Below are 61506 nucleotides of genomic sequence, written 5' to 3'. Positions count from 1 at the left end.
AAAGAGAGAGAGATGTGGAGACAAAGAAAAAGAGAGACAGCGAGAAAGTGAAAGCGTGAGAGAGTGAGGGAGAAAGAAAAGAGAGAGACAGAGGAGGAGAGAAAGAAAAAGAGAGAGAGAGGGGGAGAGAAAGAAAAAGAGAGAGCAACAGGGGAGACTAAGAAAAAGAGAGAGCGAGAAAGTGAAAGCGTGAGAGAGTGAGGGAGAAAGAAAAAGAGAGACAGAGGAGGAGAGAAAGAAAAAGAGAGAGGGGGAGAGAAAGAAAAAGAGAGGGAGTCAGAGGGGGAGAGAAAGAAAAAGAGAGAGAGACGTGGGAAAGAAAGAAAAAGAGAGAGACAAAGGGGGAGAGAAAGAAAAAGAGAGAGACAAAGGGGGAGAGAAAGAAAAAGAGAGGGAGTCAGAGGGGGAGAGAAAGAAAAACAGAGAGAGATGTGGGAAAGAAAGAAAAAGAAAGAGACAAAGGGGGAGAGAAAGAAAAAGAGAGAAACAGAGGGGGAGACAAAAGAAAAGAGAGAGATGGAGAGAGAAAGAAAAAGAGAGAGAGACGGGGAGAGAAAGAAAAAGAGACAGCGAGAAAGTGAAAGCGTGAGAGAGTGAGGGAGAAAGAAAAAGAGAGAGACAGAGGGGGAGAGAAAGAAAAAGAGAGAGAGAGGGGGAGAGAAAGAAAAAGAGAGAGACAGAGGGGGAGAGAAAGAAAATTAGGTTGACAGAGGGGGAGAGAAAGAAAAAGAGATGTGGAGAAAGAAAAAGAGAGAGAGAGGGGGAGAGAAAGAAAGAGAGAGAGATGTGGAGAGAAAGAAAAAGAGAGAGAGGGGGAGAGAAAGAAAGAGAGAGAGATGTGGAGAGAAAGAAAAAGAGAAAGAGACAGAGGGGGAGAGAAAGAAAAAGAGAGAGACGGGGAGAGAAAGAAAAAGAGAGAGACAGAGGGGGAGAGAAAGAAAAAGAGAGAGAGACAGAGGGGGAGATAAAGAAAATTAGGGTGACAGAGGGGGAGAGAAAGAAAAAGAGAGAGATGTGGAGAGAAAGAAAAAGAGAGAGACAGAGGGGGAGAGAAAGAAAAAGACAGAGACAGAGGGGGAGAGAAAGAAGAAGAGAGAGACAGCGAGAAAGTGAAAGAGTGAGAGAGTGAGGGAGAAAGAAAAAGAGAGAGAGACAGAGGGGGAGAGAAAGAAAAAGAGAGAGAGAGATGGGGAGAGAAAGAAAAAGAGAGAGCGACAGAGGGGGAGAGAAAGAAAAAGAGAGAGAGATGGGGAGAGAAAGAAAAAGAGAGAGAGACAGAGGGGGAGAGAAAGAAAAAGAGAGAGAGAGGGGGAGAGAAAGAAAAAGAGAGAGACAGAGGGGGAGAGAAAGAAAAAGAGGGAGACAGAGGGGGAGAGAAAGAAAAAGAGAGAGAGACAGAGGGGGAGAGAAAGAAAAAGAGGAAGACAGAGGGGGAGAGAAAGAAAAAGAGAGAAACAGAGGGAGGAAGAGAGAACGAGACCGAGAGCTTTTTTTTTTAAGTCTATAAAAATAAGGCTATAAAATTCGAATAAAAAATAAAAATACTTAATTCTTTCACCAAAATATCAAATCTAGTCTTTCATCTTACGTACACCTTCTGACAAATTTTAGCAGAACTTTCAGGTCTCCTTTTTAATAAAATCCTCATGTAAAATCAATAATAATGATAATATTAAAGCAGAGCTCTGGTATCGGATCGGAAAAGTATCTGTATCAGCAGATATTCAAATTCAGGTATTGTGATCAGATCAGAAGTGGATAAATTGTGGCTCGCTGTATCCCTAATATTGTTCATTGTTATAAAGTTGAAAGAACTCAGCAGAGGGGAATATACTTTATTAAGCAAGTGTGCAGATAGTAGGAGCCCTATATATATATATACAGTGTGGAAAATAAGTACGAGGTCTGTTAGAAAAGTATCGGACCTTTTTATTTTTTTCAAAAACCATATGGATTTGAATCACGTGTGATTGCATCAGCCAAGCTTGAACCTTCGTGCGCATACGTGAGTGTTTTCACTCCTGTCGGTTGCGTCATTCGCCTGTGAGCAGGCTTTGTGTGAGCAGTGGTCCACCCCTCTCGTCGTTTTTTATTGCGAATAAATGTCTGAACGATTTGGATCTTTGCTGCATCAGTTTTTTTCCAGAAACTGTGAGAGACCTCCAGGTGGACACCGTTCGGAAAATTAATATGGCTTTCAGGGACGATTTTATGGGGATTACGCAGATTAAGGAGTGATCCAGATGGTTTAAAGACCGCCCACAACTGCTGAGAGCGAGCCGCGCTCCGAGCGCCCATCGACAGGCTCAAACCCTACTGAAACAACCAGATCATTTCCAACGTGAAGGCTTTGTTGATCCGGGACGTCATCTGACTTTCACAAAAAGGCAGAAGGCGTGGACATCAGCACTTTTTCGGCACATTCCACTGTTACAGGAGTTTTTTTCATGGAAAGAAAAGCGGAGGGACGCGCCACGAAGCCGTTCATTACGCGGCACAAAACCACCTCCGTGTTGGTCTCACAGGACGGCTTTCAGGTGGCTTTCAGAAGGCTGTCGGTTGCTTTTCAGTCGTGTGATTATCCGAGAAATTGAGCATGAGCTGGACATGCCCCAACATGTCCTGTGAGGCTTCATCACGGTGTTGCTTTGCGCCATGCGGCTCCACCGCAACGCGCGGCACTCCGCTCCTCTTTCCATGACAAAAACTCCTGTCACAGTGGAATGTGCCGTTCATTTCTAAACTGGACGCTGTCTTGATCCGATATGTCGTCTGACTAGCACAGGAATTGTGAAAAGACGTGGACATCAGCACTTTTTCGTCACATTGAGACAGACGTGCGGAGTTCCGCGCGTCACGGTGGAGCCGCATGGCGCAAAGCAACGCCGTGATGAAGCAGCTGTGGGCGGTCTTTAAACCGTCTGGATCACTCCTTAATCTGTTTAATCCCCATAAAATCGTCCCTGAAAGCCATATTAATTTTTCGAACGGTGTCCACCTGGAGGTCTCTCAGTTTCTGGAAAAAAATTGATGCAGCAAAGCTCCAAATCGTTCAGACATTTATTCGCAATAAAAAAACGATGAGAGCGGAGGACCACTGCTCACACAAAGCCTGCTCACAGGCGAATGACGCAACCGACAGGCGTGAAAAAACTCACGCATGCGCACGAAGGTTCAAGCTTGGCTGATGCAATCACACGCGATTCAAATCCATATGGTTTTTGAAAAAATAAAAAGGTCAGATACTTTTCTAACAGACCTCGTATTTGACCCCTTGTCAGTTTTGCAGGTTTTCCTACCTACAAAGAATGTAGAGGTCTGTAATTTTTATCGTAGGTACATTTCAACTGTGAGAGACAGAATCTAAAAAAAAAAAAAAAAAAAGTCCAGAAAATCACATTGTATGATTTTTAAATAATTAAGTTGCATTTTATTGCATAAAATAAGTATTTGAACACCTACCAACCAGCAAGAATTCTGTCTCTCACATACCTGTTAATTTTTCTTTAAGAAGCCCTCTTATTCTGCACTCTTTACCTGTATTAACTGCACCTGTTTGAACTTGTTACCTGTATAAAAGACACCTGTTCACACAATCAATCATTCACACTCCAACCTGTCCAGCATAGCCAAGACCAAAACAGCTGTCTAAGACATCAGGGACAAAACTGTAGACCTGCACTTGGCTGGGATTGACAACAGGCAAGCAGCTTGGTAGAAGACAACTGTTATGATTATTTATTAGAAAGTGGAAGAAACACAAGATGACTGTCAATCTCCCTCAGTCTGGGATTCCATACAAGATCTCACTTTGTGGGGTAAGGATGATTCTGAGAAAGCTCAGAACTACACAGGAGGACCTGGTCAGTGACCTGAAGAGAGCTGGGACCACAGTCACAAAGATTACATTAGTAACACATGATGCTGTCATGGTTTAAAATCCTGCAGGGCAGCAAGGTCGACTCGCAGGAGCGTGTGTATGTATATACACACACACACACACACACACACACACACACACACACACACACACACACACACACACACACACACACACACACACACACACACACACACACACACACACATATACTCAACAAAAATATAAACGAAACACTTTTGGTTTTGCTCCCATTTTGTATGAGATGAACTCAAAGATCTAAAACTTTTTCCACATACACAATATCACCATTTCCCTCAAATATTGTTCACAAACCAGTCTAAATCTGTGATAGTGAGCACTTCTCCTTTGCTGAGATAATCCATCCCACCTCACAGGTGTGCCATACAAAGATGCTGATTAGACACCATGATTAGTGCACAGGTGTGCCTTAGACTGCCCACAATAAAAGGCCACTCTGAAAGGTGCAGTTTTGTTTTATTGGGGGGGGATACCAGTCAGTATCTGGTGTGACCACCATTTGCCTCATGCAGTGCAACACATCTCCTTCGCATCATCCGTGAAGAGAACACCTCTCCAACGTGCCAAACGCCAGCGAATGTGAGCATTTGCCCACTCAGGTCGGTTACGACGACAAACTGGAGTCAGGTCGAGACCCCGATGAGGACGACGAGCATGCAGATGAGCTTCCCTGAGACGGTTTCTGACAGTTTGTGCAGAAATCCTTTGGTTATGCAAACCGATTGTTTCAGCAGCTGTCCGAGTGGCTGGTCTCAGACGATCTTGGAGGTGAACATGCTGGATGTGGAGGTCCTGGGCTGGTGTGGTTACACGTGGTCTGCGGTTGTGAGGCTGGTTGGATGTACTGCCAAATTCTCTGAAACGCCTTTGGAGACGGCTTATGGTAGAGAAATGAACATTCAATACACGAGCAACAGCTCTGGTTGACATTCCTGCTGTCAGCATGCCAATTGCACGCTCCCTCAAATCTTGCGACATCTGTGGCATTGTGCTGTGTGATAAAACTGCACCTTTCAGAGTGGCCTTTTATTGTGGGCAGTCTAAGGCACACCTGTGCACTAATCATGGTGTCTAATCAGCATCTTGATATGGCGCACCTGTGAGGTGGGATGGATTATCTCAGCAAAGGAGAAGTGCTCACTATCACAGATTTAGACTGGTTTGTGAACAATATTTGAGGGAAATGGTGATATTGTGTATGTGGAAAAAGTTTTAGATCTTTGAGTTCATCTCATACAAAATGGGAGCAAAACCAAAAGTGTTGCGTTTATATTTTTGTTGAGTGTATATATATACATACACACACATATATACCTCCAAGATGGCGGCGCGCGCAGACGCAGCGGCTTACAGCTCTCCCTATTTGTGCACCTTTTTGTGTCTTTTGTGTGTTGTTTTGGAATCTTGTACGTCGCTTACGGACTTTTACAAACAGTACGACCGGGTGGACTTAATAAACATCGGTTTTCAACAGAAAACTACCATCTGGCGACTTTCAGCAAACTCACAACATCCCAGACGAGACAGCGAGACCAGCGGGATCTCCATGCATTGTTATCGGGGCCGGCAAGCGACGCAGGCGGCGTCACGAGAGAAAGCAAAAACGGGGCTGCAGGGCTGGACTGCTGCATAAACTAAGGAAACAGCCACTCAAACCACCACTGCCAAGCCTTTATCTCTCAAATGCCAGATCCTTGGTACACAAAACGGACGATTTGGAACTACAGCTAGCTGGGAATCGCTACATTCAAGAGTGCTGCGCACTTATAATCACAGAGACATGGCTACATGCACAAATCCCCGATGCTTCCGCGCAGCTAGCAGGCCGCACGCTACACAGATGGGACAGGAACAGCGACTCAGGGAAAAAGAGAGGTGGGGGCCTCTGCATCTACATACATGAAGGTTGGTGCAATAATAGTACTGTTCTGGTCAGACACTGTTCTCCTGACTTAGAGTTTATGTCAGTAAGATGCAGACCATTCTACCTGCCTAGAGAGCTAGCTGCTGTGGTCATTACGGCAGTCTACATACCACCGGATGCTAATGTAAACATAGCTCTCTCCCTGCTGCTAAACGCCATAAACAAACAACAGAATGCCTATCCAAACAGCGTTCACATCATTGCGGGTGACTTTAATAAGGCAAATCTTAAAACTGTTTTACCAAAATTTCACCAACACGTGAAATGCCCTACAAGAGGGGAAAACACTCTGGACCATGTTTATACCAACATCAAGAGAGCATACAGAGCCATACCCCTCCCCCACCTGGGCCAGTCAGATCACCTCTCCCTGTTTCTCACCCCCGCTTACACCCCCATCAACCGACAAACAAAGCCTAAACGGCTGACCATTAACACCTGGCCTGATGCTGCCCTCACCCGTCTGCAGGACTGCTTTGACCAGACACAGCGGGAAGCCTTTTACCATGAAGACTTGGCTACATTCACAGACACAGTACTGTCCTACATCAAGTACTGCATTGAAATGGTTACTGTGGAAAAGAACATTCTGGTGTTTCCAAACCAAAAACCATGGATAACTAGCCAGGTCCGCACGCTCCTCCGGGACCAGGATGCAGGCCTTCAGATCGGGAGACAGAGCACTCTACAACACCACCCATGCTGACCTGAGGAGAGGCATCAAGACCGCCAAAGCGGAGCATAAGAGCAGGATAGAGGACCAGCTTAACAACCCCCGACAGGTGTGGCAGGGCATACAGTCAATCACCAATTACAGAGGCTGTGCTGCGACACCAGGGAACTCAGATCTGGCACTAGCAGAGGAACTGAACAGCTTCTATGCCCGTTTTGAGTCTCAGGCACGGCACTCAACCACAACACCCCAACTCCCACTACAACCCATTCCAGCCTCCAGTTCCCCCCCACTTACTCTAGCGGCTGAGGACGTGAGACGAGTGCTCCGGGATGTGAACCCCAGGAAGGCTTCAGGCCCGGATGGAGTACCAGGGAAGGTGCTCAAGGCATGTGCTGACCAGCTAGCACAGGTCTTCACTGTCATTTTCAACCTGTCACTAGAACATGCCCTCATCCCAGCCTGCTTAAAATCCGCTACTATCATCCCAGTTCCCAAAAAATCACCCACAACCAGCCTCAATGACTTCCGCCCGGTAGCACTCACCCCAGTCATCACCAAGTGCTTTGAGAAACTGGTTCTAAGACACATCAAAGCTTGTCTCTCCCCTACCCTGGTCCAGCATCAGTTCGCATACCGGTCTAACAGATCCACAGAAGATGCAACAACTACTTCACTCAGGATTGACTCACCTGGAGAAACAAGGGAGCTATGTCAGGATGCTCTTCATTGACTATAGCTCAGCTTTTAATACCATAATACCGGACATCCTTATCCCCAAGTTATCCAACCTGGGGATCCCACTGCCCACCTGCTCCTGGATCAAAGACTTCCTGGTCAACCGACCACAGCAGGTGAAGCTTGGTCCTCACTTCTCCTCCTTCCGTACTCTCAGTACCTGCTCCCCCCAGGGCTGTGTGCTGAGCCCACTTCTCTACTCGCTCTACACATCTGACTGCACCCCCACCCACTCGGAGAACATCATCGTTAAATTTGCCGATGACACAACAGTGGTGGGGCTGATAACAGGGGGAAACGAAGCGGCCTACAGAGATGAGGTCCAAAAACTGGTCGAGTGGAGTGCAGCCAACAACTTGGCACTAAACATCACAAAGACTAAGGAACTCATCCTGGACTTCCATCGAAAGAAAACTGCCCCTGCCCCACTGTACATCAATGGCGAATGCGTGGAGTGAGTGGAGTCCTTCAAGTTCCTAGGGGTTCACATCTCTGCTGACCTCTCCTGGTCAGTCAACACCGCAGCACTGGTCAAGAAGGCCCAGCAGCGACTACACGTCTTGAGGGTGCTTAGGAAAGAGCAATTAAGCACACCCCTGCTGGTGACCTTCTATCGCTCCACTATAGAGAGCCTGCTGACCTACGCAATGTCAGTGTGGCACTCCAGCTGCACTGAAGCTGACAGGAATAGACTGCAGAGGGTAGCAAACACTGCCCAAAAAATCATTGGCTGTCCTCTGCCCCCCATTTCCACCATCTACACCTCCCGTTGTCTTAGTAGGGCCAAGAACATTCTCAAGGACAATACACACCCCAGCTTTCACCTCTTCAACCTGTTGCCCTCTGGCAGGCGCTACAGGTCCATACAAGCCAGGACAAATAGACTCAGAGACAGTTTCTTCCCCAACACCATCACCATGTTTGACAATAATCTGCACTAAAAACGGACTATATTAGGTACTGAGTCGCACCATATCTATCTCATTTGTAGCACAGGACTTTTGCACATTTTTCAGTTGTTCCATTGTTTACATCGCCTATAGCTGTCATACAGTTTTACATTTCCTTTTGCACTCTCTCAATTGCTACACTGTTTACACTGTCCACATGTTACACAATTTTACATTTCAGCAAAGGACTTCACATGTTTTTTATGTGATATTGTTGTTTATTCATGTTATATTGTCTGGTATTGTACTGCGTGCACTTTTTAAGGAGCAGCCCCCCTAATCTCGTTGTACTGTGCAGACTGTGTTTGCTGTGTATAATGACAATAAAGGCTTTCTATTCTATTATATATATATATATATATGTATGTGTGTGTGTATATATATATACACACACACACACACATACACTCAACAAAAATATAAACGCAACACTTTTGGTTTTGCTCCCATTTTGTATGAGATGAACTCAAAGATCTAAAACTTTTTCCACATACACAATATCACCATTTCCCTCAAATATTGTTCACAAACCAGTCTAAATCTGTGATAGTGAGCACTTCTCCTTTGTTGAGATAATCCATCCCACCTCACAGGTGTGCCATATCAAGATGCTGATTAGACACCATGATTAGTGCACAGGTGTGCCTTAGACTGCCCACACGTGTGTGTGTGTGTGTGTGTGTGTGTGTGTGTGTGTGTGTGTGTGTGTGTGTGTGTGTGTGTGTGTGTGTGTGTGTGTGTGTTTCAGTTTAAGTAGTTTATGGATTTCAGTTTACAGCTCAATTACTGCAGGAAATCTTGATTGCAAACTTGATCTCCACAAAAATGATGATTTTTTTTTTTTTTTTTTTTTTTTTTGGGGGGTCGTGACAGCCTGAGGATGTGATCCGAGCAGCTGTCGATGGTGTCAAGCGCCCGGTCCCACTGGTCGTGTCCCACTCCAGGGACAGTGTCAGGTGAGGAGTTTGACTGAGACGGTCCACTTGTCAAACTCACAGAGGACAGAAACGTCCCCCTCCGGTAAACAGCTCAATAATCTTAAGAGAAACATAGAAAAATAAACAACACTAGTTTCTAACCTCAGGAAGGGAGACAACGAGCTACAGCCTTTTTTTTTTTTTTATCCATATGAGCCGTCCTCTGAGCTGGAAAATAATATTGATCGAGCAGACAGCTGTGAAATGGAACCAGAGGGACTTTTATTGACTGAAAAGTGCAAAATTTGCTGTTGATTTTGTCGCTGGACGTCTGCAGCAAGTTTTTGTAATAATAACCATAATATCTGCTGAAATTACTTAAAGCTTATGTTTATTCACAAGATCAGAACATAAAGATTTAATCTAACGTTCAAAGAAAAGCTTCACTTTATTTCAACACAGAGCTCAAAATATGTGATGCTTCAGATTGTTTTGTTACAGAAAAATGAAAGTTTTTAGACATACGTCAATTAAAAACTCAATGAAGGAGTCGTATTTGGACAGTTTTGATAGTTTTATGTGAAAGTACATGAAACACTGAAGCTTGGTTCAAAAGTTTATTTTCCTTTAAACCAGATTTTTTTTTTCTTCACACAAATTTCCTCTAAATGTAACTTTAAAGATGTCAAATGAAAACAAAGTAAACTTCTCATGACATGAAAATAAATCGATAAATGATTTGAGCTCTTTGTTTGGAGGCATTGATTAACGTATTGATCAGTTAGCAGTCGCACATGCGCGGTGACACGATGTCAGGATCTTTTTTAATGTTTATAAAAGTCATGAATCTTTAAAGCCATTTAAATAATTTGAAACTGTTGAGGTGGCTGATTTTATTCTGAAAATATGAAGCCAGAAATGTGGAGAAGCTAATGCTAATGCTACAAAAACAAAACTTCCTGAACCGTGGTTTCCAAAAACTAACATTGCCATTTTTATCAGGAATAAATATCAGAGACTCCAGGGACTGTCGAGACATCGTTTAAGCACGACACAGACACACGCCACTCTCAAAACGGCCGCCCGCGGCGCATTCACCACTTAGCTTAAATGTTGGATTTCAGTGAGAGCGTGTAGCGCTGTGGGTCACATGTTCCAGGTCACGTGGACTTCACTAATCTTAGTGCACACACAGTATAAATTAAACATTATGTCCACAGCAGGGGTCACCTGCCACGCTCCCAGGGGTCACTCTGTGTGTTTTCCTGCTGCAACCAGCTGATTGGTCAAATCTGGTGTTTTCCAGCTCTTGATTGGCTGAGCAGGGAAAGTTTGAAAACATGGAGACCAGGTGACATCTGGGAACTTATTTTTTTCAAACTTTCACTCTTTTGTTTGCTTTTAATGAACTTTCATTGTGATGTCTGTTATGGTCAGAAATTTTATCCTGTTATTCCGTTAACACGTAGCAGTAGAACTACGCTAACTCAGACCAGCTAGCTCTGCTCATTAGCATAGAGCTAACTCGAAACAAGCCCGTTGAGGGGGGAGTTCACTTTCACATGTTATCCTGTTTCTTTGTTTGTCATATATTCATGTTTTGTTTGAATGATCCAGTATTTGGAGTTGTGCCCGCCCCTTCGGTGGGGTGGGCGGGGTTACTGTGTAGTTTCTGAGTGCTGTTCTGGTTTAACCATCATTATGTTGTGTATCTGCATGATGATTGGCTCAACACTGACGCCACAGCCACTGCCGCTCGACCTGCAGTGAGTCGCGGCGTCGCCAGACTAAACCCGCTTTGAGGCCGGTTTTAGGATTGATAACCGGTCCAGTCGCACTCGGACCCGTTAACTGGTTTATAGTATGGAATAAATGCAAAATGTTTGGAGGTGGTTTGTTTATTTGTTCTCGTGGTCAGACAGTTTGTTCTGCCGCCCGCCCTCCTTACGACCCGGCTTTCCTCATCCATCAGGAAGCTGTGGACCGGGAAGTGAAAGCGCTGCAGATTGCTGTCGTTAGCAGATATCAGCACCGCTGTGCTGCTGTCGCAACAGTTTACACAAGCAGGAGGTGAGGGCTGCATCCGGCCTCACCCACCGCCTGCTGCACCGCCACACTCGGCCTTCAGCAGAAAGAGGATCTACAGGAGGAGGAGGGAGAGTCTGTCTGCAGCCGGTGCTCAAAAATCCAACACGAGTCCACCTGCTTTCAGGATTTCCACTCTGTGCAGGTTCCCTGAGCTCCAAACGTTTCCTCTAAACCCTCAGAATATCTGACACGAGGTCAGAGGTCACTGTGGTTCTGTGCTCCTTCAGGATTTGGATCAGGCCCCCCCCCTTAAAGTGGATTTTCTGGGTTACTAAAAGTTAGTGTTAGTCTGAAATTTACAACTTGTTCCTGTTCATTTTTCAGCAGACCTGGTTTAAAAATGATGTCATCAGAATTTCAAATTAAAATAAAAAAAGAACTTCCCCTCATCGACACTAGATTTATTTATTGATGTCACACTGATTCTTTTAGAGCCGTTGTCATGGTGACAGAAGTTGCCGTTGGCAGTTTTAGACTTTTTGTTTAATACTTTCTTTAGCTGTGGACATGTTTAGTGACACTTTTGGACTCGACAATCTTTGTGGTGGTTGTGTCACTTGCTGTGGTTACCATGGTAATGGCCGGACATCTTGAAGTTGGCAGAGGTGACCTGAAGGTTATAAGGTTGGACACCCGTCCAGAACTGTGACAGAGTGACCACCATGTTCTTGGTCACCTCCCTGACTAAGGTCCTTCTCCCCTGATCGCTCAGTTTAGACGGGCGGCCAGCTCTAGGAAGAGTCCTGGTTGATCTGAACTTCTTCCATTTCCAGATGATGGAGGCCACTGTGCTCATTGGGGCCTTCAAAGCAGCAGAAATGTTTCTGTTTCCTTCCCCAGATTTGTGCCTCCAGACAATCCTGTCTCTGAGGTCTACAGACGATTCCTTTGACTTCATGCTTGGTTTGTGCTCCGACTGTCAACTGTGGGACCTTATATGTAGACAGGTGTGTGTCTTTCCAAATCATGTCCAGTCAACTGAATTGACCCCAGGTGGACTCCAATTAAGGATGATCAGTGGAAACACGAGGCACCTGAGCTCATATTGAGCTCCATGTCAAAGGCTGTGAATATTTATGGACATGTGACTTCTTGTTTTTTTTATGAATTTGCAAAAATCTAACTAAACAAACAAACCTTTTTTCACACTGTCATTATGGGGTATTGTGTACAGAAATTTGAGGTAAAAATGAATTTCATCCACTTTGGAATAAGGCTGTAACATAAGAAAATGTGGAAAAGGTGCAGCACTGTGAATACTTTATGGATGTGCTGTAAAAATACAGTCTGTTTAAATGTCTGGTATAGAAAGTAGAAAAAAATTAAACTGAAAATTCTCAAGACAAAGATCATTATTTTGTCTGATAAAGGATTATTATTAAAATGTGATTTTTTTTTTCTTTTGTTTTTGGATTTTGTTTGACTCAAGCGATCCAATTTCTTTTTTTTTTTAATTAGACCTGTGGTAGCACGGCTCCTCGCTCTGCGTCTGTGGTAAACCAAATCCCAGACTATTTTCCCATTACGGCATCAGATTTATTGTCAGATTATTCAGACCGAAACAGTCTTTGGCATCTCGGACGCCATCATATAAAAAGCAGTCATGTTTCCTTCGACCACGGAACTAAAATAAATCATGATGTCAGCAGAACACGGAATCTTCTTTTGTTACCAACAAAGCAAAGCATCGACCTCGGTGGAGAGTCTGAATCCCAGGAATCATTTCAAACCACGTTACCGTAACATTTTAAACAAATGTGCCAGTTTTTGTCATCTACTTGGTATTTATTTTTAAATTTTGGGACTTTATAACCATAGGATCCAGAACAGTTTAGAAGTGTTTATTTCTCGTTACCTTTTACATCCTAGTTTTTCTTTTTTAGAGCGTCTTGTACCAACAGCAATAAGTGAAGCCCATCACAGTGTGAGAATGGTCTTCAAAACATGGCTCTAACCATGGATTTTATCTTTTCCTTTCGTGTGCCCAGGATAAAATTCTTAAAGCATGTTTCCTCACCCGAAAGCGTGGAACCGGCTGTGTTTGTGGATTGCGTCATGGCATTGCGATGCTTCAGTCTTGCTAAGGAAGTCACTTCTGTCATCACAGAGTTGGATAGAACGTAATGACGAGGGACAGCTGTTAACAGGACAGTCGTGATGTCAACCAGCTCCCAGCCCTTTGAGTTACTGGCCAAGCTGAGCTACCAGGAGCACCCAGTGATACCGGATCCAACATCTGGAGGAGGCTGACAGAGGGTCATTGTCTTTTCTGTGGACAAAAGACAGCGCCACCCAGTGGAACAGTAATTCTACACGTCTCTGTGTGTGAACAGAGCAGGAGAGAAAAAACAGCCCAGATTGACTGTGTGTCCTGGAGTAAGTCATGAAGTGGACAGACCTTCAGAGAGGTATTAGTCAGTACCTGAGGTTACATCACTTTTATGACTAAAAATGGCTCTGAATCTGTGTGCATTTTTCAGACGCTGTATGGATCATTTTATCAGCTACATCAGGACTCAGACAAGTTAAAGAGGTGGAAGTAATGATTCCTAATCTATATTATAAATAGCCAAGTGGCCTTTGTGTGAGTGTGTGTGTGTGGTTTCGAACACGGAGAAACTGGAGAGAGCCAACATTTGCTGTTTGGTATGCTTATGTATTTTGGGTCCAGGAGCTGCAAAAAGGGAAAGCTGGCAGGACGAATATTTTTGGAGAAACTTCAGTACTACTGAGCGGACAGTGTACTGTACTGCACCATGGGGGTTGGGAGTTTTAAATGGTAATGTGGTTAATGTTGGTTTAACAGTATTGTTAATTTTAATGATTTGTGTTTTTGCACCTCAACTGGTTTAGTCAGTGTTGTTAAGTGTCATGTTGCCGTTACTATGAGTGACAAGTGCAGTGTGTTTGATGTCTTCTGCCACCATCTCTGTTTGTGGGTATGTAAAATTAAAAGCACCTGCTTGCAGCAGAATTCAGAAAAGACAAAAAGCTCTGTGTCCGTGCGTATGTGAATACAACTTTGATTACGGACAAACTGGGGAGAGTTGATATTTGCTGTCTGGTATGCTTATACAGATACAGATTCATTAATATCATTGTAACAACTACAGTAAAAGGTAAGGTGCAGCCTTTCAGTGTAAATATAAACCTGAGTAATGGGACAGTAGACTGTGTGCCACAGACCGGTTGAAGATTTTGGTGAAAATCCCATGAAGCTGGTCTGCACAGTGTGGGGTGACACCCCTCAGCGTGCGCCTCACCTCGTGCGCCCCCACCGTGAAATTGCTCCGGGCCGCTGGCGGTGGCGTGGCCGCCCCTGGTGTCACAGTCTTGAAACGAACAAAGAAGTAATTTAACTCTTCTGCCAGCGTGGCGCCACCTTCAGCAGCTCTGATGCCGGGTTTGTAGCTGGTGAGATGTTGGACCTCTGTCCACACCTGCCTGCTGTTATTAGTGTCCAGGTGGTCGTGGATCGTCCTCCTGAAGTCCTCCTTGGCCTTCCTGATGCCTCTCTTCAGGTTGGCGCAGGCTGTGCTGTAGAGAGCCGTCACCAGCTCTGAAGATGGAGTTTTTCTCCTTCAGCAACTGCTTCGCCTCTATGGTCATCCAGGGTCTCTGACCCACATGTGTTTCTTCACTGAGAGCGCATCTACAACCCCTGGCAATAATTATGGAATCACCGGCCTCGGAGGATCTTCATTCAGTTGTTTAATTTTGTAGAAAAAAAGCAGATCACAGACATGACACAAAACTAAAGTCATTTCAAATGGCAACTTTCTGGCTTTAAGAAACACTATAAGAAATCAGGAAAAAAAAAATTGTGGCAGTCAGTAACGGTTACTTTTTTAGACCAAGCAGAGGGAAAAATTCCATAATTTTTGCCAGGGTTTGTAAACAGTTTTTAACGTAACACAGTACAGAGTCTGTAAACACGTCCAGGTCCTCATCCTCAAAGACGTCCCAGTCGGTGCTGTTGAAGCTGTCCTGCCCCGTCTGGCCGTGTTTTCACTGTCTTAATGGTGGTGGGGGTGGATTTCCAGAGGGGGGGTATATGCAGGGGTGGGATGCAGAGAGATGTGGTCTGACGGTCCTGTATGTGGAGCAGGTCTGGGCCCTGTAGTGTTTCTTACGAGTGTTGTTGCTGTGTGCTGTTGGTGTAAACTTTGTCCAGTGTGTTTATATATCTTGGGTCAAGGATGAACGGCGCCAAAACGGAGCGCAGATAGGACCAATATTTTTGGAAAATGGATATTAGATAACACTGAACCACAGATGTTGACATTTACATTCTGGACTCACACACTAGTCCAGCAGGGGGCAGAAAATCATATTTATATTAAAAATGTGTGTGATTTTATTTAGTAAGTTCAATGTAAGTACATAATTGTAAATACATTAAAAATACATGGTAAAAACACTTATTTCCATTGTGGTCCATTTAAAAATCAAATGACAAAATAGAAACAAAATAATAATAATAGTGTGTATATGATAACAAGAAGCTAAATAATTAATAAATACATTAGAGTAAATTTTTTACATTAAAAATTGCATAACTAACAGGAAATAAAAGGGTTGAGCTCTTCTAAAAACTGTTGAGGTGTAAGGTTCTAAAAACATTCTGGACTCACATCATTCCAACTCATTATAGAAACTTTATTACCACCCTTGAAAAATGTCGGCTACCTATTTTATGAACACGACCCAATCTAAAACCCATGGATCCCCACGGACTACGCGCTAGTCTGATATATAATTTTTTAAAAGCCAGTGTTGATTGAAGTGAGATATGACCTTTAAGTCAGATAAACGTAGGGCAGGCGGCTCTGTAGGTCAGGATCCGGCCTGCGACCCTGTAGACCTGGGTTTGATTCCTGGTGAATGCTTTATGCAAACCTGTTTGTGTCCTTGGACCTGACACTTAATCTGCATCATCTCAGTCCACCCGGCTGTGAACGGGTCCCAGCCTGGACTTGGGGAAGTCACCTGTGATGGACTGTGGTCCTGTCCATTCACTTCATGCTGCAGATTACAGATGAGCTCCGGCACCAGCGGGCCTCGAGTCCGATCCAGGCCCAGCAGACTAAATACTTTAGTTGTTCAAGTAGCAGAAGAAAAAATAATCAACTGAAAAGTGATTAATTCCATATTCACACTTAGATTTTAATATGAAACTGAATATTTTGTTCCAACTTCACAGATGTTCCCATTTTTCCTAAATGGAATAATGTGTTCATACTAAAGGAGACAAAGTCACCTTGTAACTGAAATAATCATGTGGTCAAAAAACAAACCACTAAATCACTCATTTAAAACAAAACAAAAATAAAAAAGTTGTGTAGTCCTGCAGTCAAGCTTCCTCCAGCAGGTGGCGACAGTGTGTTCGCCTGGTTGTTGGGTTGTTTGTCAGAGCTCCGTGATGACGTCAGTCTCTTTCATTTCAAACTTCCAAATGTTCAGTTTTATTCATAAAACTGTCAGCAGGTTTGAGACTTCATGTGACACCCTGTCACCATGGAAACAGGTGCCGTTAGAGGAAGAACAGAAGATAAAATGTCAAATGTCTTTTTTTTTTTTTTAAAGGACTTATCAGCCTGAGCAGCAGCAGAAGATGGCGAGGAGACATGTCAATGTCCTGAAGATGTCCACGGTCTGACCCAGTGCCTCCACAGACCGAAGACTAGACACAGAGGTCAACAGACAGAGGCAGAGACAAGGACGGACAGAATCAGGTTCAAGGAAGAAGGGGGGACAGAAGACCACATTAATCATCAAGTCTTAAAACAGTTTTAACATCCTCAGTGAGAATCTTTGGTCCCGGTGTGTTGGCTCAGTGGGTAGCACTGCTGCCTCACACTCAGAAGGTCTGGGGTTCAATCCTTTTTTAAAACTCAATTCGCGGCCGTAAAATCCAGCATTAATGTCCTCAAATCATCAGACACAAAGGGGGTTATTCCCTAATTAGGACAGTTAAATACAGAGGACAAATTTCAATGTCCATCTACAATAAACAGTTTTCATCTTCCTGTCTGGCTGTCAGACTTGGACTCTCACCACTGACCTAAGGTGAGGACCAGATGTCTTTGGTACCAGGTCTCTGCTGGAATGACCAGGACACAGGTGTTTCGGTGTTCAGGACCCCAGTGACCAGAGAAGGTCAAGGTCACGCCCACGTTTCACCTGTCTGCAGCAGATACTTTGTTACTGGCGGACCAGTTGTCTGTCTGGGTGGTTGCCCTCCAGGCTCCAGCGTGGTAGACGTGGTGACCCGCTGACAAGACAGAACCAGCGCCTGAGGATCATGTCATCGTTTCTTCACGTTGTCAGACTTCAAACACGGTTTGTTGAAATGGACTGAAGAACTCACAACTTTCTGTCTCATATGTGATTTTAATAACTTTTTAAGCTTTTCACTATTTAATACATATTTGAAATAAAAAAATAATGTTTCCATGCAACAACTGATACATTTTACAATGTAGAAAACCAGCACAAGTGACATGAGGTTACAGTATACAGACGAGTCAGAACACTGAACAACCAAAACGCACAAAAAAACAAACAAAAACAAAACAGACATTCTGGTTGGTGCCACCTGGTTTGGCTTTTTCTCACGTGCACGGATCTGTGGTGCACTACAATAAGGCACAGTGGAGAAAAGCCTCAGCAGAATATCAACATTTGGTTTCTCTCTCACATTATTACAGGAATTTAAATGAAATTAAAACATTTATTTTCACAAGACATGGTGAAAAGAATGGACGCGGACTCAAAGACAAACCTGAAAATCTGGACGGGGATCTGTGGAATGGGAGAAAGCGTTTCACACACATGGATCCCAGAACCATCAGTGCCCCCGCAGACTAGGAACGGGAACTCAAGAGTCAACACAAAACCAAAACCTGAAATCGGAATAAAACATCGTCAACTTTTACTGGACCACGGCTGAGTTTGAGGGCTTTCTGACTTCTTTACATATCGACTTGAAGCTGTCACAGAGGTTTGTCTGGCGTTTGTCGCACTGTTTGTGGGTGATTCTTAGACTACGGGCACTTATTATGACCTTTGATCATATTGTATGAAAAACAGAAAAAAGGGGAAATTTCACACTTTTATAGTTATCTTTACAATGAAAGTGTGTTAAGAACTTTGTTCTAGTAGTCTATGATGACTTTTTCACCTTTTTTCAGCATCATTATATGCAAATATTGCCATTTTGTGCTTGTCCCACACCCAGACTTTTGATCTTCAATGATAAAAATGAATGGTAAAGAAACATTTTTTCTAATGTTTTAAAATATCTCTGATTAAAATATCAGTAAAATAATCAAAACATAATTGGGGTATTCACTGTCATACAACTGTTGTGGTTTTTTTAAACAAAATGTAGTTGTCCCACACTATTGCCGTAATTTCCACCACAACACTGTAATGTCCCTTTAAACAGTTTGTATGAAAGATTGTTTGGGTAGTTTCTATGGAGATAAACAGTGACATCAGAGCACATGTATATAGCGCTAAATCACAACAAACAGTTGCCCCAAGGCGCTTTATATTGTAAAGCAATGGTGTGGTGGAAATTACATTTACAAGGCCAATAGTGCCCGTAGTTAAAGAATCACCCTCGTGTCCTTTGTGACGCATTGCGACATCACAAACAAACGTTTCACCAAGTCAATCATTAAAAAAATAAAACCTTTGGATGGTGTTTGTAAAATGCAGTTTAGAGGTTTGAGTCCCGCCCCCACACAACCTTCATTCATTAACCACACAGCAAGTCACCCATTCTTTAAAAAGAAATAAGTACAACCCCAAATCAGAAGGAAGTTGGGACACAACGAAAAATACAAATAAAATAAAATAACTTCTGCACTGATTCTTTACTTTGACTCTTATTTTATTACAGACGGTATCAACTAAAGGTTTTTTTTTTCCTGGTCAACTTCTTTTCACCTGTTAATATTCATCCATTCACATGCATTTAAGGCTTCAAACATATAAAAAAACAAAACACACACACAAGTGGTACAGGGTCATTGTAGTAACGAGGGAGTAAAAAAAAAGAAAGAAACAATAACATTATTTCAAACATGATTTTAATCATGATTTGGTACGAAAGCCGTATCCTAGGGTCCCTTCACACGTAGTATGAATGTGGCTGAATTGTGCATGAAGCAGGAATCGTATGCAATACACGTAAAATCGTAGCTGCCTCCAACGCCTCGTACACCTGTTGCTACAACTATTTGCGCACACCAGCGGCTGAAAGAGAGAGCCCATCCAACCCTCTCGCGGCAGGTGTCGACCAAATCCAGCTGAGAGACACGAACCTCAACACCGCTTGCTTGGCACTTAGAAGATGTGTGGCCATTCGCGCTGTTAGCACGAAAATAGTGAGCAGACTATTTTTGTCGGGCTGGATGTGAAATTTGTCTACGTGCCCCCATGAGTGTGGTTTTAAAAAAAGCAACACAAATGTGGTGTACCAGAGTGTCAGCTCAACACATGCGGCAGATGAGGGGGAATAGCTAAATAGCAGTAAAAAGAAATGATCACATAACACAGACACAGAGTGACATGTTGGTGTGTTCACTGAACTGACAGGGGGCGTGTCCGCCGACAGAAATGGCTGTGGAGATCTGTGGTTCTGCACGTCACAGCTGGGGAACACGTACCATGTTTGGACGGACATGAAGGGGAGGTGGTGGTCTAGTGGTTAAGGTATTGGGCTTGAGACCAGAGGATTCTTGGTTCAAATCCCCGCCTGACTGGAAAATCACTAAGGGCCCTTGGGCAAGGCCTTTAATCCCCTATTGCTCCCAGTGTGTAGTGAGCGCCTTGTATGGCAGCACCCTGACATCGGGGTGAATGTGAGGCATAATTGTAAAGCGCTTTGAGCGTCTGATGCATATGATAAAGCGCTATATAAATGCAGTCCATTATTATGAACTTACAACTGTCCACTGTGACACGCGTGTGTCTGCTTGCTGTCCTCACGTGGACATACATAAAAGGGTGATTCTTTAACTACGGGCACTATTGGCCTTGTAAATGTAATTTCCACCACACCATTGCCTTACATTATAAAGCGCCTTGGGGCAACTGTTTGTTGTGATTTGGCGCTATATAAATGTGCTCTGATGTCACTGTTTATCTCCATAGAAACTACCCAAACAATCTTTCACACAAACTGTTTAAAGGGACATTACAGTGTTGTGGTGGAAATCACAGCAATAGTGTGGGACAACTACATTTTGTTTAAAAAAAATCACAACAGTTGTATGACATTGAATACCCCAATTATGTTTTGATTATTTTACTGATATTTTATTCAGAGATATTTTAAAACATTAGAAAAAATGTTTCTTTACCATTCATTTTTATCATTGAAGATCAAAAGTCTGGGTGTGGGACAAGCACAAAACGGCAATATTTCAATCAATCAATCAACTTTTTTCTTATATAGCGCCAAATCACAACAAACAGTTGCCCCAAAGCGCTCCATATTGTAAGGCAAGGCCATACAATAATTATGAAAAAACCCCAACGGTCAAAACGACCCCCTATGAGCAAGCACTTGGCCACAGTGGGAAGGAAAAACTCCCTTTTAACAGGAAGAAACCTCCAGCAGAACCAGGCTCAGGGAGGGGCAGTCTTCTGCTGAGACTGGTTGGGGCTGAGGGAAAGAACCAGGAAAAAGACATGCTGTGGAGGGGAGCAGAGATCAATCACTAATGATTAAATGCAGAGTGGTGCATACGGAGCAAAAAGAGAAAGAAACACTGCATCATGGGAACCCCCCAGCAGTCTACGTCTAAAGCAACATAACCAAGGGATGGTCCAGGGTCACCTGATCCAGCCCTAACTATAAGCCTTAGCGAAAAGGAAAGTTTTAAGCCTAATCTTAAAAGTAGAGAGGGTGTCTGTCTCCCTGATCCGAATTGGGAGCTGGTTCCACAGGAGAGGAGCCTGAAAGCTGAAGGCTCTGCCTCCCATTCTACTCTTACAAACCCTAGGAACTACAAGTAAGCCTGCAGTCTGAGAGCGAAGCTCTCTATTGGGGTGATATGGTACTATGAGGTCCCTAAGATAAGATGGGACCTGATTATTCAAAACCTTACAAGTAAGAAGAAGAATTTTAAATTCTATTCTAGAATTAACAGGAAGCCAATATTTGCATATAATGATGCTGAAAAAAGGTGAAAAAGTCATCATAGACTACTAGAACAAATTTCTTAACACTTTCATTGTAAAGATAACTATAAAAGTGTGAAATTTCCCCTTTTTTTCTGTTTTTCATACAATATGATCAAAGGACATAAGTGCCCGCAGTCTAAGAATCACCCAAAAACATATATTGCTGTTGCGATGGGCTGCAGTGACAGAGCGCACACTGACAGACTGCCCGAGTGAAGCGGACCATCAGATCATAACACGCAGCGGGCGAGCTGAATGTCATGTCACGCACGTGAGCTCTGTTCCACATGAGGTGGTGTCCTAGTGATGGGATGATGATACCTCAAGGAGTGTTTTGACACACTACACAAACTGTGTCGACACTGTATTGAGTGTTGGTCGCTCAATAGTGACCCCTGCAGTAGTTATAAAATCATTGCAGGTAAATAAAATGAAAATAAAATGGAAAAGCGAACGTGCTGCAAACGCAGCATCAGCCTGTGAAATAGTTAATCGCCAGTCCTCTAAAATATGATCTCATCATTGCATAATTTCATGTGCTCAATTTGTGTGTCGAGTTAAGCTGTTCATGAGAAGAGTTTAAAATTTGCTTAAAACCATGTTTGTGTAAATGCTAAACTGAGTTGGTTTGTAAAATATAGCAAATTTGTCTGTAATAAAAGTCAGTTAAAATTTGTAACATGTATGGAAATTTGTGAACTTAAGTGTTAAAGCATACAAAATAAATGACTAAAAATAGATTCATTTATGCATTTTTATTGAGGAACAAAGGTTTCTGAAGTGTCTTTGCTCCAAGGCGATTTCTCCTCTTACACACCAGTTCCCCTGCCTTAGAAAAACACTCTTTCACAGGGTACAGATGAAGATGGTGAGCATAAACATTTCAGTGCGAGTTGATAAAGGTGTGGATATGTTTTCTGGTTATTCTTCCAGTATTGTAAAGGAGTACAAACATATCTAATTGGAAAAATAACAGTAAACAAAGATTTACCTTATTTGGTGTCAAAAGATCAAAATTATTCCAGACTGGGGAAACGTCTTTGAACGAGCCATAAAGTCAGTGGTACGAGGTGAGGGCAAGCAAAAAATCCAACAGCAAAACTCCATCCAACAAATCTGCAACATGTCGATACAGTTTGTTTCCTTATAAACATAATTTGGCATGGCGCAGTCGAACGACACAGTTCCTGTATCGGTCACATGATTTTTTCTTAAAGCAATACACGCACCAATACGGGGTTTCACTCGTGTGCTCGGCCCAGTGTTGACACATCAGTGTTGTTCATCCCATCACTAGTCAGTCCTGTGGCGTGCCATCCACAGGACATGTGTGTCGGGCCGGACATGCGTGCGCGGACCGCTAGACCCACCGGGCCAGTAGATGTGGACATGATAACAGTGCACTGCTTCATTCATGTCATTTCATCTGTAACCATGGGTCACCTACAGAGGAACAGACGGTTCATACTTGTATTGTTCACTCGATAAGACGGATTCAATGAAATGCAGTGGGTTTTTTTTTTTTAAATACATCTATCTCATTGTTGATTTCAGCCATTTTTCCGCACCTTTTATAGGACAGCAATGGTAGCACAGTGGTAAAGTTTCTGGCTGGCAATCAGAGCTTTTGTAAATTGCAGGGTCGAATCCCGTGGGTGGCATGTATTGTTTTTTTCATAGCAGCTGCGCAATGTGGTTACACATGCTCCAGCTGCTCGCACTGTTCCTGCTGCAACAGTTTATTGCACGAAACCGATGCAGCGGGTTTGTTCACATCTGCCCAACCACGTGTCCCTCCCAACATCGGCTCAAAGTTTTCGTGGTTCACTCATACGAGCTGTTTCACTGTGATCTGCCCTGATTTGTACTTATTTGTACTATATATGAAGGGGCCCTTATAAAGTGTGAGTCTTTGAGGACAAAGACGGGCCAAGGATCAGCAAATGTGTGAGAAAACAATGTTCCTCAAAGAAAGAGGGAAGGAGTTTGCATATTTCTGCTTCTACAGTGCAAAATATCATGAAATGATTCAAGGAATGTGGAAGAATTTCAGTGTGTAGAAGGAAAGGACGCAAGCCTAAGATGGACATCCGTGATCTGTGACAGCATTGCATCAAGAACAGTCATTCATCAATAGCTGATATAACCACATGGGCAATGGATTACTTTGAGAAACCTTTGTCCAGTACTAAAACAGAGTTACTTGCACAAATTCTGCTTAAACCTTTACTGTGCAAAGAAGAAGCCTCATGTTAACTTTGTGCAGAAGTGCTGACAATGTCTCTTGTCTCAGAAGCTACTCGGTTGGACAATCAGACAGTGGAATCATGTATTGTGGTCAAACAAATCATTATTCCAGATCTTTTTTTCTTTTTTTGGAAGAAATGCACACCGTGTGGTGTGGACCAAAGACCAAAAGGACCATTCAGACTGTTGTCAGCAACAACTCCAAAATCAAGGGTCTGTCCAAGTCTGGGGTCATGTCAGTGTCCTTGTCAAAGGTCATTTACACTCTGTGATGCAGCATTAATGCAGAAAAGTACCATGAGATTTTAGAGCAACACGTGCTGCCTGCAAGACGACGTCTTTTCCAGGGACGTCCATGTATTATTCAACAATACAATACAAAACCACATTCTGCACACGTTACAAAGACACGGCTGCAGGAGAAGACGGGACGGGTACTGGAGTGGCCTGCCAGAGTCCTGACCTGTCCCCAACAGAGAGTGTGTAGAGAATTAAGAAGACGACCTGTACTGCTGGACACTTTAAGACGTTTACAGGAAAAATCAGGCAAAATAACACCTGGAGCAGTTCATCACTTAGTGTCCTCAAAGCCAAAATGTCTTTTAGGTGCTGTGAGAAGAAATGTCAACATGACAAAGTGGTAAATGGTTTAGTGACCAACCTTTTGTGGAATGTCATCCTGAAATGCAGGAATGGATGAATATGAACACATGAAATGAAGTTAACCAGAAAAACCTGAAAGATCTTTAGTTCATACTGTCAGAAATGAAAGAGAAGTCCACAAAAATGTAAGAATCACTGCTGTTTGTTTGGACTTTTTCTGATTTTTGTCTGTTAAAGAGTGTGGCCACTAAGTGGCAACGTTCCTGAGCAAAAGGAATGAAAAAGAACTTGGAGCCTTCGTAAACAGACAAAACACGCAAAAAAGTGTTTTGACATTTTCTTTTCTTGAAGGTCCGCATATGAAAATGAAATGACTCATTCTGTAATTAAATAAAAAACAAACAAATTACATCATAAATAAAACTACAAAAAAGTTTTTCGTGTTTCAGAAGAAGAAAAAAAAAATCTGACCAATCAGTGCTGATGATACTGAACCGGCTGCTGGCCAAGCTCCTCCCCCTGTCATCACTCATTTAACGCAGCCCGTTAGCTACACGAAGCTGCTCCTTTAAAACAGACAAAAACTTATTTGTTTACCGTTTGAGTGCTATCTATGAACAGACACCTACGATGGTATTGGTTACCAGCTTCTAAACCATAAAATGAAACCTTAAAAGCTGTTTTTAACACCAGAGTTTTCCCGAGTTAGAATCTGACAGATGCTGTCCAGCACAAACAAATTTACTTAACCTTTATTTATTTACTATTTATTTTTACATATTTTTATGTTTGAATATGTGAATCAAAGTTTAGTCTTATTTTGTTGTTCCAGAACAAGGCGAGAAAAAGTACCTCCGTTTCCAAAACAATCATCTGTAATGTAAGTACGAACGGATTCTTTATCGTGAGCACTTTTAGACAGACGGCAGGTAGCAGGTGGACAATAGGCCCCGCCCCTGAAGGTATACAGCACCGACAAGATGTGAGCCGACGGAACTAAACGACTGCAGCGTTACGTAAACAACAGTTTATCTTCACCTGAAAAATGTCTGGAAAAAAACAAGAATCTCTGTTTGTGGTGTAAAAGGCTTCATTAGTACGTTTGTAAAATTTTAATAATGAGTGAAAGTATCTTACAAATAATGGCTGTGGTGCATAAAGGCCGAGTAAAAACAGAAAACCCCTGAAGACATCAGCTGCATTCATGTGCTGTAGGAAATAAGACTGTTTGTGCACAGTGTTGTAAACTCGAGGCTGCTATGGCACCCAGTGTGCTGATGTGTCACGATGGAAATGGCGGTACGTTGTGTAAATAACAGAGTTTTTACATGCTAATAATGTTTATGTGTCCAGCCTACTTCATTCCTAAAATACTATCTTACTTAGGAGTTCTGACAGCAAACAAAATAACTCGTGGAACGGTGTCGCACTGAAGCCGTTTGCTACAAGTGCATTATGGCACCAAACAGGAGGAGGGCGCTGTTCTTCCAGTGAAAACAAAAATTTCACAACAGATATTAACAAAATGCATTTAACTGACATTAATGGGTGGGACTAAGCTTGCTGACATGGCAGCTAGCTGTGGATTGTTCAGTACTGTATCGTCAGCATGCAGCTAATCCTCAAACCAAATATCAATTAAAAGTTTCCATAAAATCAATAGCTACGTAGCAGCTAAATGTCGCTCACTCAACACATGAGAATTTTTAAGTTTTAAGTTCAACAAGCTAATTTTGAAGCTTGGAACAAGCTAGCCAACCAAGGCAGTTGGCTTGGTTGTAACAGCTAGGCTACACTAGCTGTAGCTCATTAGCTCATTCTGCCCTGTTTTCTGATTCTAATCTATATCAATCTGCTTTAGGAACAGATAATACCTTTGGGGGAAAAAAAAAATAAAATATATATATATATATATATATATATAAACTAGATTACGTGACAGAGCCAGCTAATGATAGGCATGTTCTTTTAGCACAAAGTGTCCTTCTGTCAACTCAACATGAAATACTGACAAAGATTCAAATGCTTCTCTTCAAGCAAATTAACAAATGCGACGTGAAAGTCAAAACGCGAGCATGACGACCCGTTAGCACGACGGTACTGATGAATGTATGTGGAAGTGCACAGGAAGAGGTGGGGTTCAAAAAACAGTACCGGAAGAAACATTGAACAAACCTGTGATGCTGCTGTTGTCAAGCTGAAGTTAAAGATTTAAACAGCTACGTGATAATTATTAAACGTCAAAACTTTAACATATGTTTTTAAATACACTTTCAGCGCATTTTAAAGATTTAAAGACTCAAACTGAGGTCAAGAGCAAAAGATGTGATCCGGATTCCACTAAACAAAAATGTGACTCATGACACGGCATCCTTGACTGACCTACTGACGGTGAAAACACCAGACTTTAAACTACAGGAGCTGAATTTCATCAAATGGTGGAAAAATAAGAAATGATGGAAGTAAAATTATCAGGCATTCAAAATTCTGAAAAACCAAGCTGAAATTTCATCTAATAATTACAATAAAATAGAAAAATTGGTTTAATGTTTTTAAATTATTCAGTTTGACTTAGACAATTTATAACTTTGCAAGCAAATTAGTAATAATTGTGGTTTAATTGCTGTATTTTGAATTGAATTTATATGAATTGCCCTTTTAGGGATCAATAAAGTTGTTTGTTCTTTGAATCAAAATTGCCTTTTTAATCTCAATTTTGAAAATTCTAAATTTTAACTTATTTAGAAGGTCGCAGAGTGATGGCCATTTTTATTTTAACTTAACTATGGGGATTTCTTTCTTTATTTACTTAACTATGGGAATTTTTTTATTTTAATGAGTAAATTTTTCTGTGTCAGGAAAAAAATTCATGTCAAATTCAGTCTGAAAAGGAAAAACAAAAAAGTTTCATATGGTAATTAAAGTCCTGATTTTTCCGTGTTGAAGTGGGATTTTTCCACTCGCACTTCAGATTGATGAAAATGTTGGCTGGTCCTGGATCAGCACTTCCTATACATCAGTAGTGTGATTTATAAGCCAATCAGATTCTTCATTAGCCATTTGGTTGCTAGGCAGAAAATTCACCAAGAGGCAGGAAGGCACCAACACATCCACTTGCTTCACGCCTGATCTGAAAACTACACCGTTGCACCTGCAAGGAGGGAAGGCAGAAAGGGTGGAGGACACAAGAAGGAAAGAAGGAGGATGTTAAACACGCCTGATGATCTTTGCTGCTGTATGAAACAGACAAAAATAAAAGATTTTCTGCCCTTTGTTTCCACTTTAACAGCTGATTAGCACAGCTAGCACATTTAGCATTCTTATTTCTACGTGGTGATAATGTGCCTGAGTGCTGACTTTGTTCAGACAAGGATTAATACTTCAATTTATTTTCATTTATATAGCGCCAAAGCACAACAAAGCTGGATCAAGGTGCTTCACACAAGTAAGGTCTAGCTTTACCAACCCCCAGAGCAGGAACACAGGTGACAGTGGGAAGAAAAAACTCCCTCTGATGACCTGAGGACAAAAACTCAAGCAGACCAGATTCAAAGGTGGTGACCCTCTGCTTGGGCCATGATACAGACATAATTAATAAAACAATTCACCAAATGAATATACAGGAAATGCTGCCGGTGCACAGGACAGGAGGGTTTCAGAAACAGACACCACACCCATCTCTGGATGGAGCCGCACCTCAAACAGAGAGAAAAAACAAAACAAAAAACAGAATCAGGCATCAGAAAGACAACAAATACAGTATAATTTGTCAGCATTAAACAACAAGAAAAACAGAAGAAATACTAATGTGATCGCTGGCCACTAGCCCTAAGCTTCACTAAAAGACCCAGAATTTAGATGACGTTGAGGCTGCGTTGATGGTTGATACCCGCGCCGATGACCTGGGCTGACTGTGACTTTGATTCCTGACGATGCACGCAGCTCTGACGCCAACCTGCTGCCGAATATCCCACTTTTATGAAATCCAGCTCTAAATTTACATCCTCCTGCTCCTGGCATCCGTCCTTCTGTGGGAGATGATGGTGTAGCATCCAGGGGTCTTTTTGTTGTTTGTTTTTTCACTTTTCCAATTCAATAAATTTACATAAAGTGCAGTAAAACTAGAGCGATGTAAGAACTTAACTTGTTACCAGGCCAGCAACAGGCTAACTACCTGCTAACATTACTAAATTCGACAGGTGTGCGGTTACACAGTCATCTACAGTACATCCAGACCAACACCTGTACAGAGTCATGACGTCACCAAGCTTCTAGCCCCACCCACTTTAACGGTAAAAATAACACCTGTTTTGTTAAACATACAAATAACAGTTTAATTATTAATTAATGATCTTCTGCTTGCAATGGATTCAGACACCACTACGGTTCTGGTGCTGTTAGATCTCAGTGCTGTGTTCGATACTGTGGATCATCATATTCTACTTGATAGGCTGGAAAATCATTTTGGGATTACTGGGAGTGCCCTTGCATGGCTGACTTCATACTTGACCAGTCGTTCTCACTGTGTTTTGTACAGTAACACTACCTCTAACCTTAGTGACATGGAATTTGGGGTTCCACAGGGGTCTGGCTTAGGCCCCCTGCTTTTCTCCCTTTATATTCACCTTATTCAGGAAGTCAGGGTGGGCGGCTCCATTTTGTCAAACAATTTCTGGTTTCCCACTGCGTCTGATGATTAGCTACGTGGGAACACAGTACGATAGAAGTGTCCAAACATGATTAGCATTAATTGTTCAGTTCGTGGGTGCCACAACAACTGGAAGAAGGGGAAACTATCGCTTTCAGAACAATGTTTTGAACATGGAAAGTAGAGATCTGAGTGCTGTGGACCAGCATTTAACTTGTTCCCTCCTCCATCGAAAGACAAGGATCTCCATTGCTGGATAAAGGCGCTGAATTTGAAAAATCCACCCAAACATCCTGATGTCTGTTCTTTTTATTTTATGAAGGAAAAAACCCACACCACTGGATCTTTACCCAGAGAAATGGTTGGACTATAACGCTCCATTGAAGAAGCCACGGCAGATGCTAGTGAGATAAACGGGTAAGCTGTGTTTGTAGCGTTAGCTGCTCTCTTATTTACTCATTTTCTGGCGTTTGATACAACCAAACACTGCATGAAATAACACCATACTTATATTAACGTTATGTAATCTTGGCATTGTAGTGGTACTATTTTAACTTGATTGTGCTTTTATACGAACTTCAGCAGCGCTGTGCAGCACGGAGCTCGTAGTTCCTCACAGCCAAACCGCCTGCGCCGAGTGACAACACAAAGTGGTTAAAAATAACTGAGGGCCACTTTTTCATGTCATCTTCCCGCTCTGTTCTGACCCGTGGGTGAGCCAGAGTCGATCCCTTTGAGCTTTTCAAAAAGGTTTTTTTTTTCTACCCACGTAATATCTTCCATTGTTCTATACTGAAAACACCGCTCAGCGGAAGTCCTAAGACAAAACGGAAATGCCTCTGTTGTAAAAGTGGGCGGGGCTGAATAAGGTGATTAGCACCCCTTGGGCACATATTGCGGCACTTTGGGATTACTTTTCACTGCTATGCTGATGATACTCAGTTATACATGCCGATAACTGCTGGTAATCTCATCCACATAAAATCCTCAGAAGATTGCCTTGCATCAGTGAGAAGCTGGATGTTCAGCAACTTCCTGCTTTTAAACTCTGATAAGACTGAAATGATGGTTCTTGGTCCAGTGAGACATCGACATCAATTTGACCAGTTAACGCTCAGCCTAGGCTCATGTGTCACACATCACACTGACAAAGTGATGAATCTTGGAGTAATTTTTATCCTACATTGTCCTTTGACCTCCACATTAGAAATACACTCAACAAAAATATAAACGCAACACTTTTGGTTTTGCTCCCATTTTGTATGAGATGAACTCAAAGATCTAAAACTTTTTCCACGTACACAATATCACCATTTCCCTCAAATATTGTTCACAAACCAGTCTAAATCTGTGATAGTGAGCACTTCTCCTTTGCTGAGATAATCCATCCCACCTCACAGGTGTGCCATATCAAGATGCTGATTAGACACCATGATTAGTGCACAGGTGTGCCTTAGACTGCCCACAATAAAAGGCCACTCTGAAAGGTGCAGTTTTGTTTTATTGGGGGTGGGGGGGGATACCAGTCAGTATCTGGTGTGACCACCATTTGCCTCATGCAGTGCAACACATCTCCTTCGCATAGAGTTGATCAGGTTGTCAATTGTGGCCTGTGGAATGTTGGTCCACTCCTCTTCAATGGCTGAGCGAAGTTGCTGGATATTGGCAGGAACTGGTACACGCTGTCGTATACGCCGGTCCAGAGCATCCCAAACATGCTCAATGGGTGACATGTCCGGTGAGTATGCCGGCCATGCAAGAACTGGGACATTTTCAGCTTCCAAGAATTGTGTACAGATCCTTGCAACATGGGGCCGTGCATTATCCTGCTGCAACATGAGGTGATGTTCTTGGATGTATGGCACAACAATGGGCCTCTAGGATCTTGTCACGGTATCTTTGTGCATTCAAAATACCATCAATAAAATGCACCTGTGTTCTTCATCCATAACAGACGCCTGCCCATACCATAACCCCACCGCCACCATGGGCCACTCGATCCACAACATTGACATCAGAAAACTGCTCACCCACACGACGCCACACACGCTGTCTGCCATCTGCCCTGAACAGTGTGAACCGGGATTCATCCGTGAAGAGAACACCTCTCCAACGTGCCAAATGCCAGCGAATGTGAGCATTTGCCCACTCAAGTCTGTTACGACGATGAACTGGAGTCAGGTTGAGACCCCGATGAGGACGACGAGCATGCAGATGAGCTTCCCTGAGACGGTTTCTGACAGTTTGTGCAGAAATTCTTTGGTTATGCAAACCGATTGTTTCAGCAGCTGTCCGAGTGGCTGGTCTCAGACGATCTTGGAGGTGAACATGCTGGATGTGGAGGTCCTGGGCTGGTGTGGTTACACGTGGTCTGCGGTTGTGAGGCTGGTTGGATGTACTGCCAAATTCTCTGAAACGCCTTTGGAGACGGCTTATGGTAGAGAAATGAACATTCAATACACGAGCAACAGCTCTGGTTGACATTCCTGCTGTCAGCATGCCAATTGCACGCTCCCTCAAATCTTGCGACATCTGTGGCATTGTGCTGTGTGATAAAACTGCACCTTTCAGAGTGGCCTTTTATTGTGGGCAGTCTAAGGCACACCTGTGCACTAATCATGGTGTCTAATCAGCATCTTGATATGGCACACCTGTGAGGTGGGATGGATTATCTCAGCAAAGGAGAAGTGCTCACTATCACAGATTTCGACTGGTTTGTGAACAATATTTGAGGGAAATGGTGATATTGTGTATGTGGAAAAAGTTTTAGATCTTTGAGTTCATCTCATACAAAATGGGAGCAAAACCAAAAGTGTTGCGTTTATATTTTTGTTGAGTGTATTACGAGGACTGCTTTCTTCCACCTGCGAAATATAGTGAAGATTCATCCCATCCTGTCTATGGCTGATGCTGAGACCCTGATTTCATGCGTTTGTCTTTTCTAGATTGGACTACTGCAATGTTCTATTTTCTGGTTTACCGCAGTCTAGCATTAGGACTCTCCAAATGGTTCAAAATGCTGCAGGCAGACTTTTGACACGAAGCAGAAAGTTTGACCACATTACACCCATTTTGGCGTCTCTTCACTGGCTTCCTGTCCCAGTGAGATCAGATTTTAAGGTTCTGCTACTAACCTATAAAATTATTCATGGACTGGCACCTCCCTACCTAGCTGACCTAATTAAACCCTACGTACCGGCCCGGGCTTTGCGTTCTCAGGGTGCAGGAATACTTTGTGTCCCTAGGGTGAATAAGAAGTCTGCGGGTCACAGAGCTTTCTCTCATCGTGCTCCTGTTCTGTGGAATGATCTCCCTGCATCAATAAAACAGTCAGATTCTGTGGAGACTTTCAAGTCCAGACTTAAGACGCACTTATTTTCCCTTTCGTGTGGCTAGCATACTGGTACAGTTCTGTTTTACGCTTTTTACTCTTTTAATTCATTTATTAGTAATCGGAGCGGGCTGCAGCTTCAACTTTACCTAAATTCTGGGTCTTTTAGTGAAGCTTATGGCTAGTGGCTGGCGATCACCTTAGTATTTCTTCTGTTTTTCTTGTTGTTTAATGCTGACAAATTATACAGTATTTCTCGTCTTTCTGATGCCTGATTCTGTTTTTTTCTCTCTGTTTAAGGTGCAGCTCCATCCAGAGATGGTAACTGTATTTATGCTGGAGACCCTCCTCTCCTGTCGCTCTCTCTCTCTCCCTCTCTCTCCCTCTTCTCTGTCGCTCTCTCTCTCTCCCTCCCTCTGTCGCTCTCTCTCTCTCTCTCTCCCTCTGTCGCTCTCTCTCTCTCTCCCTCTGTCTCTCTCTCTCTCTCCCTCTGTCTCTCTCTCTCTCTCTCTCTCCCTCTGTCGCTCTCTCTCTCTCTCTCTCCCTCTGTCGCTCTCTCTCTCTCTCCCTATGTCTCTCTCTCTCTCTCCCTCTGTCTCTCTCTCTCTCTCTTTCTCTCTCTCTGATCAAACAATAGGCGCTGTGACTTTAAAATAAAAGCCTCGTCGCTGCGCTCAACAGACGCCCTGATCCATCAGGTCTGATCAAATCAGCGGACCTGATCGGAGCAACCAGAGCTTTAAAAGTTTAGAGTCACAGCTCTTCATTCACAGCAGCCTTTACCACAGCCAGACTCAGCACCATCTGTACACAATGAAAATGAGCCACAAAGACAAAAAAATAATAATAAAATAATGTTAAATGACTCTGTGACGTGCACCACACCGTGCAGTAGAGAACAGAGCGCACTTCCACAGAGGCAGAAAATAGCAGCTTTGGCTACATATGTGGCAGTAATGAAACTGTAAAAACCTCATGATACAGTCCACTGTTTTCCAAGTGCAGTGACGTGTTCTGCACAGCCGGCAGGAAGGAACTGGGTTTAAATCGCGGCTACAAGCGAGTGTGTGCAAACATTAAAAAGCGAACACACGCAGCTGCAAGCAGATCTACAAACACTGAAAAAGGCTGATTACACGCACATTTCGGGCGTATTTAAATGAAACACAACGCTGCAATACGCAGCTCTACGAATACACCAGTGTGAAAGGGGCTTTACCACTGCTGCTCGGGGGTTAGCAAGGTTAGATCTTACTTGTGTGAAGTGCCTTGAGGCAACTCTATTGTGATTTGGAGCTATATAAATAAAAATAAAATTTGAAATTGTAATTACAATAAATCTCAAAAAGTATAATTGCTAAGACTGTAAAGTTTTATTTAAGACTTTAAATTAGAAAAATGGCCAAATGAGGCAAAGCAAAAGGTTATATTTCTTTATTTTTACCATGTGATTATTTACGGGGATTATTTTTGTTTTTTAGCTTGTGATTAGTTACTGGGATTATTTCTGTTTATTTGCCATGTGGTTATTTTACTGGATTAGTTTTATTTTTTTAAATCGTGGTTATTTATTGGAATTATTTTTGTTTATGTACTATGTCATTATTTATGGAGATTATTTATTAGTTTTTTTTTTTTTTAAATCAAGTGATTATTTATTGAGATTTTAATTTATTTATTTTTTTTTACCATTTTTTTGTTTTGTTCATTTATTTACTATGTGAGTATTTACTGGGATTATTTTTTCTTATTTACTGTGTGATTATTTATTAGGATTTTTCCATCTCACCCTGTCCTCTATGTCTTCCTCTGTCACACCACCTCACCTGCATGTCCTCCCTCAGCACATCCATAAACCTCCTCTTTGTCCTCCCTCTTCTCCTCCCGCCTGGTGGTATCCTTCTCCCTATATACCCTGGGTCTCACCTCTGCACATGTCCAAACCGTCCCACCTGAGCTGTCCCTCTGATATGTTCATTCCTAATCTTGCCCGTTCTCGTCTCTCTGTCTTCAGGTCCGTCTCCTGTCTTTTTGTTATTGTCACCGTCCAACATAGCTGGTCTCACTACTGTCTTGTAAAATTTCCTCTTCACTCTTGCAGATATTCTTCTGTCACAAATCCCTCCTGCCACCTTTCTCCACCCTGCCTGCACTCTCTTCTTCACCTCTTTACCACACTCTCCATTACTTTGGACAGTTGACCCAAAGAATTTAAATTAATCTACTTTCACCATTTCTACTCCTTGTAACTGCACTATTCCACTGGGCTCCCTCTCATTCACACACATGGACTCAGTCTTGCTCCTACTGAGTTCCATTCCCCTGCTCTCCACAGCATATCTCTACCTCTCTAGGCTAGACTCAACTTGCTCTCTACTCTCACTACAGATCACAATGTCATCTGCAAACATCATAGTCCATGGGGACTCCTGTCTGATCTCATCCATCAACCTGCCCACCACTATTGCAAACAAGAAAGGACTCAGAGCTGATCCTTGGTGTAATCCCACCTCCACCTTGAATGAGTCCGTCTTTACTACTGCACATCTCACCGCTGTCACACTATCCTTGTACATGTCTTGCACTACCCTAACATACTTCTCTGCCGCTCCAGACTTCCTCATATAATACCACAGCTCTTCTCTTGGCACCCTATCATAAGCTTTCTCTAAATCCACAAACACACAATGTAACTCTTTCTGGCCTTCTCTGTACTTCTCCATCAGTATTCTCAGAGCAAACATTGCATCTGTAGTACTCTTTCTCTTCATGAAACCATATTGCTGCTCACATAACTTTATCTATTTTCTAAGCCTAGCTTCTACTACTCTTCCATAACTTCATGCTGTGGCCAATCAACTTTATGCCTCTGTAGTTACTGCAGCTCTGCACATCACCCTTATTCTTAAAAATAGGAACCAGCACACTTCGTCTCCACTCCTCAGGCATCCTCTCACTTTCCAAGATTTTATTAAACAATCTGGTTAGAAACTCCACTGCCATCACTCCTAGACATTTCCATGCCTCCACTGGAATGTCATCTGGTCTTTCTAGTAGCTGCCCTCACTTCATCCTCACTTGTACTTCCTGATTTACTCTCTCAACATCATTCAGCCTTTTCTCTCTCTCATTTTTGTCATTCATCAGCTCCACAAAATATTCACTCCACCTTCTCAACACACTTTCCACGCTGGTCAGCACATTACCATTCTTTTCTTCCTTCCTTACTATTCAACTACTTGTATATCTTACTAATGCCTTTTCCTTCACTTTTGCCACTTCTCTTTTCACCTTATGCCATATCTCCTTGTCCTCCTGTCTATCGTCTTCATTTCTCCAACGATCCAAATTCTTTTTTTCCAACCTCTTTCTCCTTATGCTTTCCTGGACATCTTCTTTCCACCACCAAGTCTCCTTGTATTCCTTCCACTGTCCAGATGTCACACTCAGTACCTTCCTGTCTGTCTTCCTCACCACATCTGCAGTACTTTTCCAGTTGTCCAAAATTGCTTCCCCTCCATCCAGTGCTTCTCTCACCTGCTTACTGAATTTCACACAACAGTCTTCTTCCTTTAGCTTCCACCATCTGATCCTTTGTTGAGCTCTCACTCTTCTTCTTCATCTCTAAAGTCATCTTACAAACCACCATCCTATGCTGTCTAGCTACACTTTCTCCTGCCACCTTACAGTCTCTGATTTCTTTTAGCTTGCATCTCCTACACAGAATGTAGTCCACCTGTGTGCACCTTCCTCCACTCTTATCTGTCCCCCTGTGCTTCTCTCTTTTCCTAAAGTAGGTATTCACCACAGCCATTTCCATCCTTTTTGCAAAATCCACTACCATCTGTCCTTCCTCATTCCTATCCTTGATACCATATCTACCCATTACTTCCTCGTCACCTCTGCCCCTTCACCAACATGCCCATTGAAGTCCGCTCCTATCACCACTCTTTCATGCTTTGGTTCACTCTCCACCACCTCATCTAACTCACCCCAGAAATCTTCTTTCTCCTTCATCTCACAACCTGCCTGTGGGGCATATGCACTGATGATATTCACCATCATCACTTCAATTTCCAACTTCACACTCATCACCCTGTCAGACACTTGCTTAACCTCCAACACACTTAACATACTCTTCCTTTAAAATGACCCCAACACCATTTCTCTTCCTGTCAACTGGCAACATTCAAAGTCCTGACTCTCACTTCCATCCTTCTAGTTTTTCTCTTCTCCAGCTGTCTGTGGACACATTTTCCTCTTCTTCTTCGACTAGCAGTAGCCCAATTTCCGCCGACACCCTGTTGGGCAACAGCGGTCATTGTTAACCTGGCCTCAACTGATCCGGTATGGAAATTCAATTTGTACTCTGCATCTTTTGGTTACTTACTGAGATTATTTTTGTTCAGTTAGCATGTGATTATTTTTTGGATTTGTTTTGTTTTTTCATGATGTGGTTATTTACTGTAATTATTTTTGTTTGTATGTACCATGTGATTATTTATAGAGATCATTTTTTTAATCATGTCATTATTTATTGGAATTCTTTGTTTTATACTGTGTAATTATTTATTAGGGCCCGAGTAGGACAACGTCCTACGAGGACCCTATTGTAACTGCGCTGTTTATTATTATTAATATTATTATTCTCATTCTTGAAATCAAAATTTCGGCCTCTTCCCATGCTCAAAAACTCACCAAACTTTGCAGCGTGGTCCGGTCACATCCGAAATTCGATATTTTGGGGGTCGCGCACAAGGTCGAAGCGAAATCGCGAAATAGCGCCCCCTAGAAATTTTCAAAAACCCCTCCGCATTGGGGTTTTTTTCGTCGCAGCCTCACGAAATTCGGTACACATATTTACCATGCCGGGACGCACAAAGAAGTCTCTTACTGTCATGGTGAAATATCGACAGGAAGTCGGCCATTTTGATTTTAAGTTTCGATTTTGCCATTAATTAATTTTTGCCATTTTTGGCCATTTCCACTACTTACATTTGAACGAACTCGTCCTAGGGATTTCATCCGATCGACTTCAAATTTGGTCAACATCATCACGACACAATGGTGATCAAAAGTTATCAAAAGATTCTAATTAGTTCAAAAGGCGTGACTGCTATGGGTCGTCAAACTTTGGCGAGCTTTTCGGAGCACGCCATTTCACTTCGAATGGTTGTCACGCCCACATACTTCATCGTAGATCCTTCAAACTTGCTGGACATGATGAGGGCTCTGCCCTGAACATCTACATATATTAAGTTCCCACCTCCGCCATAGCGCCCCCCGGTGGTGGCAGGAAATGTCCTATTTTTACTTTAAGAGGTCCTGATGTCACATACTTAACCCAATCAACTTCATTCCACTTCTAAAACATGCAGAACAAGTTGGTGAATGTAGGCGATGAACACCGTGAAATTACAAGTAACAGCGTCTGTGTGGCGGCGTGCCGAATATTGCCCAGTCACCATGAAATTATGTTCTTCCTTTTGACGGCTTTAATTTTGTCATATCATCATGAAAATTGATACACAGGTCGAGCACGACAACCACTTACAATTCATAGGGGCGTTGCCCATGGGCAGGGCAAAATGCCTCAATAGCGCACCCTTGAAACTTTCAAAAAACCCTCCCCTTAGGGGTTTTTTTGGAGTAGGGAGATGAAAATTGGTACACGTGACTTGCATAGATGTACAAAAAAGTCTCTTGCACCATGGGTCTACTCCAAACAGGAAGTCGGCCATTTTGAATTTTCTTGTCATTTTGGCATGATTTCCACATGTTGTATTTGAACGAACTCCTCCTAGGGATTCTGTCCAATGCACTTCAAATTTCTTCCACATCACCCACAGATGATAGTGATCAAAAGTTATCGAAAGCTTTTCTCTATGTCGAAGGGTGTGGCCGCTATGGCGCCGCCATTTTGACCTTTTGCCATGGAACATTATACTTAAACAGGCACTGATGTCACATAGATAACCCAATCAACTTCCTTCCACTTCTAAAACAAGCAAAAGGAGTTGAACGTAGGCGATGATCGCCGTGAAGTTACGAGTAATGGCCTCCATGTGGCGGCGTGCCGAATATCGCCACTTCGCCATGAAATTACGTTCTTCCTTTTGACAGCTTTAATTTTGTCATATCATGAAAATTGATACACAGGTCAAGCACAACAACCTCTTACAATTCATAGGGGCGTCGCCCATGGGCGGGGCAAAATGCCTCAATAGCGCCCCCTTGAAACTTTCAAAAACCCCTCCCCATAGGGTTTTTTTTTTTTAAGTAGGGAGATGAAAATTGGTACACATGTGTGACTTGCATAGACGTACAAAAAAGTCTCTTGCACCATTGGTCTACTCCAAACAGGAAGTCGGCCATTTTGAATTTTCTTGTCATTTTGCCATGATTTCCACACATTGTATTTGAACAAACTCCTCCTAGGGATATTGTCCAATGCACTTCAAATTTCTTTGACAGCATCCAGAGATGATACTGACCAAAAGTTATCGAAAGCTTTTCTCTATGTTGAAGGGTGTGGTCGCTATGGCGCCGCCATTTTGACCCTTTGCCATGGAACAACAAGTCATGATAACTCCTTCATGCTTTGCCTGATTGACTTGAAACTTCTCATGTGTGATCACGGTTGGCCCCTGAACACACCTGGCCCCTGTGTTTGTACACTGAATGCCGCCTAGTGGATGAACCATCAACATACCATAACTCCTTCATGCATTGTGTGATTTGCTTAAAATTTTAACTGTGTGATGAGTGGTTGCTCCTGTATGCACATGCCCACATCTGGTCACAAGGGCACACATTAGCCTGGATAGGCGGTCGCGCGGAACGAGGGCCCGTATATGAATGCTTGCAGTCCTAGTTGAGATTATGTTTGTTTTTCCATTGTGTGATTATGTATTGGTTTATTTTTCTTTTCTTTTGTGGTTTTGTCTTTAAAGTATATTAATTACGTTACATAACCTCAAAGGGTGAGAAACAAGTGGGCGGAGCCCAGTACCTGTCTGCTGTAAGCCACAGCTGACTTTATAAGTGGTCCACAAGCTGATGGCCATCAGGAACGTTGCGATGAAGCCAAAGACCTACAAAAGACACAGCAGAGACTCATATGAAATTCTGTGAAGTCAAAGGAGGCGGGGCCTAACTTAGCACTTTCTATTTATTTCTCAAACCAAAACAACCTTTTTGAACCTTCATGGACGAGATGTGGATTTTTACAATGAATAATAATGTATTATTGGTGGTCGATCTGCAGCAGCAAAGGCGCTTAATGGAGAAGACTTCCTGTGTAAACGGAATCAAGAAGCAACGAGTGGGTCCAGACTGACTGGGCCGTGTTTTTGTGCCAGTAATCTGGAGGGGCATTAGAGGTCTCACGCTGAATCATTTTTGAAAACAATGGTAAATGGACTGCATTTGTATATAGCGCTTTTCCATCTGCATCAGACGCTCAAAGCGCTTTACAATTATGCCTCACATTCACCCCGATGTCAGGGTGCTGCCATACAAGGCGCTCACTACACACCGGGAGCAACAGGGGATTGAAGACCTTGCCCAAGGGCCCTTAGTGATTTTCCAGTCAGGCGGGGATTTGAACCCAGGATCTTCTGGTCTCAAGCCCAACACCTTAACCGCTAGACCATCACCTCCCAAAACACACAAATTTAAAGGAGGACCTGATTCTGCACATTCTAAATTTGGTTTTAAAAAGTCATTCAAAAAATAAAAATAAAAGCCTATTGTTAAGTAATAAAAGGCCTTGTCAAAATGTAAACTAGTGCCAAGTCCAAAATATCCAGCTCACATTGTTCAAAAAACTATTTTCAGGATTTCTGGCTCCACTTGCAATTGTAATGTTTTTAGTTCCAGAACCATTTGAACTTTTGCAACAAATCTGAGGAAACTCAGTGATTAAACTCTGGAATGATGAAAAAGTGGGCATGAAGCGAACTCGGGCGTCCGCGTGGATTCGGGCGTCCTCGTGCTTACGTACCCATGCTGTCACCAGCGCTGAAGCTCCTGCACTCTTCACGGCGGCAACCACGGAGGCGATGAAGATGAGGAGCGTCCCAAGTGCGTAATGGAAGAATTCCTGAAGCAGAGTCACATGAGTCAAAACAGGTTCAGTCTTTACATCTTCTTTAAAAAAAAAAAAAAACTGCTCTAAATTGGACTGCAGAGTTAAAACAACTAAACCAGAGAACCATCAGTTCAGCTGGTCATCTGGCAAGTGGTGTTCAAGGATTTATCCTTATGTTGATGCAATTTTCAGTGTTTACATCCTCAGTTAATCAGGTCACATGTTCATTAGTGATTAAAACAACACAAATAAAAGAGATTCTGTGCTCCATCCTGATACCTGTCAATCAGAACCATCAAATCTGAAGTGTTCTCTGCACATCGGCTCATATGGGTCATTCTGTGTGAAATCATCAGATTTTCCAAGATCTTCCCAGGTCACCGACCCAGATTCTCATGATTTGTTTTTGTTTTTTTATACAAGTACCCACATATGTCTGATGAACACATGAAAAATATTTCTGCTTAATTCCAAGTGGCTTTTTTAGATATTTTTTAATCAGGGTACCCACTCGTGAATGCATTTTGAGCTTTTGTTCATTTTTAAAAGGCATTATCTCAGATTATCTACACAAAGTGTATTTTTCTTAATGAATGGAAAACTGCCATTTTTGTGATGCTACAGAATGAAACATTAGCTCTCTATCCCATTTTTGAAATTTACTACTGAAGTGAAAAATAGGATTGTGGATACCCTTATTAAAAAGTTATATCTAAAAAACTACATGGAATTAAGCAGAAATATTTTGCATGTGTTCATCAGACATATGTAGGTACTTGCAAAAAAAAAAAAAAAATCAAGAAAATCCGAGTCGGTGACCTGGGAGGCACCTGATGAAACAATAATCTTCTTATTTCTTAATTTCAGGATGCATGTATTGAAGGTTATAAGTCAACACCAGGGGGCGCCGTTTTCTATACCTGCAATCTGACACATATGGAACAAATGATTCATAAGAATCAGAACAGTCATAGATCAAGTATTTAAATCTGTGTGTGTTATATGTTCCTAATTAGACTAATTATCTTACAGATTCATTAATGATTATAATTTGACAAATCTGTGAAGTTGTTCTGTGCTCCATCATTAGATCTACTATAAAATAATCAGAACAAAAATCCATCAAGAGCTGATACACAAGAGGCATTTTTTTGTAAAAATGTGGATGATGTACAGACAGACAGACGCCTCATGATGGCTTTAGGTCATCCTAATTGTTTACTTGATGTTTCTGCATAACTTATACACACACACACACACACACACACACACACACACACACACACACACACACACACACACACACATCTTCAACCATTTATCCATGATCAGGTCACAGGGGGCTGGATTCACAGGGTGTGAGGCGGGTTCACCATGGTGGGAATCGATGCCATGACCTTATCGCTGTGAGGCAACAGTGCTAACCACTAATCCACCATGCTGCATATACATATATCCATCCATCCATCCATCCATCTTCTTCCGCTTTATCCAGAGTCGGGTCGCGCGGGCAGCAGCTCAAGCAAAGCCGTCCAGACCTCCCGATCCACACACACCGCCCCCAGCTCCTCCGGGGGAACCCCGAGGCGTTCCCAAGCCAGCTGAGAGACGTAGTCCCTCCAGCGTGTCCTGGATCTTCACCGGGACCTCTTCCCGATGGGACGTGCCCAGGAACACCTCTCCACCGAAAAAGATGCCCGAGCCACCTCAACTGACTCCTTTCGACGTGGAGGAGCAGCGGCTCGACTCCGAGCTCCGAGCCACCCTGCAGAGGAAACTCCTCTCGGCCGCTTGTGCTCATGATCTTGTTCTTTCGGTCATGAGCCAAATCTCATGACCATAGGTGAGGGTCGGAACGTAGATCGATCGGCAAATCGAGAGCTTTGCCCCCCTGCTCAGCTCTCTCTTCACCACGACGGTCCGATACAGCGACCGTATCACTGCAGACACTGCGCCGATCCGTCTGTCAATCTCATGCTCCATCCATCCCTCACTTGTGAACAAGACCCCGAGATACTTAAACTCCTCCACTTGAGGCAAGGACACGCCACCGACCTGAAGAGGGCAAAGCACCTTTTTTAATCCACCATGCTGCATATACATACACTCAACAAAAATATAAATGCAACACTTTTGGTTTTGCTCCCATTTTGCATGAGATGAAGTCAAAGATCTAAAACTTTTTCCACATACACAATATCACCATTTCCCTCAAATATTGTTCACAAACCAGTCTAAATCTGTGATAGTGAGCATTTCTCCTTTGCTGAGATAATCCATCCCACCTCACAGGTGTGCCATATCAAGATGCTGATTAGACACCATGATTAGTGCACAGGTGTGCCTTAGACTGCCCACAATAAAAGGCCACTCTGAAAGGTGCAGTTTTGTTTTATTGGGGGGGGATACCAGTCAGTATCTGGTGTGACCACCATTTGCCTCATGCAGTGCAACACATCTCCTTCGCATAGAGTTGATCAGGTTGTCAATTGTGGCCTGTGGAATGTTGGTCCACTCCTCTTCAATGGCTGTGTGAAGTTGCTGGATATTGGCAGGATCTGGTACACGCTGACGTATAAGCCGGTCCAGAGCATCCCAAACATGGTCAATGGGTGACATGTCCGGTGAGTATACCGGACATGCAAGAACTGGCACATTTTCAGCTTCCAAGAATTGTGTACAGATCCTTGCAACATGGGGCCGTGCATTATCCTGCTGCAACATGAGGTGATGTTCTTGGATGTATGGCACAACAATGGGCCTCAGGATCTCGTCACGGTATCTTTGTGCATTCAAAATGCCATCAATAAAATGCACCTGTGTTCTTCGTCCATAACAGACGCCTGCCCATACCATAACCCCACCGCCACCATGGGCCACTCGATCCACAACATTGACATCAGAAAACCGCTCACCCACACAACGCCACACACGCTGTCTGCCATCTGCCCTGAACAGTGTGAACCGGGATTCATCCGTGAAGAGAACACCTCTCCAACGTGCCAAACGCCAGCGAATGTGAGCATTTGCCCACTCAAGTCGGTTACGACAACGAACTGGAGTCAGGTCGAGACCCCGATGAGGACGACGAGCATGCAGATGAGCTTCCCTGAGATGGTTTCTGACAGTTTGTGCAGAAATTCTTTGGTTATGCAAACCGATTGTTTCAGCAGCTGTCAGAGTGGCTGGTCTCAGACGATCTTGGAGGTGAACATGCTGGATGTGGAGGTCCTGGGCTGGTGTGGTTACACGTGGTCTGCAGTTGTGAGGCTGGTTGGATGTACTGCCAAATTCTCTGAAACGCCTTTGGAGACGGCTTATGGTAGAGAAATGAACATTCAATACACGAGCAACAGCTCTGGTTGACATTCCTGCTGTCAGCATGCCAATTGCACGCTCCCTCAAATCTTGCGACATCTGTGGCATTGTGCTGTGTGATAAAACTGCACCTTTCAGAGTGGCCTTTTATTGTGGGCAGTCTAAGGCACACCTGTGCACTAATCATGGTGTCTAATCAGCATCTTTGTATGGCACACCTGTGAGGTGGGATGGATTATCTCAGCAAAGGAGAAGTGCTCACTATCACAGATTTAGACTGGTTTGTGAACAATATTTGAGGGAAATGGTGATATTGTGTATGTGGAAAAAGTTTTAGATCTTTGAGTTCATCTCATACAAAATGGGAGCAAAACCAAAAGTGTTGCGTTTATATTTTTGTTGAGTATATATATTAATTAAATTTAATCATAGAAAACAAAAATTACTGGATGTCCCAAAGAGCACCACATAAACAAACAAATCAGCATAAAACATAAAGAACAAGAGCAATCAGAGATTTCTGACATCCGCCAATCTGGATCACCTCCAAAATTCAGTCTAGTCTTCCACGCCCTAATATCCATCTGTGGAGCAAATTTGAAAAGAATCGGTGAAGTTCGTTTTGACATAATCCTTCAAAGCCTATATAAAGGGAATCTTGATCCAGAATCCGGATCCGCCCAACAATCTAAGCTAACAAGCCAACCTCGCCTCAGTGTTTATTAAATCATATTTTGAGGACTGTGCGGTGGTTCTCATCAAGCTTTGCTTTGGTGCATTTATTAAAAACTCTATCCTCAACAATCAGGCATTAACAGGACCAAACAAATCAAGCTACCAATAGCTGCTGAAAGTGCTAACCCCATTAGCACCGAAAATTAAATCGCACAATAATTTCATTCGACAGCTATACTGTGACACAGACGTCTTCATTGATGCATCAGAAGAATTAACTGCACAACACTCCACGTTATTACAGAGATTTGTTATAAAATGCGCAAAAAAGACAGACACACCCCTGCATCAGCTAGCACCCACAGCTAGCTGCCTCTGTGCTCAGGTTAGCAACACACACTCATTGTCATTCAAAGTGACCACACCCCATATTATGCATAATCCTTTGTCTTAAAATGTGTTAAGCTAAGATGTTCTTAAACTTCTGCATACATCCCTACAATTTTTAGATTAGACAGAACTTTATTCATCCCTTGGGAAGACTCCCTCAGGGAAACTGAGGTTCTAGCAGCATTGTATAGCAGCACACAGGGTAAGAAGCACACAATCAATCAATCAATCAACTTTTTTCTTGTATAGCGCCAAATCACAACAAACAGTTGCCCCAAGGCGCTCCACATTGCAAGGCAAGGCCATACAATAATTATGAAACACAGTCTACGTCTAAAGCAACATAACCAAGGGATGGTCCAGGGTCACCCGATCCAGCCCTAACTATAAGCCTTAGCGAAAAGGAAAGTTTTAAGCCTTTGTGGTGGGGACTTGGCCCCCACCACACAGAACATCAAAAGTGAGTAGAGGCAGAAGATATTCATATTTGTTCCAGGCTGTAAACATGTTTATTTCTGCTCTAAAGTTGGACATTTTAACATGAGTTTCTATGGAGCCTCAAGTGGCCAGCTAAGGAACTGCAACATTTTCCATCTTCCAGGTGTTTCATTTTGGACGGCTGGTGCGTACCGCTTATTAATGATGAACTTACAATGCGTTTGGTGATAAAAACTTTCACCCTCAGCAGGATCACAGCATCTATCCAATCTGCTGTCACAGATTAGCTTTTTTGTGTTTCTATTCTGACAAATTCTGTATAATACAGATAGCTAAAGACAAAGATGTCAAAAACACGCTTCTTCTTCTGTGAGGGCAACACGTTTTCCTCCATCTAATTGGTTGCCTGAAAAGGCACAGCAGTGACAATACATCACCTTTCTTTGAATGACCCCAGAAGGATGTGGCAGGGAATAAATCAAAATAACCAACTACAGAAGCAGCAACCCAGGAAATGCCAGGTCTGACGCCTCTCTAGCAGAGGAGCTGAACCGCTTCTTTGCCCGCTTTGAAGCAGACAGACCAGCAGCAACTCCACACCCACCACCCTCCAGCACTAGCACACTAACATTTCAGGAACACAAAGTGAGACGTGTGCTGAAGGCGATGAACCCCAGGAAGGCGGCCAGCCCCGATGGTGTACCTGGAAAGGTCAACTGGCTGGAGTTTTCACCTTCATCTTCAACCTGTCCCTGTCACAGGCCATCATTCCACTCTGCCTCAAATCCTCCACCATCATCCCAGTCCCAAAGAAGTCAGCAGTGGAGAGCATAAATGACTACAGGCCTATTGCACTTACGCTTGTGGTCATGAAGTGCTTTGAAAGACTGGTCTTTCAGCACATCAGGGCCTGTCTGCCTCCCACTCTGGACCCCCACCAGTTTGTCCACAGGGCAAACCGCTCCACAGAGGACACTATCACCACAACTGTCCACACCGCGCTGAGCCCCCTGGAGCACCAGGGGGGGCTACATGAGGATGCTCTTCCAGGACTTCAGCTCAGCCTTCAACCACATCATCTCGGAGATCCTGGTCCAGAAACTGACACATCTGGGCATCTCCACCCCCATCTGCCAGTGGATCAAGGACTTCCTCACAAACCGCCCACCATCCGTGAAACTTGGCCCCCACCAGTCCTCCACCATCACACTCAGCACCGGTTCCCCTCCAGTCTGTGTACTGAGCCCCGTCCTGTTCACCCTTTACACACGACTGCTCTCCGACCCACCCCACAAACACCATCATAAAGTTTGCGGATGATACCACAGTGACTGGGCTCATCTCAGGGGGGGATAAGTCTGATTACAGAGACGAGGTCAATCAAATCAAATCAGTTTTATTTATATAGCACCAAATCACAACAAACAGTCGCCCCAAGGCGCTTTATATTGTAAGGCAAAAGCCATATAATAATTACAGAAAAACCCCAACGGTCAAAACGTCCCCCTATGAGCAAGCACTTGGCGACAGTGGGAAGGAAAAACTCCCTTTTAACAGGAAGAAACCTCCAGCAGAACCAGGCTCAGGGAGGGGCAGTCTTCTGCTGGGACTGGTTGGGGCTGAGGGAGAGAATCAGGAAAAAGACATGCTGTGGAGGGGAGCAGAGATCAATCACTAATGATTAAATGCAGAGTGGTGCATACAGAGCAAAAAGAGAAAGAAACACTCAGTGCATCATGGGAACCCCCCAGCAGTCTACGTCTATAGCAGCATAACTAAGGGATGGTTCAGGGTCACCTGATCCAGCCCTAACTATAAGCTTTAGCAAAAAGGAAAGTTTTAAGCTTAATCTTAAAAGCAGAGAGGGTGTCTGTCTCCCTGATCTGAATTGGGAGCTGGTTCCACAGGAGAGGAGCCTGAAAGCTGAAGGCTCTGCCTCCCATTCTACTCTTACAAACCCTAGGAACTACAAGTAAGCCTGCAGTCTGAGAGCGAAGCGCTCTATTGGGGTGATATGGTACTACGAGGTCCCTAAGATAAGATGGGACCTGATTATTCAAAACCTTATAAGTAAGAAGAAGAATTTTAAATTCTATTCTGGAATTAACAGGAAGCCAATGATGAGAAGCCAATATGGGTGAGATATGCTCTCTCCTTCTAGTCCCTGTCAGTACTCAAGCTGCAGCATTGAGTGAAGGCTTTTCAGGGAACTTTTAGGACAACCTGATAATAATGAGTTACAATAGTCCAGCCTAGAGGAAATAAATGCATGAATTAGCTTTTCAGCATCACTCTGAGACAAGACCTTTCTAATTTTAGAGATATTGCGCAAATGCAAAAAAGCAGTCCTACATATTGGCTTAATATGCGCACTGAAGGACATATCCTGATCAAAAATGACTCCAAGATTTCTCACAGTATTACTGGAGGTCAGGGTAATGCCATCCAGAGTAAGGATCTGGTTAGACACCATGTTTCTAAGATTTGTGGGGCCAAATACAATAACTTCAGTTTTATTTGAATTTAAAAGCAGGAAATTAGAGGTCATCCATGTCTTTATGTCTGAAAGACATTCCTGCAGTTTAACTAATTGGTGTGTATCCTCTGGCTTCATGGATAGATAAAGCTGGGTATCATCTGCGTAACAATGAAAATTTAAGCAATGCTTTCTAATAATACTGCCTAAGGGAAGCATGTATAAAGTGAATAAAATCGGTCCTAGCACAGAACCATGTGGAACTCCATAATTAACCTTAGTCCGTGAAGAAGACTCCCCATTTACATGAACAAATTGTAATCTATTAGATAAATATGATTCAAACCACTGCAGCGCAGTGCCTTTAATACCTATGGCATGCTCTAAATTCTGTAATAAAATTTTATGGTCAACAGTATCAAAAGCAGCACTGAGGTCTAACAGGACGAGCACAGAGATGAGTCCACTGTCTGAGACCATAAGAAGATCATTTGTAACCTTCACTAATGCTGTTTCTGTACTATGATGAATTCTAAAACCTGACTGAAACTCTTCAAATAGACCCTCTGCAGATGATCAGTTAGCCGTTTTACAACTACCCTTTCAAGAATTTTTGAGAGAAAAGGAAGGTTGGAGATTGGCCTATAATTAGCTAAGATAGCTGGGTCAAGTGATGGCTTTTTAAGTAATGGTTTAATTACTGCCACCTTAAAAACCTGTGGTACATAGCCAACTAATAAAGACAGATTGATCATATTTAAGATTGACGCATTAACTAATGGTAGGGCTTCCTTGAGCAGCCTGGTAGGAATGGGGTCTAATAGACATGTTGATGGTTTGGAGGAAGTGACTAATGAAAGTAACTCAGACAGAACAATTGGAGAGAAAGAGTCTAACCAAATACCGGCATCACTGAAAGCAGTCGAACATAACGATATGTCTTTGGGATGGTTATGAATAATTTTTTCTCTAATAGTTAAAATTTTATTTGCAAAGAAAGTCATGAAGTCATTACTAGTTAAAGTTAAAGGAATACTCGGCTCAATAGAGCTCTGACTCTTTGTCAGCCTGGCTACAGTGCTGAAAAGAAACCTGGGGTTGTTCTTATTTTCTTCAATTAGTGATGAGTAGTAAGATGTCCTAGCTTTACGGAGGGCTTTTTTTATAGAGCAACAGACTCTTTTTCCAGGCTAAATGAAGATCTTCTAAATTAGTGAGACGCCATTTCCTCTCCAGGTTATGGGTTATCTGCTTTAAGCTGCGAGTTTGTGGGTTATACCACAGAGTCAGGCACTTCTGATTTAAGGCTCTCTTTTTCAGAGGAGCTACAGCATCCAAAGTTGTGCTCAATGAGGATGTAAAGCTATTGATGAGATAATCTATCTCACTCACAGAGTTTAGGTAGCTACTCTGCACTGTGTTGGTATATGGCATTGAAGAACATAACAAAGAAGGAATCATATCCATAAACCTAGTTACAGCGCTTTCAGAAAGACTTCTACTGTAATGAAACTTATTCCCCACTGCTGGGTAGTCCATTAAAGTAAATGTAAATGTTAATAAGAAATGATCAGACAAAAAGGGGTTTTCAGGGAATACTGTTAAGTCTTCAATTTCTATGCCATATGTCAGAACAAGATCTAAAGTGTGGCTAAGGTGGTGGGTGGGCTCATTTACCTTTTGAGCGAAGCCAACTGAGTCTAATAATAGATTAAATGCAGTGTTGAGGCTGTCATTCTCAGCATCTGTGTGGATGTTAAAATCGTCCACTATAATTATCTTATCTGAGCTAAGCACTAAGTCAGACAAAAGGTCCGAAAATTCACAGAGAAACTCACAGTAACGACCAGGTGGACGATAGATAATAACAAATAAAACTGGTTTTTGGGACTTCCAATTTGGATGGACAAGACTAAGAGTCAAGCTTTCAAATGAATTAAAGCTCTGTCTGGGTCTTTGATGAATTAATATGCTGGAGTGGAAAATTGCTGCTAATCCTCCCCCTCGACCCGTGCTACGAGCATTCTGACAGTTAGTGTGACTCGGGGGTGTTGACTCATTTAAACTAACATAATCATCCTGCTGTAACCAGGTTTCTGTAAAGCAGAATAAATCAATATGTTGATCAATTATTAGATCATTTACTAACAGGGACTTAGAAGAGAGAGAACTAATGTTTAATAGACCACATTTAACTGTTTTAGTCTGTGGTGCAGTTGAAGGTGCTATATTATTTTGACTGACAGCGTGGTGTTCAGCTAACAACCTGCCGCTGAACACCAAGGGGACTGTGTGGAAAGGGTCAGCTCCATCAGGTTCCTGGGCGTGCAGATCTCTGACAGCCTCTCCTGGGCTGCCAACACCACAGTGGTGGTGAAGAAAGCCCAGCAGCGACTCCACTTCCTGAGGGTGCTCAGGAGAAACAATCTGGAGGAGAAGCTGCTGGTGTTGTTCTACAGAGCCACCATCGAGAGCATCCTGATGTACTGCATCACAGTGTGGTACGGGTGGTGCACAGCAGCAGACAGGAGAGCGCCGCAGAGGGTGATCAAAACAGCCCAGGTGGTTGCTCTCTGCCCAGCCTGGAAGACATTGCCAGCTCTCGCTACCTCAGCAGAGCTGCCAGCATCTGCAAAGACACATCCCACCCCAGCAACCACCTGTTTGACCTACGACGCTCCGGCTGATGGTATAGGTCAATCAAAACTAGGACAAACAGACTCAGGGACAGCTTTCTCCCCAGAGCGATCACTGCTCTGAACAATAACAAATCAAACAAATCTGTACTTTTCAAGTTTGTTGTGCAATTATCTGTAACCATGTGCAATATTTCCCGTGCAATATGATTCCACAGTTGTATATAATTCTCGTTTTACATTTTACTTGGTCCACATTCTATTTTATTTAGTTGTACATATACTTTGAATAATTTATTGTTGGATTTTATTATCTTCTATTTGGATAACAATTACTCGCACCTCGGAAAAGCACCTTTTTGGAGTTGCACTCATATCTCATTGCAATGCAAATTACAATGACAATACAGGCGAATCTGAAACGTTCAGAGATATTTTTTTTTTAAAACTTAAAAACGCTCATAACAGCCCGGTTAAGATAAAAACATTCAACCCAGTCTCACGGCATGTCGTGATTCAGCAGCACGAAATATACATTAATCTATTGGTTCATGATATTGTACCGAAAAGTGCCTCATTTTCATCACTGCAGCACAAATTCATTCTAATTAATTCCGTGATGGCTGCACAAAATTAAAAGTGAGGTGGGGGGGGTCGGGATGGTTATGGTTAGGGTTGGGGGAAAGAGTAGGATTAGGTTATGGTTAAAGTTGGGGTTGGGAATAGGATTAGTAAAAGTGAGTTAAAATTTACCGTCACAAAAACCTGACTCATTTCGTGACGGGCGCACGAAAAAAACCCAGTGAGACTGGGCTGAAACATAACGTGGTGAAGGTGCACTTTTCTCACTGTGACGGAGCTTTAATAGCCCTTCTACGCGTGGGGGTCAGAGAACGGACTCACTCAGGCCTGTCAGGGATCTTGGCCGCGTGATTCAGGTGCATGAAAGCGAGAGAAGAAAACATAAAACAACAAATCCTTTGAAGTATGTTGCCAGGTTGGGATGTAAAGGCACAGAAAATCATAAATGTTTATTTGCATGTTGTGGAACCCGGCTGAGTTTCAAAACATCAAGATCTGTCAGTCACAAAAGCAAAATACTGAAACAAAAGCAACAAATCCAAGGTGCCAATCAGGACAGGAAGTGGAATTTTTTGTTATGTTTTTAGTATCAACATGCAAAGCAGAAATGCAGGTGAGCGAAATCATCCCGTCTGCTCACCGTCAGCATCCAGTTGATGCAGGGCATCTTCCTCTGCAGCCTGAAGATACTGACCAAGAAGAAGGTCAGGAGGACCACGAAGAACGACAAGGCCACAAGCTCCAAGAACAGGAATGCTGCCCAGGAAGTCCAGCCACGGGCACAGTAGACGCACAGAAAGGAAATGAGCAGGGCAACCTGATGGGGAAAAAACACACACACACACGCACACACAGCTAGCTTAAAACACCCTGATCAGCCCAACGCCAATCACACACACACACACACACACATATATATATATAATGAGCCCAACCCTGGACACGGTCAGGCCGAGTCAGCCACCAGGTTAGACTCACCCACACCTGACAACGAGTCATAATGGAAGGACTTCACCGAACCTGCTACATCTGACAGCAAGGCAACAAGAGGAACCTCCAGAACCAGAACCGCTCACAGTACTGGAAGGACTTCACAGCAGGGCAGTGACTGGTGGACTTGATAACTGACCGCAGGGACCTCCCAGAACCAATCACTGTTACAACGGCTCAGATCCAAAAGTGAGTCTGAAGCACGGTGAGCAGGACAGCACCAGGTCCTGACCGGATCCATTCCCGCAGGCTGAAGAATCTAACAGCAGTTCATCTGAAACAGTTCAGGGTTTGGCTTCAATTCCTCTGAAATGTACAAATGGTTTTGAGACTAAAAATCACCTTCGTTATGATCCAACTTGCAGAACTGCATGCTGCAACTTCTGGAATCATGGCATGGATTTGCAGACTTTTGGAAGTCTTGCACAGTATCGGAATTCCAATATGGTTCAGGTTCACTCCCTGGTACTTGAGCAAGGTGGGAATTTTTAACTTCCAACTCTGGCCAGCATTTCTGGAAGCACCTTCAGGGTCAGAACGAGGCTCTCGCTCAGTTTTGCCTCTTGATTATTTCATCTTAAAGGACATGTCGTATGGAACAGCACAAAGGTGGACAGACGGAGTGAAAAGAACGCTGCAACATCAGATCACCAAACTACTGACTAGGGATGGGTATTGATAAGATTTTATCGATATCAGACGGCAGTGACGCTCAGCGCTCAGTCAGATCAGTGGACCTACGAGCACTCTTGGAAAAAGTCAGGAATACGTTATTTCAGGAGCTTCAGGACTTTCTACCAGCTCGTGGATGTGCACGAGCGTCATGTGCACCGCCGGGTCAGTGCTCCGTACAGAGAGGAGACGGCACACTTCACCCTCAACTCTTTATTTTTGAACGTCTGTCAGATCTCGGATCCAGATGTGTGTGGAATCTCACGCATATACTCATCTTCAACCACTTATCCAAGATCAGGTCGTAGGGGACTGGAGGCAGGGTTCAATCTGGACAGGACGCCAGTCTGTCACAGGGACACATACAGACACACAAACACATTCACACCCACAGACGGTTTAAAGTCTCCAGTCCATCTAACCTGCATGTCTTTGGATGTGAGAGGAAGCCAAAGCACCTGGAGGGAACCCACACCAACACAGGGAGAACACGCAAACTCCACACAGAAAGACCACTCGAGGGAATCAACCCCATGACCTTCTCACTATGAGGCAACAGTGCTAACCACTAAGCCACCGTGGAGCCCGTGTGTGGAATCTGCTCTCTGTATTAACTTCACCCCCAAAACTTTTTTTACAGTGACTGCATCAGAATTAACACAGTTATCACTTTAAAAGCGAGTCATTACAACAGATCAAAACTTATATAAATTCTGAAATTAATCCAGGGCTCCACTCAACAACGAGTACTAACCAGTACTGCGTAGCTGTATTGACTGACGCATACATGACCTCCAACAGACAAAATCTGAGCAGTTGTGAATTCTGTGCGACGTGTCCTTTAGTGTAATGTTTATAAAAACAGTAAAACATTTGGAAAATCTGAACAGTACTTCCACTTTTGGATTGTGGCTGTGCGCACTTCCAGGAGTCCTACTTAGTAGCTTACTTCTGAAATGGTCCAGGTCCTATTCCGGAACCGTTCTGATTCACAAACTGTGCGGACAAGCCCTCTGGGGGGCGGGGCTTGCCGTCAAAACCGTTGGACCATGAATGAATTTAATGAAGAGAATCTTGACTTTTAAAAAAAGTAAAAACGAAAAGCCTTTGTCAAACACATGCAGACAACAAGCAGAACGTCACATTTAGGATTTTAAAATTTACAGATCACATTAAAGTAATTCTGATCATAAGTATCCGCAGCAATCAATCAATCAATCAATCAATTTTTTTTATATAGCGCCAAATCACAACAAACAGTTGCCCCAAGGCGCTTTATATTGTAAGGCAAGGCCATACAATAATTATGTAAAACCCCAACGGTCAAAACGACCCCCTGTGAGCAAGCACTTGGCTACAGTGGGAAGGAAAAACTCCCTTTTAACAGGAAGAAACCTCCAGCAGAACCAGGCTCGGGGAGGGGCAGTCTTCTGCTGGGACTGGTTGGGGCTGAGGGAGAGAACCAGGAAAAAGACATGCTGTGGAGGGGAGCAGAGATCGATCACTAATGATTAAATGCAGAGTGGTGCATACAGAGCAAAAAGAGAAAGAAACAGTGCATCATGGGAACCCCCCAGCAGTCTACGTCTATAGCAGCATAACTAAGGGATGGTTCAGGGTCACCTGATCCAGCCCTAACTATAAGCTTTAGCAAAAAGGAAAGTTTTAAGCCTAATCTTAAAAGTAGAGAGGGTGTCTGTCTCCCTGATCTGAATTGGGAGCTGGTTCCACAGGAGAGGAGCCTGAAAGCTGAAGGCTCTGCCTCCCATTCTAGTCTTACAAACCCTAGGAACTACAAGTAAGCCTGCAGTCTGAGAGCGAAGCGCTCTATTGGGGTGATATGGTACTACGAGGTCCCTAAGATAAGATGGGACCTGATTATTCAAAACCTTATAAGTAAGAAGAAGAATTTTAAATTCTATTCTAGAATTAACAGGAAGCCAGTGAAGAGAGGCCAATATGGGTGAGATATGCTCTCTCCTTCTAGTCCCCGTCAGTACTCTAGCTGCAGCATTTTGAATTAACTGAAGGCTTTTTAGGGAACTTTTAGGACAACCTGATAATAATGAATTACAATAGTCCAGCCTAGAGGAAATAAATGCATGAATTAGTTTTTCAGCATCACTCTGAGACAAGACCTTTCTGATTTTAGAGATATTGCGTAAATGCAAAAAAGCAGTCCTACATATTTGTTTAATATGCGCTTTGAATGACATATCCTGATCAAAAATGACTCCAAGATTTCTCACAGTATTACTAGAGGTCAGGGTAATGCCATCCAGAGTAAGGATCTGGTTAGACACCATGTTTCTAAGATTTGTGGGGCCAAGTACAATAACTTCAGTTTTATCTGAGTTTAAAAGCAGGAAATTAGAGGTCATCCATGTCTTTATGTCTGTAAGACAATCCTGCAGTTTAGCTAATTGGTGTGTGTCCTCTGGCTTAATGGATAGATAAAGCTGGGTATCATCTGCGTAACAATGAAAATTTAAGCAATACCGTCTAATAATACTGCCTAAGGGAAGCATGTATAAAGTGAATAAAATTGGTCCTAGCACAGAACCTTGTGGAACTCCATAATTAACTTTAGTCTGTGAAGAAGATTCCCCATTTACATGAACAAATTGTAATCTATTAGACAAATATGATTCAAACCACCGCAGCGCAGTGCCTTTAATACCTATGGCATGCTCTAATCTCTGTAATAAAATTTTATGGTCAACAGTATCAAAAGCAGCACTGAGGTCTAACAGAACAAGCACAGAGATGAGTCCACTGTCCGAGGCCATAAGAAGATCATTTGTAACCTTCACTAATGCTGTTTCTGTACTATGATGAATTCTAAAACCTGACTGAAACTCTTCAAATAGACCATTCCTCTGCAGATGATCAGTTAGCTGTTTTACAACTACCCTTTCAAGAATTTTTGAGAGAAAAGGAAGGTTGGAGATTGGCCTATAATTAGCTAAGATAGCTGGGTCAAGTGATGGCTTTTTAAGTAATGGTTTAATTACTGCCACCTTAAAAGCCTGTGGTACATAGCCAACTAACAAAGATAGATTGATCATATTTAAGATCGAAGCATTAAATAATGGTAGGGCTTCCTTGAGCAGCCTGGTAGGAATGGGGTCTAACAAACATGTTGATGGTTTGGATGAAGTAACTAATGAAAATAACTCAGACAGAACAATCGGAGAGAAAGAGTCTAACCAAATACCGGCATCACTGAAAGCAGCCAAAGATAACGATACGTCTTTGGGATGGTTATGAGTAATTTTTTCTCTAATAGTTAAAATTTTGTTAGCAAAGAAAGTCATGAAGTCATTACTAGTTAAAGTTAATGGAATACTCAGCTCAATAGAGCTCTGACTCTTTGTCAGCCTGGCTACAGTGCTGAAAAGAAACCTGGGGTTGTTCTTATTTTCTTCAATTAGTGATGAGTAGAAAGATGTCCTAGCTTTACGGAGGGCTTTTTTATAGAGCAACAGACTCTTTTTCCAGGCTAAGTGAAGATCTTCTAAATTAGTGAGACGCCATTTCCTCTCCAACTTACGGGTTATCTGCTTTAAGCTACGAGTTTGTGAGTTATACCATGGAGTCAGACACTTCTGATTTAAAGCTCTCTTTTTCAGAGGAGCTACAGCATCCAAAGTTGTCTTCAATGAGGATGTAAAACTATTGACGAGATACTCTATCTCCCTTACAGAGTTTAGGTAGCTACTCTGCACTGTGTTGGTATATGGCATTAGAGAACATAAAGAAGGAATCATATCCTTAAACCTAGTTACAGCGCTTTCTGAAAGACTTCTAGTGTAATGAAACTTATTCCCCACTGCTGGGTAGTCCATCAGAGTAAATGTAAATGTTATTAAGAAATGATCAGACAGAAGGGAGTTTTCAGGGAATACTGTTAAGTCTTCTATTTCCATACCATAAATCAGAACAAGATCTAAGATATGATTAAAGTGGTGGGTGGACTCATTTACTTTTGAGCAAAGCCAATAGAGTCTAATAATAGATTAAATGCAGTGTTGAGGCTGTCATTCTCAGCATCTGTGTGGATGTTAAAATCGCCCACTATAATTATCTTATCTGAGCTAAGCACTAAGTCAGACAAAAGGTCTGAAAATTCACCGAGAAACTCACAGTAACAACCAGGTGGACGATAGATAATAACAAATAAAACTGGTTTTTGGGACTTCCAATTTGGATGGACAAGACTAAGAGACAAGCTTTCAAATGAATTAAAGCTCTGTCTGGGTTTTTGATTAATTAATAAGCTGGAATGGAAGATTGCTGCTAATCCTCCGCCCCGGCCCGTGCTACGAGCATTCTGACAGTTAGTGTGACTCGGGGGTGTTGACTCATTTAAACTAACATATTCTTCCTGCTGTAACCAGGTTTCTGTTAGGCAGAATAAATCAATATGTTGATCAATTATTATATCATTTACTAACAGGGACTTAGAAGAGAGAGACCTAATGTTTAATAGACCACATTTAACTGTTTTAGTCTGTGGTGCAGTTGAAGGTGCTATATTATTTTTTCTTTTTGAATTTTTATGCTTAAATAGATTTTTGCTGGTTATTGGTAGTCTGGGAGCAGGCACCGTCTCTACGGGGATGGGGTAATGAGGGGATGGCAGGGGGAGAGAAGCTGCAGAGAGGTGTGTAAGACTACAACTCTGCTTCCTGGTCCCAACCCTGGATAGTCACGGTTTGGAGGATTTAAGAAAATTGGCCAGATTTCTAGAAATGAGAGCTGCTCCATCCAAAGTGGGATGGATGCCGTCTCTCCTAACAAGACCAGGTTTTCCCCAGAAGCTTTGCCAATTATCTATGAAGCCCACTTCATTTTTTGGACACCACTCAGACAGCCAGCATCATCTTAATTTGTTTTTCTTGAAAGCTAGCCCCCGTTAGCCTCTGCTAGCCGTCAGCCGCTTATTTAAACTCACCATCTGCGCGATCTTCAGCAGTCCCGGTACCGAGCGGGCGTAGCCCAGATTCAGCAGGCCTCCGTCCGCCGCCGACATGCCGCTCGGTGTTGTTGTGATAACGATGTGTGACATATTTACGGTAAACAAGGTGGGAACCGCAGAGCACCGTTTATCCCGCAGCAGCCCTCCGCCTTGTCAAACATCACACCGTGACCGCAAGTGCTTCCGGCAACCCTTTCACAATAAAACGCTCCACTGCTGCACGGCGTCGACGTTACAACGTAGCGCATATTAATAATTTGTCCTCTGCATTTAATCTTTCCCAATTACATTTTGATACAGTCTACCTACTTAACTGGATTATTGATTTTTGATTTGACAATACTAGAATAACACTAAATATTGAATACAAAAAAAAAAAAAAAAAAAAAAAAAAAAAAACAGTAATTGCTGAAAATGTCACACTGAAGCAGAAACACTAATTTCCATTGTGATCCCCAAAAGACAAATAACAACAACCACCAGGAAAGGCACAAAGAAAATATAACGACAACTAACAGCTTAAAAACAATAAACATCCATAACTCAAATATCAGCCTAAAGGACCAACACGTCCAATTTAAACGCACAAGATTTACAGAGCTTTACAGTGATGCCCACCATCAGGCTGTGACCATGAGGTGCATGGTTTTAAAACCTCACCCTTGAAAGCATTTTCTACTCTGAAAGGGATTTAAACACCACAAACCCCCTTCTTTAACCTTTTGAAAATCTAATATAAAAAAAAAAAAAAAAAATACTTCCCGTCTTTACTCTTTTATGTAGATCAGAGTGGAAAAAGATGTGGTACCACGTGATGATCCTGGGCACAACCAAAAGAAGCAGTAAGTCCTATAGAGGCCCTGAGGCCTGTAGGTCACATGTTTACACCATCAGGCCCAAAATGTCAGGACTGGACCCTAACAGGGACAGGATGATGTTGTTTTTTGTCTTATTAATGAACTGATGCTATCAGAGAAAGAAATGCAAATTATTTCAAGAAATGTTTAGAATGAAGAATGTGAATTCTGGCATCAGGTGTACAAAATCAGAGTTGACCAAAATAAACGGAATGTTTTTGGTTGAACTGTATTTACTTTTATTTTGAAATCAGCATTGTGTGAATGCTGGTGTTGTTGTCAGGCTTGACCCAGCTGGGTTGTTTTCAGGAGGTGTGGTAGGGGTGCAACCCTGCAGAGCGTCTTGGAGACCTCCATTCTGCTTCCTCAGGGACCCACGAGTCTGCACCGGCAGCTCAACACGCTGCGCACACCAACGGCAGAACATCCACCAATGAATATTTCTCACAACGTAGATTTGGGTCACTCCAGTGTTGTTTGGAGTCAGGATGCACTTCTACAGAATAACTAGCTGTCAACCTTCCTTTATGACATCACTCTGTGATGGTTTGGGGGTTTGACAATCCAACTTCCATAACTGCATGACCTCAACTTCTGGAATCATCCCATGGATTTGCAGAATTCTGAAAGTCTTGCACAGTGTGATAATTCCAGTATGGTCCAGGTCCACTTCCTGGTACTGTGCAGAACACACTCCATGCAGTTTGCAAACTTGGGTGAAGGAAGAATTTTTAACTTCTGAATCTGCCCACCATTTCTGGAAGTACCTCTTGGGTCAGAACACGGCTCTCGCTCAGTCTCCGCTGCCTCGCAGCTTTGCTGATTATTTCACCTGAAATGGTTTGGGATTACAGTCAGGGTCAGGGTTAGTGTGTTATTTTTGTAAAATGCATAAAACATTTGGAAATTTGAACAGTACTTCTGGTTTTGGACGAAGACTGTGTGCATTTCCAGGAGCCTTGAGTAGTAGCTTATTTCTGAAATGGTGCATGCAGACGTACCAAACTCCTCCCTGTCCACGCCCCTATTTAAATAGGCAAATGTATTTAAATAGGCCCTGGGACTTGGGGATCGCCCTTCCTGTCCAGAATGATCACGGTAAGAAAAGGAATTTAACCAAGTGTGAGCTACATATGAAGTGGAATAAATAAAGTAAATGGAGTGGAGATATGCAGGGATATTTTATTTGGTACTCTGTCAACAGGAATAAACATGAAGCAGAAGCAGCGCACACACACTGAATGCGCTGACAGTCTGTGACATCACAACTATACACAAGCATTTATTGACAAATACTGAACACAGGGAGACAATCGGGCCTGTTGAGAAGCTCTGCAGTTTCACCATCAAGAAACAAAACTAACTAGGACTGCAAGCAGTCATATACAGGCCCTCGTGCCACGCGAATGCCTACCCAGGCCAGTGCGTCCCCTTGTGACTAGATGTAGGCAGGTACATACAGGGGCCGACCCTGATCAGACAGTTCAGTTTCCAAGTAAATCAGGTAATGCATGAAGGAGTTATGAGAAGTTGATTGTTCATCCGCTAGGGGGCGCTCAGAGCACAAAGAGAGGGGCCAGGTGTGTTCAGGGGCCAACCCTCATCACACATGTGAAGTTTCAAGTCAGTTAAGCAAAGCATGAAGGCGAAGGTTCAAAATGGCAGCACCATAGCGGCCACACCCTTTGACATAGATAAAAGCTTTTGATAACTTTAGTATAGTTTCTGGATGATCTGAACAAAATTTTAAGGGCAATGGACAAAATCCCTAGGAGGAGTTCGTTCAAATACAACGTGTGGAAATCATGCCAAAATGACATGAAATTCAAAATGGCCAACTTCCTGTTTGAAGTAGTAATGGTGCAAGAGACTTTTTTGTACATCTATGCAAGTCACGTGTACAAATTTTCATCTCCCTCCTTCAAAAAGCCCCTATGTGCAGGGGTTTTTGAAAGTTTCAAGGGGGCACTATTGAGGCATTTTGCCCCGCCCATGGGCGACGCCCTTATGAATTGTAAGAGGTTGTCGTGCTTGATCTGTGTATCAATTTTCATGATGATATGACAAAATTAAAGCTGTCAAAAGGAAGAACATAATTTCATAGGGAAGGGGAGATATTCAGCACGCCGCCACACGGACACCATTACTCGGAAGTTCACCGCGATCATCGCCTAATAATAACAAAAACATATTTGAATGTGCACATGTCCAAATGTGCTTGTGCTATTTTCATTCAGAACAAAGGCAAATAAACTATTTACTCAACAAGCACGAAAGGTGTTAGGGTTAGAAATAGTACAATGTTTAAAACCATGTCACAGAAATGTCACTCATTTCGTGTCAGAAGCATGACAAACAAGGTGTGAGACTGGGCCGCCCCAACCACGCTGTTAGTTAGAATGAATGAGTCATGTGTTGAACCAGGACACCGAGCCACCACGTTAGTTAGCTTCACATATGGTTTGAACATTGATGGAATGAAACTCATGCGATGGTGCCTTTATATCAATGTGCGTGCAGTTAATAGCTCCAATTACATTCGGAAAACTGGCTCTTGCTGCAAATTGTGCTTTAATGTTGGAGTGTGATGTACCTGGATGACATTTGGATGATTGTGTTCCACACAGATGGCATGGCTCAAGGTTGATTGGCACACTCCTGACTTATCAGCCAGCTCCCGCTGGAATGCCCCTGTTAGCAGGAAGCCCAGTGTGGTCAGCACCTGTGTGGCACAGACAACCCCTGGCTCCTCGCCGTATTGCACCATTTTGCGGTGCGCATGCAACTCCAATAACAGTGGTCTTGGTAATCAAAATCGGTCACACGTTCACTCACACGTTCACACTGAAGCTGGCATTTCAAACTGAGCAGAAGACTGTAGTTTGACAATTCAAAAAGTTCAGATCAACAAGCCACCTCAGCTGCACCGCCGCGAGCTCAGCAAACCACACGAGGCTCAACATTTCAACTGAAAGAGCACTCATTCCAGCTCACCGGGACTCAGAACACCACATTACCAAAAACTGTTTGCTTTCTGTTAAAAGGTCCAAACAAGCATCTTTGCAGCCACTGACTCCAGCAGGTTGTTAACATCACTTTGAGCAGATGGAATCAGTTCATCAGTGAAATCACCTGGTGGAAAACCTGCACCCTCTTGG

At 42.9% G+C, this 61506-nt stretch overlaps 1 protein-coding gene and 2 long non-coding RNA genes across 3 annotated transcripts; 1 reads left to right on the top strand and 2 right to left on the bottom strand.

Moving 5' to 3' along the window:
* Positions 1-17767: 17767 nt before the first annotated feature.
* LOC117513557 lies at positions 17768-25389 on the bottom strand. Its single transcript, XR_004561633.1, has 2 exons — positions 22404-25389; positions 17768-18117 (listed from the first exon to the last, which is right to left on the bottom strand). It is a non-coding gene; the product is annotated as an uncharacterized LOC117513557 (long non-coding RNA).
* Positions 25390-26477: 1088 nt separating this feature from the next.
* On the bottom strand, positions 26478-57661 carry cmtm7 (CKLF-like MARVEL transmembrane domain containing 7). Its single transcript, XM_034173716.1, has 5 exons — positions 57468-57661; positions 51489-51665; positions 40247-40345; positions 39254-39335; positions 26478-27413 (listed from the first exon to the last, which is right to left on the bottom strand). Exons 1-5 carry the CDS (start codon positions 57579-57581, stop codon positions 27400-27402), a joined length of 486 nt encoding a protein of 161 aa, XP_034029607.1. The 5' UTR covers positions 57582-57661; the 3' UTR covers positions 26478-27399.
* Positions 30834-52726, top strand: LOC117513558. Its single transcript, XR_004561634.1, has 3 exons — positions 30834-30844; positions 41477-41486; positions 52583-52726. It is a non-coding gene; the product is annotated as an uncharacterized LOC117513558 (long non-coding RNA).
* Positions 57662-61506: the final 3845 nt, after the last annotated feature.

Source organism: Thalassophryne amazonica, chromosome 7, assembly GCF_902500255.1.
Source record: "Thalassophryne amazonica chromosome 7, fThaAma1.1, whole genome shotgun sequence".
Lineage (NCBI taxonomy): Eukaryota > Metazoa > Chordata > Actinopteri > Batrachoidiformes > Batrachoididae > Thalassophryne > Thalassophryne amazonica.
This window is presented reverse-complemented; position numbering and strand designations above follow the sequence as displayed.

Excerpts from the sequence above, each read along its gene's own strand:
- cmtm7 (XM_034173716.1), bottom strand. The coding sequence starts at position 57,581 with ATGTCACACATCGTTATCACAACAACACCGAGCGGCATGTCGGCGGCG. Across the intron at positions 51,666-57,467 it reads TGCTGAAGATCGCGCAGATG|GTTGCCCTGCTCATTTCCTT; the intron begins GTGAGTTTAAAT and ends TTTCCCCATCAG. Across the intron at positions 40,346-51,488 it reads GCATCAACTGGATGCTGACG|GAATTCTTCCATTACGCACT; the intron begins GTGAGCAGACGG and ends ACTCTGCTTCAG.